Genomic DNA, 72,089 nt, shown 5'->3' on the forward strand with positions numbered 1-72,089 from the left:
ATTATAGTCGACTATAGTCGTCCGTAGCCGTCTGACTACGCTAGAATCATCCTAAATCAGATTGTCATTTTGTTCGGGATGCGATTACAGATGGGACGATTATACCTTCGTATGTTCCTACGACGGTTCAATTGGCTGACATTTTTATAAAGGCTTTGGGAAAAACTAAGTTCGAGTTTTTTCTTCACAAGTTGGGTGTCCGAGATCCGTACTCTCCAATTTGAAGGGTATTAGGAAAGATAATATTGTGACATATTGTGATTTGTGAATATTGTGAAAAGATATCTTAGAATATCTTTAGGTATATTACGGCCGTTTATGTTGAATGAGTATTACAGTGATAATTACTTGATTATGTTTTATCAAGTCAGACCAAGCCTATTGGATTCACGGCTATAGTCCAAAGATTTCAAAACCCAACTAAAAGACATTTTTTACTATTATAATCTATATAGCTGATTTAATCAATAATAAAGTGACAAAAGCATTGATAAGGACATTATGAGATGTTTTAATTATATTCATGTCTACTACATACTCAAAGGTATGAAACTTGTTTGTAAATGAATTGCTTGCATTTGGAATATAAATGACATCGAATTTGTTTTTGGGTAGCATTTTATGCATGTATACTAAATTGAGTCTCTTCATAAGAATGAAAATTCTAAGGTGATGAAATACTTAAGCCATCTTACATGACACTCTATAGGCCACAAATAATCAAAGTGGTCCATTTTTTTTTTTTTTTTTGCCAAAATTCATTTAATTGATTTTCTAAATTGCTAAAAATCATTTATGGAAATTGGAAAATAATTTTAGAAATTAAAAATAAATAAAAAATTCCAGCCACCTTCTCCACCAGCCTCCACCCTGTCGCTACCACCGACGATCACCTTTGACTGCCAGCGACCACTATTCCAGCACCCTAACACACCGGCGACCACTAATCCAGCACCCTAACGCACCGATGGTTCTCTCTGTGAGATAATGTAAACTCCCTTGTTAGAGTGATTTCCATTGATCAATATTTATAGGGTTACAATGAGAAACCTAATCATATTAGGTAACTATAACATATGTACATATATCAAAGATAATCTTATACAAAATATATCTTAAACCTAGGATGAGAATATTCTATGGATATTCTCTATCACACCCCCGCAGTCAGAGCGGGAGAAAATCGGATGCTCAGACTGGATCTGAATCACGCATCGAACGGTAAGGATAGTATAGTAACCCATGATCAAAAGAGAAGTAGTAGACGTGTGCTGGTGATGACGATGAGAAGCAAAAACCACGACCTATGTATAGTAGAGATATGCGCTTTTAGGCCGAAGGAGAAGAGTCACGCATATACTTGGGCCAAGTTGCAGATCCAGAGAAGAATAAGTTAAGGGATCAAACCATCATTGGGGAGAAGACACTACACTACTACATGAAATCACAGTTGAAGAAAAACAAATAAAATTGCGCAAGAAAAAATTAAATCCCACCGCTTGAAATTAATCAATTCTCAAAAGAGAAACCAGGTAGCAAGAATTAATACTCCACAAAGATTCCAAGTGCTGCAACAATAAAAGGAGCTAACTTGATAGCAAAATAGATGTGCAAAAGTTGACCTTATTGTGATATACCACCACCAAACAAAATCTATGTGATTATGTGTAAAAAAAAAAACCAATAGGGCAATGTAAGAATCATTGTTGGTCATGAGGAGGTGGAAATAGAGTGCGACACATGGAGTAGGTTGGCAAAAATGGTTACTGCCAGTAGTTGGAGGCGGTAGTGTATGCGATTGCCACCAATGATGGAGGCGGCTTTCGCGGTTGCTACTATCAGTTGGAGGCGCAAGACTACATAAAAATTGTTAAAAAAAACTTTAAGAAAATAAAAAAAAAATTATATGTGTGTGTGTTTGTGGAAGCATAAAAAATTTGTGTATATCCCGCCGGTGGGTTTAATTTTCTAACCCACCGGCAGGGTGAGAATTTTTGTATATGATCCCAAGATCTTACCTAAGCTGTGATACCATGTTAGTAATCCAACTCAACCAAAAGCTTAAGCTGATGGTTGAGGCCCAAGAATATGTTTTACACTCTATCACTCCCCCTCACATGAAAGGCCCTTTGGGCTTGAAATGTGGATGCAACACAGGCCCGCCCATACCTGGCGCGAATTAATTCCACTTTGAAGAAGGGGTGGATGAGATTCGAACCTGTGACCTTTATGTCACGCTGGCTCCCTTTCCCCTTATCGCAAAACAGGTGGCGACGCCCAACCCAAATGCTATCTCGAACCCGAAATCAGCCCCCTCACTTTCCTCCACCTCAAAAATGACTCCCCTCACTATTTCGGGGTGGGGGAAAGGGAGGGAGGTTGGTTTCATGGCCGAAGAAGGAGGTTGGTGGGGTTTCGGGCTACTGATGCGATCGCCGATGTGGTGAGTGCGTCGCACCGTCAAGGTTAGGGGGAGGAGAGGTTGAAGCAGGTGCGTGGTGAGGTCACCGACGATTGGGGAGGGTTAGCAGGGTGGTGGTGGTTTTTGCTTTTTTTTTTTAAAAAAAATATTATTATTATTTTTGTGTGTGTGTGTTTATTATTGTTGTTATTGTTATTTAATTTACTATTTTTTTAAGAAAGTAACTATTATAGATTGTTTATTTTTTACATGAGCTTAATTAGTTATTTATTATTAGAATTGTTATGAGTCTTGTTATTATTATTAGTAGTAATTTGAGTCAATGCTTGGTCAATACACGACTCGACTTGTCTTGACTCGAACTCGTAACCTTAACAATCACGAGTTGAGCATGCTATAACTTGTATCGATAAGTTTGTGATGACCTTCATAATTGTTGAGCAAATCAATATTTATGAATTGAGTATTATTCCGCAAATCAATGTTTATTCATTGATAAGTAGAAAATTTATAAATTATTAAGTATTATTGAGCAAATCAATGTTTATGAATTGGCATGCCAAAAATTGTGTAAACAATCAATGTTTATAAATATATACTAATTGAATTGAGAAAATCAAGATCGATTTGGCCTAACTCGACTCAAGTTGTCTCATCTCAAACTCATAACCTTAACGAGCATGAGTTGAGCAAAATATAACTCAACTCACCTAGATAACTTTTTTTATTAATCAAGATTTAAGTGTCCCGACTCGAGTTGTCTACACTTGAGTTGAGTAAGCTATAAATCGACTTGATAAGCTCGTGAGTAACTAGTGAGCCTTTAGATGAAGTGCGATTAAAGGTTGAGATTGGTTCCCAGTTATATATATATATATGTGTGCGTGTTCGAATTTAGCAACCACCTACGTAATTTTTTTTATTATTTATTATGAAAATAAAATATCATAATTAATAAATGATTTGGAACCTCCAATGAAAGTTAGAACTTATGTCTAACACTCACACCATTTTAAGTTTAAAGGCAAATTTATACAATTATGATAAAGATTATGGTAAAAAGTAGACAACATTGATTAAAATTAAACAAATGAAACAATGTAATTAAAAGATGGTGAAGAAAGATATCTGAGAAAGAGCTAGTATAAAGTACTTTTGTTAAGAGAAAAGATTTGCTTAAGTTTCACATTGAAAAATAAATAAATGGTAATTAATAAAGAAAGCTTATAAAAAGAAAAACTTAAGTCATTATTTTGCCCATGTCCCACATTGAAAAAAAGATGAGGGATATCAACAAGAAGAGGTTATAAAACGATACATTTTGATAGAGAATATCCATAGAATATTCTCATCCTAGGTTTAGGATATATTTTGTATAAGATTATCTTTGATATCTGTACATATCTTATAGTTACCTAATATGATTAGGTTACTCATTGTAACCCTATAAATATTGATCAATGGAAATCACTCTCATCAAGGAGTTTATATTATCTGACATGGTATCACAGTTTAGGTGAGATCTTGGGATTGTTTATATCTAAAATTTTCTCTTCCCCTGCCGGTGGGTTAGAAAATTAAACCCGCCGGCGGGATTCACAAACAATTACATAAAACACACCTTTTTTTTTTGCTTCCGCGTTTTAATTATGGAGTACGATGGTTGACCATCACCGGCAACCCCTCTTGTGCTCCAACTAATTCCCACCACACATAGGAGCTTTGTGCACCACCTCTACCTCTTGGTTCTCCACCTAATACGCTACCTAGCTCACTCATAGTCTTCCTTCTTTAGCCTAATCTGTGAGTGAAATGCAATCTTGCGTAGCGTATCCGATGATTGATAATAGTCTTGGATGAGCCAAACCCACGAGACGAACCACCCCTTTGTTTTTTTTTCTCAATGTCGTTGTTGGCCTCCACCACCTTAGTTACATTGTAGTCTTGCTCCTGGCTCCTTCTACTTGGCAGGAGCCTTGTTCAACTACACTACAATAACTTAAAGGGAGTGTTGGATTTTTGGCACTAACAACACTTATATTTTTTACCTTTTCAATTTATTGTTAATTTTAATTATCACAAGTACATGCGGTGGAATTTGTTATTCTCTAAGTCCAACCGCTACTTAGCTTGTTTTAATTTGGTGGAATTTATCTTGTTGTGTGGGTCAATTTTTTTTAGAGGTAAACACTTACTAGTGATTAAGTGGGTGGGATTTATGCTATCTTATTTGTTTTTTCTTCAACTGTGATTTCCCGTAGTAGTGTAGTGTCTTCTTTCCGATGATGGTTTGATCCTTTAGCTTCTTCTTTTCTGGATCTGCAACTTAGCCCAAGTCTGTGTGCGGCTCTTCTCCTTCTCCTCCGGCCTAGCAGTGCTTATCTCTACTCTACATAGGTCGTGGTTGTTGCTTCTAATCGTCATCACCGGCATATGTCTACTACTTCTCTTTTGATCATGGGTTACCATACTATCCTTACCGCTCGATGCGTGATTTGATCATGGGTTACCATACCATCCTTACCGCTGGATGCGTGATTCAGATCTAGTCTGAGCATCCAATTTTCTCCCGCTCCGACTACGGGGGTGTGATAGAGAATATCCATAGAATATTCTCATCCTAGGTTTAGGATATATTTTGTATAAGATTATCTTTGATATCTGTACATATCTTATAGTTACCTAATATGATTAGGTTACTCATTGTAACCCTATAAATATTGATCAATGGAAATCACTCTCATCAAGGAGTTTATATTATCTGACACATTTAACCCTCCTAGTCAAAAGTATAAAAGCTTGGGCCTAATTGATTAATATGGGCCCAAATTCATTTGGGCTGAAATTTCACTTTATCTAGTTTTTTCTATTCTTTTTTATTTTAGCAGGGAGAGGGAGAGGGAGGAGTCGCCCACAGTGGTGGGGCTGGGTCGCCGACGATGGTGGGGTTGACGGTTGGTTTTGTGGGTGTCGGCGGCAATTTCGTGATAAGGAGAAAGGGAGAGTCTTGGGTCGCCGGCAAATTATAGTACGTGGTTGGTGGTCGATTCGGACGCAATTTTGGTGGTCGCCGGCAGTCAGGGGCGGTGGTCAGCAATCTTCGGCAGCTAAAAGCGGTGACCGGTGGTTGATGTTCTTATTTCCATAAATATTGAATATTGATTTATAAAACATTTTTAGCAATTTAGAAAATCAGATCAATTAAATGAATTGTGGTAAAAATTTTAAAAAATAGTGGGACTATATTATTTTTTGTGTCCTAAAGAGTGCCATGTGGTTAGATTTATGGTGATAAAAAATACTTTGATATCCAATGTCATTTAGGGTCCGTTCTCATAAACTGAACTCAGTTGAACTGAGTTGAACTAAAGTAAACTGAGTTGAACTGAACTGAATATTTTATAAGAGAAGGAAATTAGGAGCTGAACTAAACTGAGCTGAACTGAAGTGAACTGAGCTGAACTGAACTGAATTGAAAATAAACGTATGAAAACATATCTTTACTTTTAAGTTTTATCTATTGTTTTCGTTGTTGTAATCTGGGATGAGTGTTACTTAACTTAAGAAAACTAAATAATGATTGCTTTATTGATTGTTGGTATCATTTATTTATAAAATTTTTTATACTTAATCAAATCTTAATTCCACAGTACGCACCGAACACGTGGAAAAATGCATTGTATAATTTTAGAAGAAATCACCTAAAGCATGCCCAATGATATAGATTTGATAATGTGGGCAGGTGGGAGTTGGGACACGTTGTCTAATTGAAATAGACTAATTGATTTTAGAAAGATCCTTAGGTTAATCCAAAGACCCAATATTTTCCAATACATTTTTATTGTCACGAATCAAATAACACCAAATATAATTACTTTATGATTTATACATCAGAGTAATTTAGAAGATTTTTTTTAACTTATTATAAATAGTATGGAGTCTAGATGGGAAGAGCAAAAAGAATTGAAGAGAGTACTTAACAATGAATACTTTCATAAAAATAAAAAAATCAATTAAATTTATTATTTTTGCAATAGAATTCTAAGATCTGAATTGTGAGGGAGTCTGATCGAATTTTGCAAAACTAAGAAAGTCAACTGCCTCGGAAGGTGTACCCAAGAAAGCCCCTCCATCGAGCAGTTAAGTTAGTTGGGTCAACTGTTTTAGAGAGAGAAAATTTGCAGAGAGAGAGGAGAAAATTAATTACCCGACTAATCTATGTAGATTAGTATTTATAAGAGAGGATTAAGTGTCGATTAACTGACTTGATTAGAGTTAGGGGATTAGGGATTTTGGGTCGTATTAGGCATTGTTGGGCCGTATTAGAGTTTCTCGGGATGCCACTGTGCACGGTTCTAGAGTATTAATGTTCTAGGGTTTGAATAAGGGTATTTTGGTAATTTTCGTATTTAATGAATATGGGCCCACACAAGGGGTCCAAACATTTATTTTATATTAATTAATATTCTAATCATAAGCTAATATTAAATACACATCGATATCAGATTAATGCAGCAATCTCTTACATTAAATGAATATAAGATGAGGTATTTTTATGTAATTCCTCTACGTTTAATTTGGTTGGTTGCACCTTTTTCATTTCAAGGTTGTCAATGCGTAATTTTAATCATTTAAATTTTTTAATATTTATACGTAATAGTTATAATAGTATTATATCGTGCATGAAAGTATAAGCTTAGATGTATCTGACAAGACCTTATATGTTTATATTTTCTCGGAGTATAAATTATTGTATAGTACATAGTGGAATGTGTATGTAAAAACGGGACTACAGTCAAACCGATGCAATTAGATAAATGGGGAACTATTAATTTAAAATTGTGGTTAAATTGAGGAATGCAATAGTGTAAAAGTCAAAGCATTTCTATTGGAATAAAATGAATTTGGTACATTTTCTACTTTTCATAATTTCTTGTTTAAGCTATGCATGTCTGCCACTACTCATTGGTTATTAATTCTTCTAATTACTTATCATAATAGTAAAAATTACAAACATATGATCTTTAAGGCACACATCAAAACAAATTAAATTATACCATGAGGGCATGAGAAAACCCTATATTATCATAATGATAAACAAAAAATAAAATAATTTATAAAGAGTTATTGATTAATTTATAAAAATAACACTAGATAAATATGTATTCATTTTATCATGATAAACTTGAATTTTCCCCATATTAACTACGGAGTGGTTAAGGTACAAGATTCAAATTTAAACAAGTATGTAGAGCATTAGAAAAACGGAAGGCTTATGTTCTAAACTTAGCTTCACCCGTACGTCTAAGATCTTAGACATTGGATCTTTCAATAATGGGGATCATTGATTCACATTAAAGGTTAAGAAAAGAGAGAATGTGTTGAAAACCTTGAAATTGCTGCCCCTCTACCAAGTTGGAGTTGTAGAAAACTATAAAATGAAAGTCTTATTGTCTTAATAAAATTGTGATTTGTGAGTATCAAGACGAAATCACATGAGAACGTGTTCAAAAGAGATTTCATTAATTAACGGCAATAGATTCGGTATTATAGTAATACAAGTAATTATTAACATTGATTAGGAGAAAATTCAAAACATAAGTAAGGCCCCGTTCTCTTCATCTTATTTTTGTGAAATTATTTTTATTGAAATAAAATTATATTTGCTGAACTTAAATTATTTTTACTGAAATTAACCTAATTTTACTGAACTGAAATTATTTTTATTGAGCTGAAATTATTTTTTTTTTACCGATTTTCTATTATAATTATTCTTTAAGAAAACTGAATTTTATTGAATTGAACTTATTTTTACTAAACTGAAATTATTTTTAATTAATATTATTTTTTTAAGGTGAAGAGAACATGGCCTAACACTTTAGCATTACATTAATAAAATGGTAAGGGAAATGTTTTTAAACCAAAAACGAAATTGTTGACATTATCAATAATCAATAACATAATAGTAAAGCAGACACTTGAAATGACACATGTCATTTCATGGTGTCGTTTTTTCCCTCCAAAAATCATTTTCCAAAAATAATTATTACTCTAACTTTATATTTCTTTATACATCTTTTTAATTGAAAAATTATTTAAAACAATAACATTATAAATATTTAATTTATATATATTATAATAGCTATTAAAGATTCTTATCAATAATATTAACATTATTTACTTACAATGATTTTTTTTTAAAAAAAAATCTCGCCAAGTAACGAACGCTCCGGGGCGTTGGATAAGATAGCTAAAAGTAGAAATATTAAAATAAAATAAACGTTAATTACATTGATCGACGTGTGATTTTGGCATGCATTTCCAAATTAATGCCACTTTAGGAAGTATATATTTAAAAGGGAAAATACAAGTTAATCTGCCAGATAAACGAATTTTTGTTAATTTGATGGCATTTTTGTAAATATATTGAAAAAGCAGGGTCATTTATTCAGTATTTTTGGTGAGCTGTCCAATTACTGTTTGCCTTTTGCTTTTACTGTTTGGTGAGGAAATTACACATGTACCCCTCAACTAGTATATGAAAAAGACGCATATACCCCTCCACTGCTACTTGAAAAGACAATTATATCCCCAGATAAACAAATTTTGTTTATCTGGAAAATTGACTGGGTATCCCTCTATTTTAAATGCTTATCTAACATCCCAAGGTTGTTTGTGAGCGAGATCTTTTTTTTTTTTTTTTTTTTTTTTTTTTTGAAGAAGAAGAAGTTTTAACACTGTGCAATTATATTTCCTTTACTATTTGGTAAGTTTACTTCATTTATACACATTCAACAAAAATATTATTATTCTTTTATTTAATAAAATGCAATAATATTTTCCTACATATAGCTTGTGACGTAATAAGTAATTATTTATATAAGTGTGCATGTAATACTCCCACGATTTTTTTTGTAGTATGATATAATTTTATTTAGTTTTATAGTTACGAAATTTTCATCTTATTTTGCATGCAATTAGATTATTTTTATAATTAGATATAGTGTTCAATTAATATATAATAAATTATCGTGCTTTCATGCATGACACAGGACATAATCTAATAGAAGTATATTTTTAGAGTTTGTTTTTTAAAAAAAACAGGTTAATCAAACATGAAATCAAGTCAAGAACAATTTTGTTTTAAAAAAAAAGACGGATTGTTTATGCGATTTATACCCTTGCCACTTTAAACTTATATGAGTGTAGTGAAGTAAAAAGAATCGACTTTAGTTTATTTGGTGGATGAATAAAGGCTTAGGAGTCCTTGTCCCCTGGGCCCTAAAGTGACTTCATTGACATTGAACCTGGGTTAGGATTGAGTCGTTATAAGTGCATATGATAGTAATGAAGTAGATAAGTAAATTAGGATTGAGTTGCAACTTCAAGTTTCACCTCTAAAGACCTTTTTAATATGTGCATTCCAAATTTCCCATATACAGGGGGTGTTTGGAAACCAGCTTTTTAGTTAACTTTTGGCTTCTTCAAGTTGGTCAAACAATCAAAAAACATGTTTGGTTATTGGCTTTTTTAACTAGTTGAAAAGTTGAATTTTAAGCCAAAAACAAAAAGCTAGTTGGAGCACCTTTTGACTTTTGGCTTGTTGACATAATTAACTTTTGATTAATAATAATTAGTCATTATAAAAGATAATTAGTAATTAATATTTAATAATTAGTAATTAATAATTAATAATTGATAATTAATAATTAGTAATTAGTAATAAGTAATTAGCAATTAATAATTAGTAATTAATAATTAGTAATTAATAATTAATCATTATCAATTAATAATTAATAATTAATAATTTTTTTGAAAGCAATTAATAATTAATAATTAATAATTAATAATCAATAATTAATAACTTATAACTAATAACTAATAACTAATAACTAACTAATAATAAAATATTTGATAAATAATAATTAAATATTTGATAATTAAATATTTGATAATTGATAATTAAATATTTGATAATTAATAATTAAATATTTGATAATTAATAACTAATAATTAAATATTTTTTAATTAAATATTTGATAATTAATAATTAATATTTTCTTTGAAACATAAATTATTAGTGTTTAATAATTAGTTTTTAATAATTAGTATATAAAATATTAGTACTTTATAGTAAATTATTATTGGTAATTATCAAATTATAACTAATACAATTATTGTTAATTAAAAACAAATAATTAATTAATTTAAATTATAATTAGTTATAAAAAAATTATTATCTATAATTAATAGTTAATGTTAATAATTACTAATTAGTGTTGTGTAGTGTAACAACAGCTAGCACCCAACAAACCAATTTACCAAACGCTACAACTTTAGTCAAATAGGCAACTCAAAAGCCAATCTAAACAACCAATTAAAACAACCGACAGCCAACAACCAATTACCAAACAGGGCCACAATCACTTTATAATAGATCATGCTTCACTACGATGAATCCCTCCTATAAAAAAGTTAGATATAGTTAAAAGATACTTTCTATAAGAAAAATCTTCAATATAAAATTTAGATATAGATATTGTTTCGGGTGAAAACAATGGGGCCTTGCCGAAGGCCCGCTGAAGTGGCTGAATACTGGTTTGGTCCAATTGATGCTGGGCCGAAGGTTTCCTGCACAACTAAAACACGTAAACTGGCCTCGGGGGTGGATCCGAGGAAGACCCCTCCGATGCCGAAGTCAAACAGTGTTTAGGGAGAGAAAGCTATGCAAGAGATTTAGTGCTTGAGGCTTTTGTATGTTCATCTGTACAAATGAATGAATTGAAAGCTTTTATACCTTTGCTCATGATGAGAGGAGAGTGATTGGGCCTTTTGAATAGTCATGGGCTGACCATGGCAATTCGGACCAAAGGACTCTTGGTTGACTTGGCTTGATTGGAGGCTCGGGCCTTGACCTTGGAATATGGAGTCATTTAGTGACCGGGTCCAATAAGATAATTGGACCTAAATACATGACTAGGCCCAATTAGATAAATTGGACCTGATTAGGGGATTTTTATCCACCAATCAGCATCCGACACGTGGGCCAGCCAGGTTTCGCCACGTGTCCTTCATGTAGGCCAATAGGAGCCTGCCACGTGTCATCAAGAGATTCGTCCTCCTTGGACCAATTGCAATGTGACACGTGTCCACCCATGCCAAATAGGAAAACCGGCCAACAAGGCCCAATCATTGTGGGAGGCCCAGTCAGCCTTAGGTTTAACCTAAACCTAGTACTGGCATGCATCCCAAGGCATATAAATATGCCCATTAATCCTCATTAAGGGAGAGGACACACATTTAACACTCTCACCTAGAGAGACCCAATTACTTTTATTTCCGCATTAATTACTCCTTAATCAAGTACTAACTTGACCGTCGGAGGCGGATCTCCAATCGTCCGGAGCATCCGTTTGTTTTGCAGGTACAGGCATCCGATTCCAGTCTCAGAATTGTAACTCTCCCGCAGGACATCAGAAAACCCCGAAACATTTTGACCCCGTCTGTGGGGAGAGTACTTCTGAGATGGCATCCACGTCTGTACCGACTCCTGAAGAGAGGCGTCCCCTGGACGACCCTCAAGTTCAGTCGGACCATGATACTGAGGAAGAATTTGAAGTTGAAGCTCACACAGCTTCAGACGGGACCCTAAGGGCCCGACGCACCCGTCATACCGAAAGGAGAGAACGGGAAGATCTTCAAACTAGACTCAGTGATCCAGCCGGCGCACCCCCTGTTCAGCAGCAGCCGGCTGATGGGTCTGCTCCCATTACAAGAAACGAACTCATGACCTTCATGAGGGGCTTCAAGGGAGAGATTCAAGAGTTGCTCAATAAGAAGCCGCCTGCTCTGGCCAAGGAGCAGTCGGCTAAGAAACCTTCCTCTTCAGGGAAGAGGAAGCCTGTTCAAGGGCGAGAGGCGACCCCTCATCCTAACTCTAGGAAGTGGGAGCCGCCTGTCCTTGATTTCACAAAGTACTGCTTTCCTACTCCAGGAAAAAGGAAACCTGTTCGTCATATTCAGGCGGACGGGTCGAAGAAAACATACACAGATGCTCGGCTATTGCTAGAGCAGAAAAAGAATGACCGATTGTCAGAGTCGGCCTCTACTTCAGACTTCCAAGACAGTCTACGCAATACCTCGATGAGGTATACTCAGTCGCATCATGAGAGTTAGTCAGGCGGTACCTCCCGTCAGTCCGACTTTCATAGTGACCAGGCGGTACCAAACTTACCATTTGTACCGCAACAACAATATTTTTTGCAGCCACCTCTGTTTGGAGGGCATGCAGCAAAGAATGTCCAACTATGGACTGGCAGCTACGGTTGCTTAGACTTGGGGAACAGCCGTCGGCCTTCTCTAAGGAAATTACTGAAGCCGCTCAGCCGGCCAAAGTGAAAAATGTATTAGTAGGCGCCTATGAAGGCACTACTAACCCAGAAGACCATTTGATGGCATTCACCAACCTGATGTACCTTCAAGGGTTGGATGATCCCACTTGGTGCAAGTGTTTTCCAGCGACTCTTAAAGGAATCGCACAACAATGGTTCGGCAACCTGCCGACTGGTTGTGTGAATAACTTCAGGACGCTTGCTTACTTATTCACCTCTAACTTTGCCATGAACATACCTGCGAAGAAGACGACCCTTGATTTAGGAACGATTCAGCAGGGCGAGAAGTAGGGGCTTCGTTCTTACATCAGGCGGTTTAACCTGATGAGAATACAGATTCAAGGGTTACCGGATGAGGTAGCCTATACTGACTTTTTCAGAGGCCTCAAAGACGGGTCGACATTCAAATTTGATTTGGTTCGAAAGAGGGTGGCGACTCTTCAAGAGGCCTTGATTGAAGCGGAAGCCTATATACAGGCGACTGATCTTTGTAGTACGGGAAAACAGTCGGACGGGAAAAGGTTCGACAAAAGAGAAGGACGACAGAAACAGTCGTCGAACAAAGATGAGAAGAAGAGAAAAGAGGTCTGGGCGGCTGATTCCTCTAAACAGCCGGCCCAGAAGAAGAGGAAAGAATTCAAACCATACTCCCCAAAGTATGCGTTTAACAAGGATAGCCAAGCTATCCTGAAGGAAATCAAGGGACGGATCTCAATTGAGAAGCCGGCCCCCATGAAGGGTTCTGCAAGCAACCGGAACCAAGAAAAATTCTGTGATTATCATGAATATGTTGGTCATCACACCAACGAATGCATCAGTCTCATGCGGTATCTGGACCGCCTGGGTGAGCAAGGCGATCTTGACTCCTATGTCAAGAAATCTACGGGGAACACTTCCTCGAAAAAGCAGTCGGCCAAAAAGACTCAACAGGCCGACAGCTCTGATACAGATGATGCAGTCGTCTACACCATTGCAGGCGGCTTCTCAGGAGGCGGCCCCACTATTCGGGGCAACAAAGACAATATCAGGCGGCTAGACGTAAATTCCGTTCACCAAGAACGGCCCTCCAAATATTCATTTCCTGAGATTGTCATCACTGAAGAAGATCTAGGAGGGGTAAGGGGGCCGCATGACGACCCTATCGTTATTGAATGTAAAGTGGCCAACCAGAGAGTTGGCCGAATCCTTATAGATATCGAAAGCTCCTCAGATCTTATCAGTAGCAAATGTCTGTCAAAACTCAAATATTAGACTGATTGCATACATCCGGCATCCCACCCTTTAGTAGGGTTTGGAGGAGGAGTCTTCCACCCAATGGGACGAGTGGATTTACCCATCCGCCTGGGTGAAAAAGGGGAAGGACGACACATGGTAGTCCGGTTCCTGGTAGTAGAAGAACTCTCGGCCTACAACATGATTCTGGGACGACCAACCCTGAATAATTCCAAGGCTGTTATAATCCCCTCTCTTATGTTGCTCAAGTTTGAGAGGGATGATGGAACAGTCGGGTCCCTAAGGGGAGATCAGAGGATGGCCCGAGAGTGCTATCTCTCGGATATCAAGCCCACTGTTATGGCCGCTGGGTCAAGTGGTGGAAAAACAGACCTTGACAATGTCAAGGAGAGTGCGCCTGTTCAAGAAGCAGGCGGCAAGAAGAGAAAGGCAGCCCAGACGGGGGCCGCAAGAAAAGACAGAAAATAGCAATCATTGGCAGAGGAGCGGTCGGATGAATTCCGCCCTCAGCCGGCTGGTGAGCATACGGACCTGATCTTAGACGACTCGCGTCCTGACCGAACAGTCAAAGTTGGGACGACTGCTCTGAGAGTCCTGGGTGACGACTTTCACAAACTATTGAAAGAATACAAGGACATCTTTGCATTCGAAGTCCACGAAATGCCAGGCATTAGTCCTGACCTGGCAGTACATAAACTGGCTGTGGATCCGAAAAAGAAGCCGGTAAGGCAGAAGAAGCGGAACCATGGCGAAGAAAGAAGTCAGGCGGCAGCCGCCGAAGTTAAAAAATTACTTGATGAAGGATTCATTCGGCAATGTTACTTCCCAGACTGGGTTGCAAATGTGGTGCTTGTTAAAAAGCCGAATGACACCTGGCGAATGTGTGTAGACTACACAGACTTAAACAAGGCGTGCCCCAAAGACAGTTACCCTCTGCCTAAAATTGATAACCTGGTCGACTCAACAGCTGGCCATGCTTTGATGAGCTTTATGGACGCCTACTCTGGTTTCCATCAAATTCCTTTATGAAAGAAAGATCAGGAGAAGACGACCTTCGACACTGATCAAGGGTTATACTGTTACACGGTCATGCCGTTTGGTCCTAAGAATGCCCCGGCCACCTTCCAGCGAATGATAAACACTGTGTTCTTTGATCAGATTGGGAGAAACGTCGAGGCATACATTGATGATATGATTGTCAAGTCTAAGCTTAAGATAGATCATCTGTCGGACCTCCGAGAAACTTTCGCCACACTCAGGCGGCACCATGTCATGCTCAATCCCAAGAAATGTGTATTTGGAGTTGAGTCTGGGAAATTTCTCGGATTCCTTATCAATCAGAGAGGAATAGAGGCGAACCCTGAGAAGGTGCAGGCGATCATCGACATGCAGTCGCCTCGTACCGTCCGAGAGGTTCAGAAGTTAACAGGTTGTCTGGCGGCCTTGGGAAGATTTCTAAGCCGATCAAGCGACAAATGCTTATACTTCTTCCAGGCCATTAAGAAGAAGGCAAGGTTTGAATGGGGGCCGGATGCTGAGGCGGCCTTCCAGAAATTGAAAGTTCACTTGCATTCCTTGCCGAGGCTGGTCAGCCCTTTGCCCAAAGAAGTACTCTACATGTACCTGGCCGTCTCTGATCAGGCGTTAAGCGCTGTTCTTCTTGCTGAAAGAGACGGCTGTCAGCTCCCGGTCTACTTTGTCAGTCATGTACTGAAAAATGCCGAGTTGAGGTATCCCTTAGTGGAGAAATTTGGTCTTGCACTCTTCATGGCTGTTAAAAATTGAAGCCCTACTTTTTGGCACATGCAGTCGTCGTGTATACAGATCAACCTATCAAGCGGCCACTGACCACCCTGGAGTCGTCAGGCCGGATGATCAAATGGGCCATAGAAATACAGAGCCTCGAAGTTACTTTCGAGCCTAGAAAAGCAGTGAAGGGGCAAGCCTTTGCTGACTTTATTTTTGAGATGACTCGTCCCCCTGATTCTCGAGATCCAGACCAAGTCTGGAAGGTATATGTGGACGGAAGCTCTACTTCAAATGGTTGTGGAGCAGGCGTCATATGTCAGCCGCCAGAGGGCGACAGGTACGAGTATGCTCTACGCTTCAGTTTTCAGGCCTCAAACAATGAGGCAGAATATGAAGCTTTACTAGCCGGAATCCGCATGTGCAAGGCGGCAGGGGCACGAAAAATAGACGCCTGTTCCGATTCACAATTGATAGTGAGTCAGTATAGTGGCGAATACGAAGCAACCCATCCGGCCATGATCAAGTATTTACAGGCGGTACGACAAGCAGTCGGATCCCTTGAAGATTTTCATCTGACTCAAGTGCCGAGATCAGAAAACAACCAGGCGGATGCACTTTCAAAATTAGCATCATCCGCCTCTTGTGATACTCCTCGAATTGTTTTTTGGGAAGTAATGGAGAAGAGAAGCATCGAGGAAGACCCTATTGGAATCCTAGACAGAAGCTCAACCTGGATGGATCCAATCAGGGCATATCTGACAGACGGTACCCTGGCGGATGATCATCACCAGGCGGCTGCGCTGAAAAAACGGGCAGCCAGTTTTGAAATGATAAGGGGAGAACTTCACAAAAAAGGGTACCTTCAACCCTACTTAAAGTGTGTTACTCCAGAAAAGGGACGAGAGATACTAGACGATCTTCACTCTGGTTACTGCGCTTCCCATATAGGCGGTAGGTCGCTTGCTCAACGGACAAGGCGGCAGGGCTACTTTTGGCCTACTTTAGAAGCAGATGCAATGGAGATGGTGAAAAAATGTGACAAGTGCCAAAGGTTTGGCAAACTAATTCACCGTCCGGCTACTGACCTCACTACCATTCATAGCCCACTACCGTTTGCTAAGTGGGGCATGGATATTCTGGGTCCCTATACGCCTGCTACAGGTGGAAGGAGGTACATACTTGTTGCAGTCGACTACTTCACTAAATGGGTGGAGGCGGAGGCTGTAAAGGGAATCAGGACGAAGGATGTAATTTCATTCATCTGGAAAAATGTCATCACTCGGTTCGGGGTTCCCATGTCTATGGTTTTTTATAATGGTCCCCAATTTGAGACGCTTGTTCTTAAAAGCTGGTTGGGTGACCAAGGAATTGCATACCACTTTGCATCAGTCGGCCGTCCACAAGCAAACGACCAGGTAGAAGCCTTTAATAAAATCATCTCAGACGGTCTCAAGAAAAAGATTGAACGAGCAGGCGGCCTATGGGCGGATGAATTACCACATGTTCTCTGGGCCATTAGGACGACTGAAAAAGGGGCGACTGGAGAAACTCCATTCCTCCTAACTTATGGTGCGGAAGCTGTTCTTCCAATTGAACACTACGAGCCGACTCTTCGAGTAATGCTATATGACGAAGAGGAAAACTGGGAAGCCATGCGCCTGGCATTAGACTCACTCCCAGAAAGGAGGGGCAATGCTGTCTTGCGCCATGAAATTTACCGCCTGAGAATGACCAGATCATACAACAAAAAAGTACACAGGCGTCCACTCAAAGTGGGGGACTTTGTACTTAGAAAAATGGAAGCAGTTGGTAGGGCTAATGAGTCTGGAAAATTAACTCCCAACTGGGAAGGACCCTACCGAATCTATAAAGAGGTCAGGGACGGTACCTACCGTCTGGAAACACCAGACGGCCAACCGTTGCCTCGAACCTGGAATGTAGATAATCTTAAGAAATATTTCTTTTGAATGATGTAAATAGTCAAGGGCTACTTAATAAAAGTTTTCCGTTTCATTCAATTTTGTAATAAGAGGGGCATGCCTACTGACAAACAGTCGGCTACTCTCCATGTTTAATTTTCATTCTTACTTAAGAGGGGCACGCCGCTTGTTCCACACAACCAGCTACTCTCCCATAACACAGTTCACCAAGAACTATCAAAGGCTCATGGCTGAAATGACCAGACCAGGCGCCAAGCCAACTGATTCAAATATAAGTTTAATTCGACCTGCCCCAACATTATAGCAGGCGTCCGACGGCATCCATCCGGATGAATTCGTCGCAGAGAGCAGCTCCCTTTTGGGTGGAACATTGTTCTATAAAATCATTACACGGCACCTATACGACTGTCTAACCAAGACAACCACGTAGCCGTTTCCCGGACAAGGATACCTCTCACTTAACTGACTAATCAGGTCAAACAAGTGTTCGCAGTAACCATCCGTGTCAACCAACCGACTGAACTACTTGGGATAAGAACAGTCGGTATCTTATGAGTTAATAGCCAACAAACATTGGCGAATAAAGGGGAACAACCGGTACCCACCGCTTGAAACCTCTACTACTCAGTCACTTGGCGACTAGGTAACAATCATGTTTACTTGGTCACTCCTTAAAAATTTAGTATGAAACTAAAAAGGTGTTCATACAGCGCCTGTTCACACTAGATTAAATGTGGCGGGGAACAGTCGGCCTGGACCGACTAGAGTCTCTAGCCTAAAAAAAAAAAAACAAACAAGGCAGGTAGGAAACCACCTTCCTACTTGGTTGAAGGGGATCCAGTCTTTAAAGTGGCCGACTGATCGCTTAGCCTGGAAACAGACAACCAGTCGTCCAGGGGCATAGGTGGCGTGACTAACTACCTCGTACATGTCCGCAACTATCGGCCATGCAAAACAGTCGGTATAGTATGCAATTGGATATCAGAGTTTCGATACTTAGCAAAGTCGAAACAAATTCGAAACATTTTGGTAAAAAGGCGACCTAAAATAATGGTCGCCTGAGTTATATTAACAGCCGGCCAGAAGGACCGGCATAAATATTCATACCCTCGGCCCCTTGGCCGGGTAAAAGATACAAAAAGAAGCCGGTCATTAAGACCGGCAAAATATTCAAAACCCCGGCCCCCTGGCCGGGTAAACAGAAACAAACGGCACGCAGGCCGTAAAAAGAAGACATAAAGCTTAAGAAGGGGGCAGATCTTCAATAATAGCAGCTGCCACCTGGTCAGCACTCTTTTTGCTGGACTCGGCTTCAGCTGCATCCTTCTTCGATGCATCCACCCCAAGCGGCACAAGCGCCACTACCGGCTCCTCCTCCTCCAATGCCTCGTCCTCAGCAGCCGCCAGGATCTCTTGATTATATCTATCAGAACACTGGCGGTACGTTTTTTCCCATGAGGAAAAGTCGGCATTGGGGAAGAGGCGGCCCCAGGTCAGGCGCTGGATCTGAGCAGAGTCTTCCATCATCTCTCGGACCAGCTCCTTCTTTTCTTGCTCGGCCTTTGCCGAGAGCTCCTGAGTAAGACTCTTCTCCTGGGTCACCAGGCGTTCCTTAACGTGTGCCAAGGATTTCTCCAAGGTGTTGTATGAGGAAATTTTTTGGCGAAGAGGTCTCAGCTCGGCCTTGAGATTGTTGATGGTCGCCTCCAGCTCATTATTTTTCTTCTGGGCCGCCTCTAACTGAGCCCGGATAGCAGAAGTAGCCTGCGCCTGATAATAAAGAATACCAGTTGTCAAAATCTCATTTTGGGCAATTTGAAACATTTCCTTATCACAATCAGAGGCGACCATAGCTTTTGCAGCCTTTACCTCTTTGTTCTTCCTGTCAAGCGGCTTGCGAAGGCCGTTCACTCGGAGCAAGGCCTAAGTTAAAGGGAACAGGCGTCAGTTTTCAAACAAAAAACAGGCGTCCTGGAATTTAAATAACAAAAAATATGCTAAGTATACCTCAGCAAGGACCCCTGCAATCCCGTCTAGGTCAAGGGTGCCGACACCCCTGACCGCCTCCCTCTCAGCCAGAGGGATGGCTATGATCATAGACTTGGCCACCTCGACCAAGTCTGGCTCCTGAGGGCCGGCTGCATCAAGCATAAACAAACGGGTTAGACCTAGTAAAGAAGAGAGCAAGTCTAAATTCACAAGGACAGCTTCATACTTCTAGGCGGCCTGATTGAAGTTTTAGAAGGAGTGGACGGCTGTTTCTCAGCCGCCGCATGTTTCCTGGCAGTACCAGGAGAGCTTGCAACAATCGTCCTCCGGGTCTTGGAGTCCGGCTGTTGGGAAGAAGAGGTTCTTGGAGTGCCCGTCTGAAAAGAAAAAAAAACACTCGGTCAGTATATGCATAAACCTAACTCCAAAAAGAGAGTGAAAGGTTCGGAGCTCACCAAGGGCGCCCCCTTGTTGGGGGAGTCGGTTGAGGATTGTTGCATAATAGAGGCTTGCAACATGGCCGCCGCAGTCTTGGAAGCGGTGATCTTGCTCATGGCGTCCGCTACAAAGACAAGATACCAAGTTAATAAAAAGATAAATAGTAACTCATGGCAAAAAAGAGTATTCGACAGGCCGGCTACCTCTTGAACACCGACTGCTAAGGCCACAGGCGGCCAGAAAGTACTCGTCATAGAGCCATTTGAAGCTCGGGACGCAGTGCAGGGGTACTTGCTCTCGTACCCCTGTAGTAGAGTCGACCCTCGACTCTACTTTAAAGAGTTCTTTATCCAGGATCTCTTTCTTGGCTTTGGGGGGAACAGGCGGCATGCTGCGGCCGCCTACAAGAAGAGGCAGATCCCTGTTCCACCTGTTGAAGCGCTTGTTCAGCTCTGTGTCTGAACTTTCAATGATAAGGAAGGTGCTTCGCCAATCCTTCCACTTGTTTGCTTTACCTCTTGTCATGAGGTAGCCTCTGTGGCTCGTCAATTGATACCAGCCGGTACCGCCTGCCTTAGGGGTCCGGCTGAGGTAGTTCATGTGGGTGAAAGCCTCGAAGTTTGGCTCCACCCCGTGCAGTTCGCACCCGGCCACATAGCCGAGTACGTTGACCCAGGAGTTTGGGGCTAACTGCCATAACCCCAACTCATACCCATCCAAGATCCGCTGAACAGCCGGATGTAGTGGGAAGCGCAGCCCAGCCATGATGGCCGCCTCGTAGCAGCCAAAGCAGGCGCTATCATAACTAGTACCAGCCGGCCAGACGACTGTGTCTTCTGGATCCGGCACGAAAACTAAAAAGCCGGGGCCCATTGTGTGGTTCGCAATAAAGCTCCCCACTCTCTCTTGCATGGCCGTGATCCGGCCCCGTGGGACAGTGCAGTAGTAAGGGGTATTTTGCTCTCGGTAAGAGGCGGATGGCTCCGCCCAATTGTCCCCCTTCTTAACTGCGTGAGAAAGCCTCGCCTCTTGTAGGCGGTTGTTTTTCTCTTCCGTGTCTAGAGAAGCATGACCAGAAGAACTAGACTCGGATTCGTCCTCTGACGAGTCCGAAGAGGACGACTCCTCCCCTCTCCCAGAGGGGCCCGCCTTCTCTCCTTCAAAAGGAGTAGGAGAGAATGTAAACATGTCAACTGTAAAATGGGAAGGGGTCACCTTGACCCCTCCCTCAGAACTATCGGCTGTCAAGCCGCCTTGGTTCACTTCCACATCTGGCGTTTGGTCAGATGTTTCACTAATCGGCACCCTGTGGGAGGAGCCGTCTGAGTTCGAGATCCTAGCAGTTCTTTTTGTTCTGGCCATCATGTTATGCATAGACACAGAGACAGTCGGACTTTGTATAAAGGGCAAAGATGGGTCCGGAAAAGGGCAGGCGACACTCCTAGTCCTAGATTCAGCCGTCCCCGGTGACCGGCTGATCACTAACCTAGGTCGTGTCGTGTGCTTCCGTGGTGCCATTTCAAAAAAGAATAAAATAAAGAGAAAATTAAGAGTAAGAGAACCGACGATTACTTGAACGAGTGAAGTTGACGGAGTTCTGAAAATCCTGAGTAGCCGGCTTGTCAGAGCAGGCGGTAGGCAGAAAGAGTCCGGAATGTCAGAGCAAGTTCAGAGGTCCGAATGTTCTCTCTAAAAAGTTCTCAAATGTGAAAATGAATGAAGTCAACACACCCTTATATAGGCAAAGTGAGAAGGCGAAGGGTCACTTCCAAAATTCAAAATTTGGGCGGGAGAATCTTTTGGCCTTTCACCGAGTGACACCTGTAGCAGGCCGTCGCCTGTCACGGTGCGACACCTGTCACAGGTAACACGTGACCAGTCACGAGCCACCTGTGAGGGGCAAATGATTAGGGGATTTTTATCCACCAATCAGCATCCGACACGTGGGCCAGCCAGGTTTTGCCACGTGTCCTTCATGTAGGCCAATAGGAGCCTGCCACGTGTCATCAAGAGATTCGTCCTCCTTGGACCAATTGCAATGTGACACGTGTCCACCCATGCCAAATGGGAAAACCGGCCAACAAGGCCCAATCATTGTGGGAGGCCCAGTCAACCTTAGGTTTAACCTAAACCTAGTACTGGCACGCATCCCAAGGCATATAAATATGCCCATTAATCCTCATTAAGGGAGAGGACACACATTTAACACTCTCACCTAGAGAGACCCAATTACTTTTATTTCCGCATTAATTACTCCTTAATCAAGTACTAACTTGACCGTCGGAGGCGGATCTCCAATCGTCCGGAGCATCCGTTTGTTTTGCAGGTACAGGCATCCGGTTCCAGTCTCTTTTCTTTCCTTCTCTGAATTTGATTATGGCTCGAGAAAGGAGGCGTCAGCCGGGTCGACAGGGTCAGGCTAGGGATCCCCGTGACCGCGCCGACGTTTTGAACGGGGAACGAGCCGGTGAAGACCCGGAAAGGGGGATTCCGGCAGTTCCTTTAAACGCCGCGCCGCCTCAGCAGGACGTCGAGGCCGGCGAGGCGGAGCAACCTGAGCAGAGAGAACAGGCTGGGCAGGCTGAAGATTTGCCCCCTGTGCTCTGGGACCTGATTCCTAGGCATGTTGAATGGTAGGACGCCATGGTGAGAAATACCCCATACTCATGGTGGGTTCGGCATGCCGAAACCTACCGATTCGCCGAGCAAATTGAGTTGCACTACGACATTTTTGAAGAGGATGGGCATTGGTGCCGAATGCCCTCGCCGACTGACAGGATTCACCGTCCCCCTCCTGGGTATATAGGGGTGTACACTCGGCAATTACAATACGGGCTTCGGTTTCCTTTGGATCCCTTCGTCAGGGATATTTTAATAAAGTACAGGATCTCCCTGTGCCAATTAACACCCGTTAGAATTCGGTGGGTGATGACTTATCTCTGGGTGTGTTGGTTTTTTGCTGTTGAACCGGATTTGCACTGCTTCCAAAAGATGCATCAGCTAGTGCAGAACCTCCAGAGTGTGTACGGCCAACACGGGTCTTCAGGCTGGTGGCGAATAGAGAGCCGTCCCCAATATCTGACTATGTGGCCGAACGACTCCTCGGATAAGGATTGGAGGGGTCAATGGGTCTGGGTGAAATTTCCCGCTGATCCGGAGCATCCATATTTTTTCGGGGCTCCCCGATACCTCTCCAGGCCTGATCCGAACATGCAAGACTTGGGTCCTGAGGACCCTGATGCCACTAGCCACCCGAGTTAGGAGAAAATGAGCTTCTTCGGGAAGCAGAATAACCCCGGGGGATTTGGCCGAATGAGAACTCTCCCGGCCAGATGGCTTCCGGATAACCATTACATCTTCCAAGAGAAGATGTTGGCAGTTTTCGGCCTCAGCCGAAAGTACAGGGGTGGTAAGTATGTTTGGCTGGGGTCGAGGACTTTAACTTAATCAATTTTGATTTGTCTTTGATGCTTATTCCCTTAGTCTAACCTTCGTCTGTTCTTTTCAGAGCTGAGCGAAGCTACCTCGGGAATTGATTATAACCGGCTCGAGGTGAACGCTGAAAGGGTCATTCTAGACCGGGCTCCGGCAATCACAGCTCCGAAGAACCGTCCGTTGCATCTGCACGAAATGGGTCTTCAAATTGAAGCCGCTGCCGAATACACCAAGCAGAAGCCTTGGTGGGAGAAGCGAGATCCCCTTCGGCCTTTATTACCTGAGGAAGCACAGGCTGCTCAGACAGCAGCTGACGTGTCCCGAGTAATCAACTCCTTGGAAGGAGGTGTTGGGCCGTCGGTGCTGCTGAGAGGGATATCCCTGCACCTAGAGTTCAGCCGAGGGTTCCAGTAAGTTCCTGACTTGCTTGGTTTTTTTTTTTTTTTTACTCACACTTTGCTGCCCCCCCTTTCTGCAGTCTGAGGAAAGGAGCGGAAGAAGAGAAGGAAAGGCGCCTGTTCGTTCTGAAGATCCATCTTCGTCAGAATTTGAAGAAATGGATGAGCAGCCCTTAGCAAAGAGGAGGAGGAGGTTAGCCGTGCTGGGACCTCGTCAGTTTCAGACGGGGATGAGGCCTACTGGGGGCATCCTCATACGGAAGCCTGATGAAGGTAGACAATTGCCGAGGGCTCCCCCTCCGCCGGAAGCTCCACGTCCTCAAACCCCCCCTCCACCTCCCGAAACTCAAGAGATGGAGGTGGACCAAAGAACTCCTGATCCGAAGAGGGGGGGGTTCAGGGACACCCTGCTGAAGAATCTGAGAAGCCGATTGCTGAAGGCTTCTAAGATGATATTGATAGGGAGCAACCTGATCTGGGGGATGAAGAAGAGAAGGTCGTTGCTGCTGACCCTGGTGGAGACCAATTGGGCTCTGCCGAAGGAGAAGGTCATGCTGAGCCTGGGAAGATTCAGGAGGTTCCCTCTTCTTCCTTCCCCTCATTTCAAACGCTGAAATCTGGAGACTTGGGTTTCTTGCCCCCCGTATCACAGTCCCAGAACCTGTTTGGGAACGAATTTGGGGCCAGAACCGTGAAGGGGCTGCAGGCTACTTCGGCGACTTAACTAGCATGTCCGAAGTGGACCGAGCAAGGGTGTGGTCGCTGAAGGCCACGACTGGGATGGGAGAATCCAGCCGAAGGGTCCCTGACCCTGCAAGAGACAACCAGCGTTTGCTGATGCAGGTACTTAACCTTTTAGTTGCTTTGCTTTCATTCAGCTCTTCTCCTCCTTTCTGGCTCTTTCCCTTTTTTATTACTTTATTTATTTCAACTGATGTGCCACTGCAAACAGGTTAAGCACAATCAGACTCTTACTGTAGAGTTGATTGACACCCTCCAAGACAAGCTGGAGCATGCCTGGGAGGAGGCAAAGATTGCCCGGGAGGAGGCGAAGCTTGCTGAGCTGAAACAACAAGCTGCTGAAGAGAAGCAGCAGCAGAGCGAAGAATATGAAAAGAGGGCTGCTGAAGCCATTGAAACCTTCTGCTCGGCTATGGAGAAAGAAGTTTTTCCCCCGCTGATGGAAGGGGAGAAATTCCTTCAGGAGCAAATGGGAGTGGACATCTCCAAATTTAAAGCTGCTATCGAGAGCCGAATTCAAGAAGGAGCTGCTGCACAAGCTGAAGTGCAGCAGAAGATGGAAGCTCTTGAAGCCAGCAGGATGGCTGCTGAAGAGGCTCTACAGGCTAGGGATGTTCACCTTTTTGCTGCCCAAGCTGCTGCTGAGAGCCAGGATCAGAAGCTGAAGGAGTTGGAGGATCAGCTGAGAGTCAAGGGAGATGAGCTAACCCAGGCCAAAACCGAAGCTTCCAACGTCCGGCTGGAGCTTAATGAGCAGAAGACTTCTTCCTCCAAACTCTCAGAAGAGTTAGAAAAATCTAAAAAGGATTTGGAGGAGAGTCAAAAGAAGTTGGCTGACGCTGAAGCCTTTCTCCAAGTCCGCCTCTATACCCAAGAAGAGTATGAGATGGGCTACATAAATGGGTTTAAGGTGGCTCGGAGGTTGGCTCTCCATGCTGAGCCTTCGCTGGATTGGTCCAAGCGTGCGCTTTGGGCTCAAGACCCCGAAGATCCGCACATGCTGTATGCCACTCCTGCTGAGCATGATATCCTTTAGGCTGAACAAGCCGAGGAGGAAGCTGAGCGGCAGGAGTTGGAGGCTGAACAGCGAGCCGCTGAAGCTCAGTCAAGGGCCCAACCTGCCTCCTCTGCTGATGGAACCGAGACTGCCCCGGGACTAGGCCCGGCTAATCAGCTTGATCCTCCAGCTGAAGCATAGGAAATCGGGCAGTCGTCTTCAGAATCTTGCGGATCAACATGCGCTTAACTTCAGACTCGCCGCTTTCTGAATCTCTTTTTGCCTTATCTTTTTGCTTCAGCTTGCCTTGATGTACAAACAGTTTATTTTTGTTTCTATAAGTATTTCGGCAGCTGTTATTTTACGCTTGTGGGCGGCTGCCGATATAGTCTTTAATTTATTTAAACTTGTAGCTCACTTTCTTAGCATTGATCATTAATCTGATGTTCCTTTCTTCAACTGCTTTGCCTTATTTTGAGTGCTTTACTGTTTCTGAGCTTGAGAAATTCTCGCAAAAGTTAGCTAAGTACAAAGCTTTCGGCTTGAAGAATTTTACTGAACATAAACTTGCACTGATAGTGCCTCTTGCCCCCCCTGAAATCTGAAGATTCAAGTCTTTGGATTACTGAGCTGGGTTTTGTTTCTCTTTCTTTTAAGAATGGATATCCGAAGCACAGGGCCAACTGAAGGCAATGCTTCGGATAATGGCTTTCTGGGATACAAGGCTCAGTTAAGGCAATATCCCAGACTTGCCCATGGACTCTTGTCTTTAGAGAACAAGTCTTACTGAAGTTTGACTTCAGCTGAAAGACCAGAGTTCTTTAAAAAGACGAGTTTGTCAGCGATCTGAAACCCAGTTACCCGGAGGCGCAGGTTTCAGACGAGGCTGAATAAAAAATTTCCAACAGTTGCTGTTATCCTTGATTTTCTGTCTATCTTTAAAAAATGGATATCCGAAACACAGGCCCAACTGAAGCCAATGTTTCGGATAATGGCTTTCTGGGATACAAGGCTCAGTTAAGGCAATATCCCAGACTTGTCCATGGACTCATGTCTTTGGAGAACAAGTCTTACTGAAGTTTGACTTCAGCTGAAAGACCAGTGTTCTTTAAAAAGACGAGTTTGTCAGCAATCTGAAACCCAGTTACCCGGAGGCGAAGGTTTCAGACGAGGCTGAATAAAAACCCTTAAAGAGTAGATAGAGTAAGAAAACTTTGAAAGAATAAAAAGTTGCAAATATTTATATAAATGGTGGCTCCAAGGCCTTTCATTAATTCAAAATGTACTTACAAAGATTGTTCTGCCCCGAAGGGTTTACACATGATATTTCTTCAGTACATCAGCGTTACAGTGATTTTTAAACTCAGTTCCATCCAACTGCCAAAGTCGGTATGTCCCTGGCTGAAGCTCATCACAGATTTCATAGGGTCCCTCCCATGCAGCTGAGAGTTTCCCATGGATTCGGCCTTTCTGAACTGCAACAGCATTCCGAAGGACAAGGTCTCCGATTTTGAGAGGCCTTGCATGGACCCTTCGGTTGTAAAATTTGCTGATTCTCTGCTTATAAGCATCCATTCTGTCTCGGGCTGAGTCTCTTACTTCGTCGAGGAAATCGAGAGATTCCTTCATCAGTTGCTCATTCTCAGCCGAGAAGTGGTGCACTCGTAAACTCTTAGAGCCGATTTCCACTAGAAGAACGGCTTCGGCGCCATACACCAGCTCAAAGGGTGAATAGCCCGTTGCCTCTTTTTCAGTCGTCCGAAGGGACCAGAGGGTTCCTGGGAGCTCCTCCAGCCACTTGGACTTTTGATCTTCCACCCTCTTTTTGAGGGCGTTCAGGATCTGTTTATTTGCAGTTTCGGCTTGTCCGTTACTTTGCGGGTGGCATACCGCTGAATATGCCAGTTTGATACCGAACTGATCGGTATACCGCTTCAGCAGCAAGTTATCGAACTGCCTCCCATGATCGAAGACAAATACTTTCGGGATGCCGAAACGAGTGATGATATTCTGCCAGATGAACTTTCTGACAGTTTGCTCTGTAATGTTCGAGGCTGCTTCGGCCTCGATCCATTTAATGAAATAGTCAACACCGACTATCAACCATTTTTTATGGTATGTAGCATCTGGAAATGGTCCCAGTATATCCGGTCCCCATTGGGCAAACGGGAGTGGATTAAGGATCGGCTGAAGATCCCCAGCTGGCTGATGGATAACTGGTGCGAATTTTTGACATTTTTCGCATTTCCGGACCAAATCCTTAGCATCTGAGATCATGGTGGGCCAGTAGTATCCGACCCTCAATGCCTTGTGGGCTAAGGTCCTTCCCCTGATGTGGTTTCCTCAGATGCCGAGGTGAATCTCCCGAAAGATATAATCTGCATCTGTTGGTCCCACGCATTTCAGCCTTGGGGCTGAGAAGGACTTTTTTAGAAGCACCCCTCTGAAGACAATGAACCTTGAGCTGGTTCTCTTCAGCTTGGAGGCCAAAATTCTTTCTTCGGGAATTTCTCCCCGAACCTTAAAAGCTAGGATGGGGTCCATCCAGCTGGGCTCTGGGTCAGCGCAGCACACTTCAGGTGCTTCGTCGACACTTCTTTCTCGATGCACTTCCACATATACAGATTTGTTCAGCTCAGTGAGAGTTAAACTGACAAGTTTGGAGAGTGCATCGGCTTGAGTATTCTGACCCCTTGGGATCAGCTGAACCTCAAAAGTTCTCAGCTTTGCAATGACTGATTTGATCTTGGCAAGATAGGCTCTCATGGAGGGCTCTTTGGCCTCGTAGCTGCCACTGATCTGATATGCAACTAGCTGAGAGTCTGTTTTCAGGCAGACATGCTCGGCTTCTAGAGAGATGCACAATTCTAGTCCAGCGATTGCTGCCTCATATTCAGCTTCGTTGTTCGAAGCCTTAAAAGAAAATTTTAGTGCATACTCAAAGAATTTGCCTTCGGGAGAGGTTATCACTACCCCTGCCCCCGAACCATTTACGGTGGAGGATCCATCCGTAAACACGGTCCAGACTTTCCTTTCATTGTCCAGCGTCTCTTGGTACGAGCATTCGGCCAAGAAATCCGCTAGAGCTTGAGCCTTGATGGCAGCCCCTCGGCTGGTAGCTGATGCTGAATTCGGTGAGCTCAAAAGCCCACTTGGCCAGCCTACCAAATTTTTCAACTTTGCCGAGAACTTTTTCCAGCGGCTGATCAGTTAAGACCACTATCTGATGGCAATCAAAATAGGGCCTCAGCTTCCGAGCAGCTACCACTACTGCAAAGGCGACTTTCTCGAGTAGAGGGTAGCGAGTCTCGGCATCCGTCAGAGTGTGACTGACGAAGTATATCGGTTGCTGAATTTTGCTTTCTTCCTTCAGCAGCACTGCACTGATGGTGGCTGGGCTAACAGCCGCGTACAGATACAAAGTTTCTCTCTCTGCTGGGCTAGCCAGCGTTGGGAGTTGAGCCAGATGCTCCCGAAGTTGCTTGAAGGCCTCTTTTTTCTCTTCCTACCAAACGAACTCTTTTGTTTTCGGGAGTTTCAGGGCTTTGAAAAAAGGTAACCCCTTATCCGAAGCTCTGGAAATGAACCTCGAGAGGGCTGCCAATCTTCCGGTGAGCCGCTGAACATCCCGCTTTGTTTTCGGCTCAGGAAGGTCGAGCGCTGCTTTGACTTTGGAGGGATTGGCATCAATCCCCCTCTTGCTGACCATGAACCCAAGGAATTTCCCTGACTTCACGCCGAAGACACACTTCTTCGGATTCAGCTTCATTTGATGCTTTCTTAAGGTGGCGAAAGTTTCAGCCAGGTCCTTAACATGGTCCTCAGGTTTTTTGCTTTTGACGATCGAATCGTCGACAAAGACTTCCATGTTTCGGCCCTTTTGATCTGCAAAAACTTGATCCACCAGCCTTTGATAGATTGCCCTCGCATTTTTCAATCCGAAGGGCATCATTTTATAATTGTACACCCCGGCGTTCGTGACGAATGCCGTCTTTGCTCGATCGTTGGGGTGCATGAAGATCTGATGATACCCCGAGAATGCGTCCATGAAACTAAGCAAGGCATGGCCACTTGTCGAATCGACTAGCTGATCGATCCTCGACAAGGGATAGAAATCCTTCGGACAAGCCTTATTTAGGTCCGTGAAGTCAACGCACATCCTCTAGGTACCATTGGCCTTCTGAACCATCACCACATTTGCCATCCATTCTGGATATTGACAAGGCTCGATGAAGCCTGCCTCCAGCAACTTTTTGACCTCGGCTGCGATGTCTCGGTTCATATTAGCGGAGTAATTCCGCTTCTTTTACTTAATTGGTCGACACGTTGGGTCAACATTAAGCTTATGGGAGATGAGGTCTGGACTTATCCCGGGCATATCAGCTGCCGAGAAAGCAAACACATCTCTGTTGTCCCGAAGGAGCTGAATAAGTTCACAACGGGTGTTCGGATCAAGGTCCATCCCGATTGTTACACATTTCTCAGCGTCTCCTTCGGCCAGCTCGACCGTTTCAGTCTGCTGGTCCATGTCCATTGCTGATGGGCTGGACTCTTCACAATCTGGCCTGTTGTCTATGTCAGCAGGTGTCCCAGACTTTTTGTTCTTCGGCTGGCTCTCTGAGTCGTTCGGCTCAGATGAAGGGCTAGCCTTTTCCCTTTCTGGCCCCTTTTCTCTGGGCACAGATCCTTGGGCCGAAGCACTTAGGCCTTTCGGCTTTTTTGTTCTCGGCTCTCTTTCTTTCTCCTCCCCATCCTTGTCATCGTCATCTGGGCGACTAGTGGATGGCTTGAGGTAGTTGCACCTTCAGGCGTCCTTTTGGCTGCCCTGGATCCTTTCGGGGAAGCCGGCGTCTGAGACGTAAATCATCAGCTGATGATAAGTTGAGACGACTCCTTGGATCTCGTGAATTATAGGTCTCCCCAAAATCACGTTGTACACTGAAGGAGCGTCAATGACCAAAAATTCAGTCATGACATTCCTGGCTGCCTCATCGCAGCCGATGGTGACAGGAAGTGTCACCTTCCCATCTGGGTAAGTTGAAGCCCCGTTGAATCCGGATACCGGGTAGGGTACCGGCGTAAGGTGCTTAAGCTTCAGCTTGATTTGATTGTAGGCCTTTCGGAACAGAATGTTTGCTCCGCTGCCACCGTCAACAAGGACCTTGCTGACGTCGTGGTTGGCCACCATGGCGATGATCACCAACGGATCCTCGTGAGGGAACGTTACCCCCCGGCAGTCGGCGGCTGTGAACGTCATGTTCGGCACCGGCAACTGGGGAGGCTGAATGCCAGCGTTGTTCACCTGGTGGGTCAGAGCCCTAAGGTGCCGCTTGTGTTCCCTCCGAGAACATATTCCTCCCGAGATGACATTGATTGGAGAGAATTTTCCCTCCGCACTTTTGCTGTTCTTCCGGGGGAAGTCGAGGTCCTGCCGAGAGTCCTTTGCTGACTTCTCGGCCTCTTTTTTCTCGCGGTAATCCGCGATGTATTTTTTCAAGTATCCCTTCCGGACCATGTCCTCGATCTGGTCCTTCAGCTGGATACATTCCTCGGTGTTATGTCCCGGTGATTCATGGAACTCGCACCACTGATTTTTATTTTTTCGCTCATACCACTCTAGGAGTGGTCTCGGCTTTCTGTAACTCTGCTCCTCCTTTGTCACGCTGTAAATTTTGGCGCGTGGAAGAGAGAGTGGAGTGTAGGATTCATATCTACCTGTGAATGGGGCAGATTTTTCCTTCTTCGGCTCGTTGGCCGAAGATTGCTCCGAGGCTTTCGCCTTTCCCTTTGTCTCCTGGCCTTGGCCTTCAGACGAGGGTATTTGTTTTTGCTTCCCTCCCCCAGATTGAGGTTGGGTTTTTGTTTTGTTCCACTCTTCAGCTCGAATGAACTTATCCAAAGCATTCAGCGCCTCCTCCAAGGTCTTGGGTGAATTTATGACCATGAAGTTGGAGAACTGCTCTGCTCTGAGGCCGTGCTGAAGGGCGAAAACTGCTAACCCTTGGTCCAGCTGAGAAATGCTGGACTACTCGTTGCTGAAACGGGTAAGATAGTCTCGGAGGCTTTCAGCCTCTCCTTGCTGCAGACCCATGAGTTCTGCAGTGGTCTTCTCTCGGCGATTTGCCGTGGAGAGCTTGCTCTTAAACTTGGTGGACAGGTCATCCCACCCTGTTATAGAGCCTTGTTTCACTCCCTTGGAGATCCACGCTTGCGCGACCCCCTTGAGAGTGGTTGGAAAATATTTGCACCAAGTCGCTTCGGACCTGGGGCAAAGATGCATATGAGCTTCATACGAGGCAATATGGTCCTTCGGATCCGAAGTCCCATCATACGTGATGTGCGACGGTATTTTAACCGTGGGCACGTGCTCTTCCAGTATCCATTGCTCGAATGGGGAACTGGTGGGTAGCATAACGGCTTTGCCTTTGTTCCTGGCCGAAGGGACCGCGCTCCGCCCTCTTAGAGAGGTAGGAGTGGTTTTCGTCCCTGGCTGGGAACTCTGGGCCTTGGCTGCAGGGAACGAGAGACGACTGTGCACGCTCGGCTCCCTGACGCCGAGTCGGTCGAGGACGCTTCGGCGAACAGTCTCAGGTTGCTCTCGGCGAGCAAATTCTGGCCGAGAAGCTGAGCTGCTGCTCTTATGCGTTTCTGGTCGAGAGGTTGAGGATCCTCTGAAAAATTGAGGGTTCTTTTTCCTCTCTCTTTCAGTTCTCCAGGTATCCTCTTCCCACTTTTCCAGTTCCCGGAAGGAAGGAGGTTTCTCCCCCTCATGGTCCAGCTTCCTCCGCTGATGCCTGATATGCGGAGGAGTTCGATCGCGAGGTGGAGGCATATTTTGTGCCCTCATTGCCTCCATGAGCACTTCCAGCGCTCTCGCCACCTCCTCCGAGCTGGGCCCCGTCAAAGGGGTCCTCGGCTGAGTGTGGGAATGAGAGCGGATGGTCGATGGTTAGCTTTGGGGCACTGAATGAGTCCTATGATCGGACTGACCTCTGTTAGACCGGGAGGGACTCGGCCTATGATGAGAGTTGTGAATTACGGGAGAAAGGGAATCCTCCCTGTATGATCCTCCCCCCGAACTGGCACCCTTGGGAGAGTTCCGGTCCGGTGAGGGTGATGGTGTAGGAGTTTTAGGCTTTTCGCCTGCTCCTTGACGGAGGCTTTTGCTCTTGCGGTTCTTAGCCATCGCTACTAAGATGATTGCAAGATGATCTTTACTAAAGATTTGGCTTAAAGATTTTTTGAAAGTCTTCCCCACAGACGGCGCCAAATTGTTTCGGGTGAAAACAATGGGGCCTTGCCGAAGGCCCGCTGAAGTGGCTGAAGACTGGTTCGGTCCAATTGATGATGGGCCGAAGGTTTCCTGCACAACTAAAACACGTAAACTGGCCTCGGGGGTGGATCCGAGGAAGACCCCTCCGATGCCAAAGTCAAACAGTGTTTAGAGAGAGAAAGCTATGCAAGAGATTTAGTGCTTGAGGCTTTTGTATGTTCATCTGTACAAATGAATGAATTGAAAGCTTTTATACCTTTGCTCATGATGAGAGGAGAGTGATTGGGCCTTTTGAATATTCATGGGCTGACCATGGCAATTCGGACCAAAAGACTCTTGGTTGACTTGGCTTGATTGGAGGCTCGGGCCTTGACCTTGAAATATGGAGTCATTTAGTGACCGGGTCCAATAAGATAATTGGACCCAAATACATTACTAGGCCCAATTAGATAAATTGGACCCAAACAGATATAGTTAAAAGATACGTAGTACTTTTTATAAGAAAAAACTTCAATATACTTAAAAGATACTTTCTAAAATAAAAAACTTGAAAAAGTCTTGTTCTTCTTGATTTGAAGGTTCCATGTACGTGATAGTGCTTGCATCCTTGAAGATGAAGGATTGCCTTTTAAATTTCTAAATTAGTTCCATGAGGCTGTTTCTACATTATAGGATACAATACCATCGAATTCCAAATGATGATTTTATCCATGACTTAGTCAACCATTACTTAGCACAATTTTAAGAGACAATACCATAGAATCCCAAATGATGATTTATTTTATTCATGACTTAGGGCCTGTTCTGATTGATAAAACTGAACTGAAATGAACTTATTAGAGCGAGCTAAACTCAACTGAACTTATTAAAGCTGAACTGAACTGAACTTATTAGATCTGAAATGAACTAAACTGAAAATAATTATATCAAAATAGGCCCTTTAGCACAATTTTAAGAGACAATACTATAGAATTCCAAATTAAATGATGATTTTATCCATAATTTACTCAACCATGACTTAGCACAATTTTAAGAGGATTATTAGTTAACTTTGCATTATTGCTCTCAATAAAGTAATTACAGACTCATTTCATGTTGTAACACCAGGAACGAAAAAAGTCTAACATAGAAAACGTGGAAATAAAATACCCCACGTTGTCCTTGCTCAATACGTCCGTTTGCTACAAGCTAAAGTGATCTATAAATCATGACACTCACCAAATGCACACCAAAAGTGTCAAATAATTAGTTTTATTAGTTCTATTTTCTTTAATTAGTTCTTAAAAAAAAAAAAAAAGCTACAAATCATGAACACTTACATGAACAAGTACGAGGCAAACTATACGGCACTTACTCCAATCACATTCTTGAAAAGAGCTGCTAAATTTTATGCTGATCGTACCTCCATCGTATACGGTGGTGCTCGGTTTACTTGGCGGCAGACCTACGATCGCTGTCGACGCCTCGCTTCCTCCCTCCAATCCCTTGGCATTGCCAAAAATGATGTGGTTAGTTTATGTTATTTGATTTTTCTGGTATTTTTTTTTATTACTCCGTAGTTAATTATGTCTATAATTGTCATTCTATTTAGATTTTTCATAAACTCTAATCATACTATAATTTTTATCATACAAATATAAGTATATCACTTGCTTGGTGTGAGAATTATATCCCTCTCATAGGGGTGGAAAGAGATTCTCTCCTTCCTTTGTCTTTGAAAATGAAGAGATAAAAATAAAATTGCTAGTGACGAGGAGAGATGTAAAAAGAAATGACAAGAGAAAAGAAAACATTTGGTAAAACACTAATTTGGTAAAACACTTTAAATTAAAGTCAAGATATCCCTAATTAAATGAAAAAAAATTTAATAAGACTGTTTAGTAGAGAAATATAGTTGGGAGGGCTGATGTTACTTAGATCAAGCCCATTCATCATAATGTATGGGCCCTAGTAGGCATTAGGTAATATATGATATAAGACAGAACAGTCAAAATCAAACCGAACCGAACCGAACAAAACCATCTGTTTCGAGCTGTACTGTATCCAATCTAATTTGATCCGAAAAACTCAACACCCAAACCCGATTTGTAATGGAACTGAACTCAACCCGAATCCGAATTTGACCTAATTTGAACTTAATCCGGTACGGATTTGACCCGACTTGAACTCAACCCGAAATCGATTTGACCCGAATTGAACTCAAACCGAACCGGTTTGACTAGACCTGAATTCATTCCGAATCGAAATTGACCGGACTAATACTCGATTCAATCCGATCTGTTTTTTATCCGAACTGATGTCAACCCGACCTGATTTTGACTTGACATGATTTCAAACTATCCATAATTTTAAACCTAAATTATCATTTACCTTTTTTTTTTACTTAAACATATAGTAATGACACGATATGGAAAAATGACAGATGAATAACTTGATATCAACCCAATAACAAGATTAAAAAAAAAACTCAATGATAATTCTTTGATTATAAAAATATACTTATTTGAATATTAAATTGGTCTACATACTCAACCAAAATTCAGCAAAACATAAAAAGTATCTGAATAAGATTTGACCGAATACTAAATCAACTTTAGTAATCAAACCAAGCTTAACAAAATTGAAGTCAGTTGAATCGAAACCAACCCGATCCAAAGTCATCTGATCCGAGATTAACCCGGCCAAACTCGTTTTGAACCCGATCCGATTTTATCCAAACCTAATATGAACCGATCTAAAGTTGACTTGACCAAAACTCGATCTGGACTCGACAAATCTTGACCTGAATTTAACCCGACTCGAAAGTAATTCGATCCAACCCTACCCAAAGCAGATTAAAAGGGTAATTTTGAACCGAATATATCCGACCTAAATAGACTCGACCCAAACTCCATCCGATTATCCGATGTGACAACTCTAATATAAGACCCTTTATACGATGTTTTGCCTTGTTTTTTTGTTGCACATTGGCTAGAAAATCAAAATATATTATGCACATAAGTACATAAGCACATTTTAAATTATTAGATACCTTAGGTGATTATAATTAAAGTACTCAATTTGCAAGCTCTATTACTTTTTTTTTCTGTTGGGTGAAACAAGCTCTATTACTTTTAAATTAGTACCAACCAATTAGCTTACTTGATACTTTGATAGAGTACTTACCTCAAATCTTAAAAAGCTAAAGTTTGAATCCTGCTAAATGAGGGTTTTTGATGGTAAGGGTATCCTTAACCTCCCCTTTAGTTTCAAGTGTACGTCTAGCCCATAAATACTGGATCAACAAAATTATGAAGGTTAAATTTTGGCTGGGTTCTTCCTTGTCATAGAAAAAAAAAATACCAATTGGAAATTATAATTTTCATTATTGTACACAAGCTTATAACGGAGTACATTCTTATCTGAATCTGTTAGCATGCATTCACGTTATCTATTACTACCTCTGTTTCATATTTTTTGCAATTTTGGAATATTTTATCTCTCAAATAATGACCAAAGTTGCAAAAAAATGAAACGGATGTAGTATATCACTTATCAAAGGGGTGTTTTAGTAACATACTGCATTAAATTGTTGTTCTTTTAAATACAAAGTGTATTGTTTCTTGCTACATATCTCATTCTATATCTTCCAACTTGTTAGGTTTCTGTATTGGCCCCAAATATACCAGCAATGTACGAGATGCATTTTGCTGTGCCAATGGCAGGAGCTGTGCTCAACACCATCAATACTCGGCTTGACGCCAATACTCTCAAGTCTATACTCGATCACTCGGAAGCTAAGATCCTTTTTGTGGACTACGAGTATATCCCTCTTGCTTACGAGGCGCTTTGTCTCTTAAACAATGACCCAAAACGTTCAACATCGAAAACCTCTATTGTTATCATCACTGAGATGGATTCTCCTACAAACAAACATGGAAAACACGAAAGACAAAACTTTGTTACTATGGAAAATGTCAATGGTCGCCATAACAAAATGCATGACAACAATCAATTGGAATATGAATACTTGATTGACATGGGAAATGTAGATTTTGTACCGATGAATATTGATGATGAGTGGGATCCTATTGCTCTTAACTACACATCCGGTACGACGTCTTCTCCTAAAGGAGTGGTGTATAGTCATCGAGGCGCTTTCCTAAGTTCCTTGAGTATGATCTTAGGTTGGGAGATGGGTACCGAACCCGTGTACTTATGGTCCTTACCGATGTTTCATTGTAACGGATGGACCTTTGCTTGGGGCATTGCTGCTCGAGGTGGGACTAATGTTTGTATACGCAATACAACCGCGTCTATAATTTACCAAAGCATAGCACTCCATGGAGTCACTCACATGTGTTGTGCGCCGATTGTGTTGGACATAATTCGTGAAGCCAAGCTAAATGAGCTCGTACAACTAACCTCCCAAGTCCAAGTACTAACCGGTGGGTCACCTCCTCAGCCAGGACTACTTAAAGAGATGGTGAAACTCGGGTTTCATATCGTGCACGGTTATGGACTAACCAAGTCAGTAGGCCCTGCACTAGTGTGCGAGTGGCAAAAGAAGTGGTATTGTCTTTCACAAGAGGAACAAGCACAATTGAAGGCGCGTCAAGGGATTAGTCCACTAAGCATAGCAGACGTTGATGTTAAAGATACGGTAACAATGCAAAGTGTGCCTAACGATGGGAAGACGACAGGGGAGATTGTGATATGTGGTAGTTGCATAATGAAGGGATACTTTAAGAACGAGAATGCTACCGCGAAGGCATTTGCTAACGGGTGGTTCCATACCGGTGATGTAGGTGTTATACACCCGGACGGGTATATAGAATTAAAGGATAGGTTGAAAGATGTGATCATATCTGGTGGTGAGAATATTAGTAGTGTACAAGTTGAACGGGTGATTTATCGACACCAAAACGTGTCGGAGGTGGCCGTGGTGGGGATGCCACACCCGCGATGGGGTGAAAGCCCTTTTGCATTTGTGGTGAGAAGTGGTAAAGATGAAAGTGTAACGGAACAAGATATCATAACGTATTGTAGAAAAAATCTTCCTCATTATATGGTGCCTAAGAAGGTATGTTTTGTGAAGGAGCTTCCAAAGACTTCTACGGGAAAAGTTCAAAAGGGAATATTACGTGCTATGGCAAAGAAGTTATTTGATGTGCAAAATAATCTTGTATTGAGCCAAAATATTGTAGGCTCCCGTTTATAATGCTCGTTATTGTTATATTGTTGACTAGATTTTAAACCGGTGCAACATGCACACGGTTTTAATTTGGTTTTGTACTAACTTAAGAAGATTGACTATATGAATCTTAAATTATTTACAAGTATTTTAAATTCGTTTCTATGTGTAAAATTATTTAGGTTTTTCGTTCTCTATTAAAATTTATACTATACATTAAAAGGCGTTCCTTTTAAAGGAACGATGCCACGTGACACTCTTCAAAGTATGTGTGTCATGTCACAATGCCATTTCACCATCCAAAGAATATGTGCCACGTAAGTTAGCCACTTCATTTAACAAAATAAAATATTGCTTTGAACAAGATTCGAATCCATTCCTCTTGTTGAGTAATTAGATTTTGATGATTGTAAACTAATGATGATTATCTATCTAACGTGTTTGTTAAGTTGTGCATAAAAAGAACAAGTTATGATTGAAACAAGATACAAGGAACCTGAGCAATGCCAAGAAAATATATAAGGAACTTGAGCAATATATGATAAGCAATAGAAGGAACAAGAGCAATGATGAGTGATGGTTGATGAGCATGATGATGGCGAAGAAACCATGAAGGTAACTACTACCTCCGCTTCGGATTACTCGCAACAGTTTCCTAAAATGGCTGCTTCACATTACTCGCAACAAATTATTTTCTTTCCTTTTTTAGTAAGTTTTTGACCATAAAATGACAATTTTACCCTCACTTTTTTTATAAACATCCTAATTAAATTATAAGTTTGTTCTTATTACCTTAATCTCTAAGGTTAATTAATTTCACCTTATCACCATATTCATCCTAATTCATTCCCCTCCATCTACATCCAACATCTTCTTTCATAAGTTTTCTCTCTCTTCCTTCATAATCACCACCTTCAATGGCAACCACCACCTTCAATGGAAACCACCACCATCACCACCGCCACTACCACCGACCACCACCACCAACATCTTCAATGAAAACCACCACCTACATCGCCGCCTTTGTTTTCTCTCTCTTCCTTTGCCTTTTGTTTCCTCATTTGGCTATGAAACCCAAATTCGAAGGTTTTTTTTTGTCAAATTTAACCATCAAAACTCTAGATCTAGAGTTTTGATGGTTAAATTTGACCAATTAATGTTGTAATCGATGATAAAGAACGATTTGTGGGTTCGTGGTAAGTTTTTTCGTGGTTGTTAGATTCGTGGGTTGCGGTGGCGTCGTGGGTTAGTGGTGGGTCCAAGGTTGAGTGGTTTCGTTGGGTTGGTGGTGGTGGGTTTTAGGATAATCGTGGTTTGTGGGTTGGTGGTGGTGGTGGTTTCTAGGATTTTCATGGTTTATGGGTTGGTGGTGGTGGGTTTTAGGATTTTCGTGTTGGTGGGTTCAAGATTGTGTGGTTTCACTTGGTTGGTGGTGGTGGTGGTGGGGGGTTCTACGGTTTTCGTGGTTGTGTGGGTTTTCAAGGATGTTACGGTGGGTTGCGACGGCTGGGTTTTGATCAGTTCGTAGTGGTGCTGGGGTGCGTCGGTGGTGGTTGTGGTGTCGGGTTTGTCGATTTCAGTGGTGGGTGGTTTCGGTGATGCTGAGTAGTGGTGGTGGGTGGTTTCGGTGATCCTGGGGTAGTGGTGGGTGGTTTTGGTGATGCTGGGGTGGTGGTGGGTGGCTTGGGTTGCTGCTTGGTGGTGTGGGTGGTGGTGGGGTATTTAATTTAATTAAGGTTGAATTTGTTTTTCCTTTTTTTTGGGTTGGATTAATAGTTAAACATATACCCTTATATTTCCATAATCAAGCTTTCAATCTTTTGTCTCGACCTCCGCAAACATGTCCTTTGTTGCAAGCAACATGAAGCGGAGGTAGTATGTAAATAGGAGCTTACATATGTTATCTTCACGAGGTAAGTATCCTATGCATATATAGGTCATGTATGTGTAGGAGTCTTTTAATTTAGTTTAGTTTTCTAGTTTGCTTTTAAGTTGGCTCTAGCTTAGTTTGGTCTTGTTTTAGTTTCTTAACTTTATTGTTTTATAAGTATAAATAACCTTTTGTTTTATCTTGTTATCCTCGTAAGTTTTCTCAGTTTGTGTGATAAGCATGATGATGTTAATGATTGAGCAAACTTCTATCTAATAAGAGTCTTTTAGTGTTTTGATGTCTACAGGATAAGTATACTCCGGGATTTGAAGTGAGGACTAAAACAGAGGAACCTTAGAAGACTAAGGATGGCAAGTAAAGAAGAAGAAGAGTTTCAGAAAGAAGTTCTACGAACAAGACTGGATAGAACTACAAAGTGTTCCCTGATAGGAACACATCAAGAGCTTCTTAACAGGAGCAAGCTTCGGTGTAATGCTGGGGATGCCAGGTTGTAATGTGGTCTGCGAATTCTAGTGTAATGCTAGAAGAATGACAACAAGTTCTTGTGTAATGTTGAAATTTAGCCTACAGTTCCAGAAGTGGAACATTGCCCTGAGATCCAGAATACATCAAGACTACAGGATTCCAGAACAAGAGTTTCAAATAAACAACATGAAGACGGAGAAATAGATGTATATTTCTCTGGGATTCATGTAAGTATGTTGGATATAAAAGTCGGTCTAGAACAAGTTTATATAGAACCAAAGCAAACTCCAGACAGTCAATGAAATTAGAGTTACTGACTTGTCAGGAACTCAGAGACTGTTAGAGTAGTTCCGAATCTTATAGGAACTTAAGTATGTACGTCTTTAAAAGTCAGCTTTAATGATATATATTTGTCTAATACGTACATATCTTTTAGGGATTTGGTTTTACTGAATTTAGATATTTATTCTAATAAATCCCTTTTGGAAAAAGATAAGTTTGTTTAGAAAATAAACAAAACGATAAGATTAGAATAAAATCTTATTTTGTTAATTATATCTTTATTATTAATGACAGATTTTATTCTTAATAAAAAGATATATTTTTGAAAAACTTATTTTTAGAAAATATCTTTTAAACTTATCTTATGATATACCTATTTTTTTCAAGATGAAATGAATTATTTGAGTGTACTATAAATATGCCCATATGTATTCATTCAAAGTTGAGGCTGACGAAGTGTAGCGATCGTGCTTAATGGTTTTATCCTTCACCATGAAGTAAGTCAGTCCTCCTAGTCAAAGTTCCTATCAGGTTTTGGTTACAGTACATCCATTGAGTTCCATAGAGATCTCGAGTCTCCAACATATTAGTTTATCTCTTTATTCATGTATATGTATTTAGAGTTATTCAATGAGATCTTGTAATGGAAAAAAGGGTTTGAGTATTTTGGGTAGTGGGGTGTGATGATTTTGAATTCTCTAAAATTCGTGAAGGAGTTTGAGAGTCTCTAAAATTCATGTAGGAGTTTTAAAGTCTCTAAAATTCGTGTAGGAGTTTGAAAGTCTCTAAAATTCGAGTGGTAGCTGTGAGAGCACAGTGAGTGAGCTTCAGGTAGGAAGCCGAGTGTAGGCACTCCGGGAGTGCCGAGTGCCGAGTGAACCTAAGTGGGATTGAGGTTGGGTAGGACAGGTTCCTATCAGGTAGCAAATGTCCGTGGAGGAACTTGTAAAAGGTCTGTGTGTAATATGTTGTAACTAGGAGTTGCCCTATTATAGTGAAATGTTTGTGTTGAAAGTCCCTTGGAGGGTCGAGGTTTTACTTCCAGTTGGGCCCTGGAAGGTTTTCTTGTAAAATCTGCTTTGCATTCTTTAAGTTCCTAACTTTAACTGTTTTATATTCCGCGAATATTAGGCACTAAGAACTTACTACATTTCACCCCCCCTCTTGTAGTATAACATCCGAACTAACACCTCCGATGCATATAGGTAATACATTTACCACATCAACCAACTTTATTAATGACTCAAATTTCACATAATTTTATACTATATTCCTTTCGTTTATTAAGTAATTTAAAGGTAATATAATTCATCTATTTTTCACAAGATTAGAATATAAATAAATATAATATAAAAAAAAGTGACACCCGAGGAAATGCCCGAACGCTACACACACTAACTATACAAATAGTCCAACATAATTATTAGATTAATGAAATATACAAACTAACAATCCAATCACCCGGGATACACACAAGTTCGATATTTATAAATGAATCAACATTCTTAATATCGTGAGGGTATAGGGAATGTTAAATTCTTAATTCAGTTTCCGTCAGACCGTCACTATATTGGGATATGACAGATTATGATTTTAAGAAATAATTGCTTAAGTTAAGGGTTTATTTATTTATTTATTATTATTTTTTTTTCGCCTGCCTAGAAAACTGGCTCGGCTTGATCCAAAAATCCCTCTAGACCAAATCCATAATGGGCTGAGAAATTTTTTTTGCCCGAACTTTGGCCTGGCTAGGCCATTGTCACCTCTAATTTAAATCTATATATTTCACCATGTAAAAACAGGCTTCAACATATTTTAATACAAACTAGATCTATATGCACGTGATGTGTGTTATTTTTAAATTTATTGACTCCAATAATTTTATAATAGCTTGCAATATTAATGGCATCTTAGGTATTATTTCACTACATCAACCCTTAGCTTTTACAATAGAAGCATATATTCTTATATTGCTACAATTTCTCACAAATATTAAAAGCTACTACTACGATTTCTGTAATTATAAAAACGTGTTAAAAACGAGGGACTATTTTGGGCGGATGAGACAAATGTTGGATTATTACTGAAAAATTTTCCTATTTTATAAATAAATGTAGTCACAGCGTGTAGCCGGTCACATACAAGCATTATTGTTTCTTATATAATCTTAACAAAAAAAAAGACAATTAAAATCTCATACCGTGGCTAGATGGGATACTAATACGTATGAGGAATGAATTTGTATGAACTCTTTTCTCCAAAACCTTCATATTTTGCCGGAACTTGATTTAATATATTTTGCCGCTCAGCTTCCATTAAGAAAATTATAATAATAAAAAAAACCCTCACATCGTATCCCCTTCGTTAATTTAGATTATGTGGTGATTTAATTTTTAATTAAGGTTTAAATTGTAATTAGTTTTGTGCCCCGTGCGATGCCCGAGTTGTTTATTGAATTTTAAGATAAATTTACAATCCAAAATAACTCATGACCCAACCCTAATTGACGGGTCTATATAGTAATAAAATTCTATTAGATTGTGAAGTACATATTTTATTTTAACCGATTAATATATATTATAAATGGATGTTTTACGCTTAGAACTACTTCTTTCGTTTCGAAAAATATTATGATACAAAAAATTAAATTATATGATAATTTTTTAGATGTTATGAAAATATCTAAATATGGATGACTATTATCCCATGTACTATCTAGAATACTCTAGAGTTGGGTATTTAGTTTTATCCGTTGATGGAACCCTAGGTAATGTACATGTATATATATCCCGTACTAGATGGAATATGAAATCAACGTAACAATTTTCCTTCATCTTTCTATATTTTCTCTTCCATATTTAATACTTTATCAGCACCATACTCTAAATGAAACTATTACATTAATCACTCCGTAAGTATAGTAGCCAAGAAAAAAAAATTCCAAAGGTATTCATTGTTACACTTACGAGCCCCTTATATATAAAACTATAGTATAATGTTAATTTGATATTATGGTTTGCTTCTGACATGTATCATATGATGCTAGGAATTGTTTTATATCATGATGTCATTGTCTTTGATAAAGTTTATCATCATTAGCTTTATACTTCTTATATGTCACTAGTATATAGTGTTTACTCTTGGAATTGACGACTATTTTCATGATTTTGGGTGTTTAAGCATATGATTCATGAATATATTATTCTCATACATACTTTTGCCTAGATAATTCTCTATCCAATATTGATATCTGAAATTATAAGTTTTTCTATAATTGTGTTAATATGATATTTCTGTACAACTTTTATATGTATGCATAAAATTGAATTTTGCTACAATTGTGTTATTCGAATATTTCTGTACAAGTTTCATAATATACAATAGTATTTTATTTTATTATTTCATGCTTTTATCCTTATTTTTAAGAATTATCCTTATTTTATTTGTATACACTTTTATCATCAACCATTATATTTTGATATGTATATGTTTGATATTTTATAATATCTAATTTTGAACAATATTTTGTATAGTGAAAAATGTCGAACCTTGCCAAGCTTGAATTTGTGGCCCTTAATATTACCGGAAAGAATTATTTATCATAGGTGTTAGATGCTGAAATACACCTAGATGTTAAAGGGCTTGGTGAAACAATCAAAGAGGCTAATAAGGCAACACCTCAAGATAAGGCTAAAGCCATGATTTTCCTTCGCCATCACCTCCATGAAGGGCTTAAAAATGAATATTTAACTATGAAAGACCCACAAATCCTTTGGAGTAATCTAAAGGAAAGGTATGACCACAAAAAACAGTGATACTCCCTAGAGCTCATTATGAATGGTTGAATTTGTGATTGCAAGATTTTAAATCTGTTAGTGAATATAACTCAGCTATGTTTAAAATAACTTATCAATTGAAATTATGTGGACAAAATATTACTGATGCAAAAATGCTTGAAAAGACATACTCCACTTTCCATGCTAATAATATTGTCATACATACACAATATAGAGAAAAAGGTTTTAAAAAATATTTTGAATTAATATCTTGTCTTCTTGTGGCTGAGCAAAATAACGAGCTGTTAATGAAAAATCATAAATCACGTCCTACTGGCTCTACTCCATTTCCTGAAGCGAATGTGACAACCCATAACGGGAAAGAAAATAAAAACAGAGACCATTCCAGCAGTAGTGGTCAAGGTAAAGGTCGCGGTCGCGGTCGTGGCCAATGGCGTGGTCGTGGTCATGGGCGTGATTTTAGTGGATACGGTAGAGGTCGTGGAGGTCATTCACAAACTCACATTCCCACCAGAATTGGGAATGTAGGGATGATAAAGAGAAAAGTGATACCAATATATGTCACCGTTGTGGAGGAAAAGGCCATTAGTCTCGGGTTTGTAGAACTCCAAAGCATCTTGTTGAACTTTACCAAGAATCATTGAAGAAAGGAAAGAAAGTTGAGGAAAACCTTTTTCTTGAAGATGGTGAAGGTTATTTTGATATTGGCAATGCAAATCATTTCGAAGTTACTAATTTCCTTACTTCCCCGAAAGGGAATAATTTTGATTTTGCATGCAACTCATTTAGAAGTTGGTGATTTCTTCAATGCACCGGAAGGGAATAATTAAATTTATATTATTTTGTGTCAACTTTAAGTATTAGACTTTATCTAGTTATTTACTTATGTTAATTTCTATGGTTGTAATAAGGACTTTATATGCTTTATGAATTTATAAATTATTTGAGTGTTTTTATTGATTTTTTTATTTTATCATCATTATTTTTATGCTTAATATTTTGACATGTATTTTATATCATGAAGAACATGGATATTACTCAAGTTCAATTTGCTATGAATGGTGAAGAATATGTCTTGCTCATAGTGCAACTACTCATACAATACTTAAAAATAAAAAATATTTCTCTCATTTGATGATGAAAAGGATTAATGTGAGTACCATATCGAGTAGTACAAATATCATTGAGGGATCCAGAAGAGCCACTATAAAATTGCCTTGGGGAACTGAAATCAAAATAATTGATGCTTTATACTCCCCATTGTCTCAAAGAAATTTATTAATTTTTAAGGATATTCGCAACACTGGTTATCATATTGAGACAATCAATGAAGAAAATAATGAATTCCTTCAAATCACAAATATAACTCAAGGCTCAAAACCTGTTTTGGAGAAACTACCTACATTCTCCAGTGGTTTTAACTACACAAAAATCAATGCTATTGAAGCTCATGCTATAGCAAACCAGAAGTTTACTGATAATTTTGTTGTTTAGCATGACCGGTTAGGCCATCCCGGTTCAATAATGATGCGAAAAATAATTACGAATTCATGTGGACATTCTTTGAAGAGCCAGCAGATTATTCATAATAATTTTTCATGTGCTGCTTGCTCGAAAGGAAAGTTGATTATTCGCTCATCACCAGCTAAAATTAATTTTGAATCACTTAGCTTTCTAGAACGTATACAAGGAGATATTTGTGGGCCCATACATCCCCTATGTGGACCATTTAGATATTTTATGGTTTTAATTGATGCATCAACTAGATGGTCACATGTGTCTTTGTTATCAACTCGTAACCTGACATTTGCGAGATTACTTGCCCAATTGATTAAGTTACGGGCACATTTTCCAGATACTCCCATTAATAAGACTATTCGGCTTGACAATGCTGGTGAATTTACATCTCAAGATTTTAATGATTATTGCATGTCCATTGGGATAAACGTTGAACATCCTGTAGCACATGCTCATACACAAAACGATCTGGCAGAGTCATTAATAAAACGTATTCAGTTAATTGCTAGACCATTGCTTATGAAATCCAATCTCCCAATTTCTGCTTGGGGACATGCTATATTACATGCGGCAACACTAATTCGCATTAGGCCAACAAGTTATCACAAGTTTTCCCCATTACAATTGGATTATGGTCAGGAACCAAATATTTCCCAGCTAAGAATTTTTGGATATGCGGTTTATGTTCCAATAGCTCCACCACAACGCTCTAAGATGGGCCCTCAAAGGAAGTTGGGGATATATGTTGGGCTTGAATCCCCGTCAATAATTAAATATCTCGAGCCTACAACAGGGGATTTATTTACGGCTCGTTTTGCAGATTGTCATTTTAACGAGTCACTTTTCCCAACATTAGGGGGGGGGAAAGAGAGAGCTGGAAAAGGAAATTAAATGGAATGAATTATCATTATCCTATCTTGATGCTCGAACTAAACAATGTGAAGTGGAAGTTAAAAAGATAATTCATTTACAAAGTTTAGTGAATCAATTGCCAGACTTGTTTGCTGACCCAAAAAAAGTGACCAAGTCACATATTCCAGCTGTAAATGCTCCATTTAAAATAAATGTCCCGGAAGGACAAAATAAATTTGCTAATGAGTCTAAACTACGTCAAAAACGTGGAAGACCAATAGGTTCCAAAGATAAGAATCCTCGGAAAAGAAAAGAAGCATTGATTGATGATGTTCAAATTGAAGAAACAATTTCCGAAGGATCTCCAGAAGAGACTTTAGACATGATACATGAAGAAATTCAGTTACCTGATAATGAAGAAATTTTAACAAATTATATCATGTCTGGAATTACATGGAACCAAAATCAAATCGACGTCGATGATGTTTTTGCATGCAATGTAGCATTAGATTTTATATGGATAATAATGAGGATCATGAACCAAAATCCATTGGAGAATGTAGACAAAGAAATGATTTGCCAAAATGGAAAGAAGCAATTGAAGCAGAATTAAATTATCTTAGAAATAGAGAAGTATTCGGACCTGTAGTCCGTACACCTGAAGGTGTAAAGCCAGTGGGATATAAATGGGTCTTTGTGCGAAAGAGAAATGAAAAGGGTGAAGTTGTAAGATATAAGGCACGCTTAGTTGCACAAGGATTCTCACAAAGACCTGGTATTGATTATGAGGAGACATATTCTCCTGTGGTGGATGCAACTACTTTTAGATTTTTGATTAGTCTGGCAATAAGAGAAGGACTTGTATTACATTTAATGGATGTAGTCACAGCTTATTTATATGGCCCACTGGATAATGACATTTACATGGAGCTCCCAGAAGGATTCAAACTGCCAGAAGCAGCAAAATCTAGTTCTCGAGAACATTTCTGTATTAAATTGAACAAATCTCTTTATGGATTGAAACAATCTAGGTGTATGTGGTATAACCGTTTAAGTGAGTATTTGTTGAAAGAAGGTTATAAGTATGATCCTATCAGCCCATGTATTTTTATAAAGAAATTTGGATCGGGATTTGTTATAATTGCAGTGTATGTTGATGATTTGAATATCATTGGAACTCCTGAAGAGATTTCAATGACTGTCAATTATTTAAAGAAAGAGTTCGAAATGAAAGATCTAGGAAAGACAAAATTCTGCTTGGGGTTACAAATAGAGCACCTAGAGAATGAAATCCTTGTGCATCAATCAACATACATAAAAAAGGTTCTTAAAAGATTTTCGATGGATACACCACATCCATTGAGCAACCCTATGGTTATAAGATCACTTGAAGTAGAGAATGATCCATTCCGACCTCGAGAAAATGATGAAGAAATTCTTGGTCCTGAAGTACCGTATCTTAGTGCAATTAGAGCACTAATGTACCTTGCAAGTCATACACGACCCAACATATCATTTCTAGTTAATTTATTAGCAAGGTTTAGTTCATGTCCAACCCGATGGCATTGGAATGGATTAAACATTTACTTTGTTACCTTCAAGGTACTAAGGATATGGGTTTATTTTTCCCAAATTTGTCCAAAGAAAATTTGATTGGTTTTGCAGATGCAGGTTATTTATCTGATCCTCATAATGGTCGGTCACAAAGTGGATATATGTTCACATATGGTGGTACTACCATTTCTTGGTGTTCCAAACCATTGCTGCTACTTCTTCCAATCATTCTGAGATTTTAGTAATTCACGAGGCTAGTTGTGAATGTGTATGGTTAAGGTCGGTATGTAGTTCAACATATAAAAGAAGTTTGTGGTTTATCATCTAGGAAAGAGGCACCAACAACTTTATATGAGGATAACGCAGCTTGTATTGCTCAACTTAAGGAAGGATACATCAAAGGCGACAGAACAAAGCACATCTTACCCAAATTTTTCTTCACTCATGATCTTTAGAAGAATGGAGATATAAATGTATTGCAGATTCGTTCAAGTGAGAATTTAGTAGACTTATTAACTAAGGCTCTTCCGACAACAACATTCAAAAAGTTAGCTTACGACATTAGATTGCGTCGTCTTAAAGATCTCAAGTGATGTAGTCATGAGGGGGAGTTAATGCGCACTGCACTATTTTTTCCTTAACCATGGTTTTTTCCACTGGGTTTTCCTGGTAAGGTTTTTAACGAGGCAACATCTTATGCGCATTATAGTGTATTATTATGTACGGGTTTTATAGTAAATGTTAGTTATTGTTTTATTCAATATATAGTCATCCAAGGGGGAGTGTTATGAAAATATCTAAATATGGATGACTATTATCCCATGTACTATCTAGAATACTCTAGAGTTGGGTATTTGGTCTTATCCGTTGATGGAACCCTAGGTAATGTACATGTATATATATCTCGTACTAGATGGAATATGAAATACAACGTAACAATCTTCCCTTATCTCTCTATATTTTCTCTTCCATATTTAACATTAGAATTATAATCTAATAATCTTTGTAAATATAATTATAATTCAATTTGTACATTTGAAATATTGGTATTTTATCGAAAATAAAACTCTAAACTAAAAATTTTATCCTAAAATTCTATCCAAATAGAATTTTAAACTATTTTTTTTATCTAAGAAAGTCTATTTAAATCTATCCAATGTGGCACGACACTTGGCGAAAAGTTGGAACACCAAGTGCTATTGTCTTGTGACCTGAGTAAAAGTTTAGCTTTATATATTAGTTAAATGATGCCTTTTTTCGTTGTTAAATGGTAGCTCATGCACTTTACAACTTGTGGCAATGTGGTAATATATGAGCAAATTGATTTCTATAAAGTTTGCACATTTAAATAATTACAAATGAGCAAATGAAAAAAATTTATTTTGCGCATTTTTATTTTTTTATTGAACGGTTGCGCATTTAAATAATCTATTTAGCGCATTTCTATTTGAACCAATACAAAAATTAACGTTTGTTGTTAGAAAATATACACTTTATTTAGGTCGAGTATATGGAACATTATTGTTAATGTTGGAGAGATATTGAAGCTTCTATTGGTTTATTCAATATTCATATATGACCCGTACTTATAACAATGAGAAGTAAGGTGGAAGAAGAATTTGGACAATTTTTCTCATTATCTACAACAACAAACTTTTTTTAACTCATCCTAATCAAAATAGCAAAACATTGTTCTTTTTTTTTTATTATTATTATTAATATATAAATTAAGCATAATTATCTATGGAGTCAAAAAGAAAAAGGGTGATTATGTCAGAAATTTGTACTTAAAATTGAATATTTAACTATTGAAATATTCCTAATATATATATATATATATATATATATATATATATATATATATATATATATATATATATATATATATATATATATATATATATATATATATATATATATATACAGGAATACATGAATCCACCACGTGTCATCATAACTAGGCAGATGATGTGACACCATGTCATATCTTGAGTAATTCTTATAACCCACAACCCACAATTTAAGAGGATGTTTAAAGTGATTAATCACCACCATTATTCTCTTGATAAGGAACTCTCATAACTCCCCCATTTAAGAGGATGTTTAAGGTGATTATTCACCTTCCTTGATGCTTGGGATTCTTCCTCTTTGTTCTTTGATGTTTTTCTATTAATAAAAGAAGCCTTTATTTTTTGGATTTTATTGACAAGCTATAGTCGTATTACCTAATCAAAGAGAATTAATTAAGTCCTCTAACTAAAGTAGAAAGGGAAATAGGGTCGAATCCACAAGGAAATAAGTCTTTCTATTCCTAAATAATTATTATAATCTAAACTATTAAGTAACCAAATTATTATTTTGTAAGAATTAAACTAAGGGAAAACAAATAACTAACAATAAGGAAAAATCAATAAAACAAAGCCTAGGGTATAGGTTCACCAAAAAATAATATTCCAGGGTAAAATACAATAATCAATCATCAATACATCAATTAATCAGATCATAAAACACAATTAATCTACCGGTATTAAATCGCATCTCTCGAATCTTGACTTAACCATTTATAAATTAACTTGTATATTGAAACTAAGCCTAAACATCAATTCTCATCTCTTGAATCTCGAATCAATATTGCATAACTCGTACAATTAAACCAGGCCTAATCTAGTCGCATATCATTAAATCAATCAATAGAAAATCAACCAAATAAAAGCATTGACAATCAAAAATAATAAATCACCCCTTCATATTATTTAAAGATCCCCAAACCTTAGAAATAAAACTGCTCACACATAGTAAAATCTAAACTAAGTAAAGCAAATAAACAAGATATGACTAATCAAAGCAATTAAATTACTGAAAATAAAAGGGGAATAAATCGTTACCAAATTAAACGGAAATAATAAATTTCATAAATCAAAAGTGTAGAGAGAACAAGAGTAATAATCCAAAGCTTAAAACTAAATCTGAGAATTAATCTAATGAAAGTGTGCTCCTATCTAGCTTAACAAAATGTATTTATACTAACCTTGAATATCCTAGATAATAATAAACTAAACAAACGCTTAAAATCTTCTTACAAACACGCGCCCAATCGGGCGCAATCTCGCCTAGTCGGGCCCGCTTTTTTGCTGAGAGAGGTCTCGCTTGCGCTCGGTCGGGCACGCATCAGGGCGAAGCACTATTTCTTCTTCCTTCCTTACTCGGCCGGGCGCGCCCCAGGGCGAGGGCACTCCCCGATCGGGTGAAGACCCGGGCAACATAGGATCTTTGATTGGGCCATTTTTTTGGCCCAATCCGGATTTCCTCTTTAGGGCCTTTACCACTCGATCCAACGCCTCAAACTCTTCTTCGTCGAGCCCTTAATCACCGGTTTGATAACTCTAACCGGTCTTGGGCTAGGGAATATGATCATATTTCTCTAATGCTCATAGTGGCTCCAATAAGTCCGGAAAAATGCTCCAAATCTGCAATTTTCTATAAAACAAAACCAAATCTACGAAAATACTAAAAAACGCATATTAGTAATAAAAGTGTCTCCGTAGAGTCAAAAATACTTTTAAATATGACCAAGGGATGGGGTTAAATCTCTATATAAAATGAACATATCATTTACACTTGAAAAATACATCAAGAACAATATAGTCTAAACGCATTCTCTACTGGACATAAGTTACTTAACTCAAACCTTCCACCCAAAAATGTCTTTGTGTAGAAGTGTGTGTTAACCATAGGGTTTGTGCCAGCGAATACAATTGAGCACAGTGGTTTACATCACGATGCACCAATGTAACGATATTGATCCATTGTTTGTGAGATTATCTTTTTTATCTTATTTAAACATTTTTATATTATTTGTACTATACTACTCCTTTATTTAAAACAATATAACTATAACTAATTTAATCTATATTTGTATTTTATCACATAATTTTTATTATAAAACCTTATTTATAATATACATATAATGACTTGGGACATTGCCCAGCCCAAAATCTAGTTAGTCCACTAAAATGGAATTCATCCTTCTAGTAGGAGGGAATAACCCCAACAACTATTTGAAACCTTCATAACTTTGTGTCAAGACAAAAATTAAATGCCTACTAGGTAATTATATACTTCCTCCGTTTTTGTATAGTTGCAACAATTTGACTTTTACAATATTCACGTGTTTCACTTTGACTATCTTTGATGATTTATACATAAATAAAAATATAGTCATGTGAGATCTTGTTAGATTCGTTTTAATTTGTAAAATTTTAATATCTAAAATTTCTAATTTTTACATATTGGTAATTAAAGATATTAACGATTCAAAACATGCATCATCAAAGGTGAAAAGAAAAGTGTTGCAACTAAAAAAAAAAAAAAGTATGACCCTTTTTTTTTTTTTGTTAAAGAGGGCAAATTAGGTCCCACCTCTTAAAAAAAATACTTCATTTCATATTATGTGCAACATTTTAAAAAAAAATGGATGTTACACATAATTTGCAACAAACTAAAACTTTCCTCTTTCTTTTAGTAAATTCTTTTGTACGAAAATAACAACATACCCTTCACTTCACTAGACAAATTAAATAATATGTTATTAACTAATTAACCTTAGTTAATCATCCATTATTAAACTCCTAACCCACATTCCTGGCCTCATCTCACAACCACTTCTAGTACACCGCCACGTTTTCTCTTTCCTCCCTCTTAGCCACCACCACTTTTCTCTCTCTTCCCTCTTCTCTCACAACCACCACACCACCATTATCCAGATCAATTCGCTGTCTATCCTTTTTGTCAAAGTCATTGCAACTCCTCGTTAGAGTTGCTGCCCCTACTCGTTTGAGTTGTCGGCACTTGCTCCGTCCCCTTGTTAGAGTCGCCTGCCAGCTCTTGCCATGTTAAAGTTACATTGTTACCTTCCTTGAATTAAAACCATAGAAAAGAGAATTTGATATCGATTGAGCTTGAAAATCTTATATCTCAAGCAAAAATGGTGGGTTTCCAATCTTAGTGGTACGGTGGTGAGATGGTGGTTACGAGATGGGTGAGGGTTGGCTGGGAGTTGGTTCAAATGGGTTTGGGGTGGTTATATTTAGGATTCATATTTCACAAGTGGTGAGATGGTGTTTATGGGGTGTGTGTTGGGTGGATTTGTGGTGGTTGTGAGTTGGATGGGATGGGTTTTGGGTGGCTATGGTGGGGTTTCAGATTTTTGGTAGAGGTGAGAGGGTGGTTCGTTACAGCTGGGTGTATGCGGGAAACCTTCGCGGTGGGCAGTGGGTTTGTGGTGGCTACGAGGTGCGTGGGTTTGTGGTAACATGGTAGCAGGTTGGGTGGTGTTTAATTTTCCAGTTTCTTTCTCATCCAATCAATCACACACCCCTTATTTCTTAATCTTTGCTTAAGAAATTTCTTCTTGGAGTTTAATGCGTAACGGAGGAAGTAGATTAATTAGATCTCATGAGTGGAATGTTATTCAACGGTCATCTAATATGTGACTACCATATTATTTTGATCATAAACAATATGATCGGTTTATTTTTTTACATTATAATATGGACACAATAACTTTTGAAAATTTTAATCCATCCCATAAAAATAAATATTTTAGGAGAAATTATAAAATAAGAATAAAAATTACATAAATAAAACAAAAAAATTTATAAATAAAAAAATATTGATAATACTATTTTATACCAAAAATAAAGTAACATAACTTATTATTTTGAGAAAAAACATGTCAATAATGAACTTCTACTTAATCAATAAAATACTAGATTAGTGCTCGTACGATGCACGATATTAATATTTTTTTTATGTAATTAATTGTGATATAATATAAAAATGAGGCAACTCATGTGGAATAAACAAATGCAATGCATATAGTATAATAAAATGATAAAGGAAAAACTATTCAAACTACGACTAAGAAAAAAAATTATTCTTGATTTGTTGTGTTGAAAATATTTAAAAGCAATATAAATTATACTCCATCATCCATTGTGCGGCCTCCAATGAACATCTTTGACCATAAATATCTTTGGCTATGTATAAGTGAAAATTATGAAAAGTTGATATTTGAATATTTTATAATAAGGGAAATCTAATAAGATCCCTCCTCGAGCTAATTTAGTTTATTGTATCAATCATAACATGTGGTCAAAGTTATTTTATCTTGACCACATGAATAATAAGTGAGTTGAACTTTCAGAACGGATGTAGTATTACATTAATGATGCATATTATTCTCAATTAAATTATACAATCTAGTGACTACATGACTAAAGCCTTATCTATAGTTGTCTTTTAATAAATATCAAATTAAAATATTCATAAACAACATACTAAAATCTACAGTAAAACTATTAGAACAACATTCATGAAAATATATATATAAATTAATTATAAATAATATATCACCTTTATGTGCAATAAAATAATTTCAATAGAAACAAATAAATACTACTCATCATCAAATCATTAAAGGTAATAATCCATAATTAGGCAACACTAACGTATATTAGACTAAGAATTAAGATACGCAAGAAGATTATTATTTTTTGTCTATAAATTGATGATTTACATGATATTGTCGGTCTTTGATATTATGTAAAATTGTGTTTGAAATTATCCCATAATTGTAGTTTGATAATTGTTTATTTATTGACTTAAAGGTTTATTTGAAGATGATAACTATTAATAAATAAATAAATAATAATAATAATAATAATAATAATAATAATAATAATAATAATAATAATAATAATAATAATAATAATAATAATAATAATATACAAGAAGATGTCACTTGTCCCTACATATGATGTATCTTTTACTATGCAACTTATTTATGAATGTCAAATGTAATAAATTTATTATTTCAATCCAATGTTTCAGCAAAAGATAATAATTTTTATCGTATTTACTAAGATATTGTCTTTTTAATTAAATAATATCAAAAAATTGATTGATATTTTACAATTTTATAGAATTAGTAGTATTGGACATAGTTGTCAAACACAACATTTATTAGATAGTCATATCTAATACTCCATTAGTCTAAGAAAAAAATATTAAAGATATTTGAAAAAAAAAGTAATGTTTTAAAGTAATTTCTTAAAAATCAATTATATGAATCAATTTAATTTTTACTTTTTCGATAAATTCAATAATACTACTTTAAGATATTCAGCGCCATAATGATAGTATCTTGTACTTGAACTAGTGGCTCAATTTTTCTTTAGTTAAAAAAAAATTGGAATAATATATTTGGTAATGTGTGTGGAAGAATTATAAACACGAAATAAAAACGAACACATTTTATATGAAGATAATATACAGTATAAGATTTGGAATAATATTTTTATAGTTGCATTACACCAATATTTCAAAAATAAAAGATTTTTTTGCAACTAGGAGAGGGGGAGTTTTGGAGGGAAAAAGAAAAAAAAAACAGCATCAAGAAGTGACATGTATCATTATTGGTATCTATTTCAGTATTATATTAATTATTGAATCATTAATTGATTATGGTAGTCATATTTCAAACGATTACTATATAATTTTCACCCATGAGCAGGATCAAAAGAAGTAGCAATACATAAGAAGTCTAGGGGCACTAGAACACCAGTACCCCATTAGCTTTTTTTTTTTTTTTTTTAATTATTATTATTATTTTTTATTTATTTATTTTTATTCCACCTAGTTCATCTTTTAGGCTAATTCGGAGTAGGGGTTCAGTTTTGAGTGGTTAGTTTTTAGTCCCCCTTCAGTTGTTGTTGCGTCGGATCGAACACGTGGTCCTTCCTATTTAGTGTAGCCTTAATGCACAAAAACCAACTAGTAAAGCTACACGATTAGTCTACTGTGTCATTCTTCAAAAAAGGACACCATAACATGCTGATGTGGCATGTTATGATTGGTCAATTTTTTTTATTTTTTTTTAAAAGTTAAAATGTACTATACATATATGTATAATTGGAAATACATGTATTTTTTGTTAAGATTACATAATTATAGTATTTAAAAATCTATTTTTAATTTTTAAAATCATCCATAAAATTAAATTATATAATCAAAATTTAGAAAATCAAATATTCATCATCGTTCTAGATTGTTCATCATCATCGGCCCCAAAATCTTGTACTCAGTCGGAACTCAAATCGAAATTCCGACCAACAAGTCATCAAAGAATCGGGTTTTTTTGGGTTTTCAAATATGCTTCTTTAGTTCTAATTATGTAAAAATCAGGTTGCATTGTATGTCTCTCCCGTACGATTATAAATTTATAGGCAATTAGGGTGCAGCAATAAGGGTGCAGAACCCGGCGGCTTTTCGGCGCACATAGGTTGTGAAGGGTTCATGGCAGCAGCTTAAGGTTCTGGCCAGTTTTCAGGAGGTTACAGGCGTATTTTGGGTGCGTTTTTGGAGTAGTTTTTAATGCGTTTACCGGCACCTTTCCTGGTGGTTTATTCGATTTTTGGTGCAGTTTTGGGGTGTGTTTCTGGCGAGTTTTAGGCAAATTTACAAGGGTTCATGCGACAGCATAGGCATTCCGACGTGGCAGTTCTTGGATAGTTTGGCAACGGTTTTAGAATCGATTTTGGTTAATTTCAGGAAGGTTTCAGGTATGATAATACGTTAACAATGTTTGGAAATGAGTGGATGAATGAAAAACATTGATGAGGAATAGTGTTAATTTTGTGTGATTTTTTTTTGTAAATAATTGTGATTTTAATTATAAGTATTATTATTATAATTAATTAACAATATAAAAATAAATTTTCATAATTTATAATTATGTATTTTTTTTTTAAAAATGATGTATTAAAAAAGAATACATGATATAAATATAATTTTAATACATTATGTACATTAAAAATAATTCAAAAGGAAAATAAAAATTCTAAATACAAGCCAATTAAATTTCGTTCTATCAGCAATTTATGGTGTCATTTTTAAAGAATGACATTATAGAATTATTATAATACTGAATGCTTGATTATGATGAAATTTAGACTATGTATATGGTATACCCATGGGGGTAAATAAAGTGGAGTCTTTAAGACACGTGTCATGCTTTAATTTGAACGTATGGGCTCTTTTAATGAACTTTGCATGGCCTTTGGACTAATTTGCTAATTTTGGACATGACGTTAAGTTTATTAGACATGGTGACCCCCAATTGAGAAATAAGGTTCAAAATGAGTGGTCATTATTTTGACACCCAAACGTAACTTAATTGAAAAGTATGATGCTTAAAAAAATTAAATAGTGTAACTTTTATAATCTGATGAATAAGGAAATAGAGTATAATTTTTTTATTTTTTTTATTTTTTTATAATTTTTTTTAGGGAATAGAGTATAAATTTGTTAAACTTATGATTTACTATAAATAAATATATCTCGATATGTCTCTATATGATATGATGGCTATATCATCCCCGCACCACAAATTAGATTCTGATCATTAATTTCTACCACTACTCACATTTCTTTCTATTAATTAAATAGTAGTTCATACGTCAAAACTGTCTGATTGATTTAACTTTTTTTTTTTTTTAATGTCAAAATTAATTATAAATATTTTGTTTTATCATATTTCTACAAGGTTTCAAAAAAAAAAACTGTTTGAGTCCAATTTAGTCCAATTGGGCCTAGGCATTAAATGATCCAATTAAAAGCCCAAGGTCAAGGTTCAACTCTCCAATTGTGCTAAAGTCAAAGGTCAGCCCACAAAGCAAGCCAATTGGGCTAAGGCCCAACCTCTCCATGTATGATGAGGTATAAAAGCCATCAATATTGATACATTTAGGATGTTCATTCATATATTCTCATATATTCCATCAAAGCCTCAAGCAACAAACTCTCTTGCATAGTGTCCTCTTCCTACACATTGTACTGACTTTAGCATCGGAGGGGCCTTCCTCGGCAACACCCCCGAGGCTAGTTTACGTGTGTTTACTGTGCAGGAAACCTTCGGCCCAACATAACTTGGACCGAATCCAGCCTTCTCCGTTTCAGCGGATCTTCGGCAAGGTCCCATTGTTTTCACCCGAAACAATTTGGCGCCGTCTGTGGGGAAGACTTTCAAAAATCTTTAAGCCAAATTTCTAACCAAGATCATCTTGCAATTATCTTAGCAGCAATGGCTAAGAACCGCAAGAGCAAAAGCCTCCGTCAAGGAGCGGGCGAAAAGCCTAAAACCCCTACACCATCACCCTCGCCGGACCGGAACTCTCCCAAGGGTGCCGGCTCGGGGGGAGGATCATACAAGGAGGATTCCCTTTCTCCCGTAATTCATGACTCTCATTATAGGCCGAGTTACTCTCGGTCTAGCAGGGGTGAGTCCGATCGTAGGACACATTCAGTGTCCCAAAGCCAACCATCGGCTGCGCGCCCTCATTCCCACACTCGGCCGAGGACCCCTTTGACGGGGCCCAGCTCGGAAGAGGTGGCAAGAGCGCTGGCAGTACTCATGGAGGCGATGAGGGCACAAAATATGCCACCACCTCGTGATCGAACTCCTCCGCATACCCGGCATCAGCGGAGGAAGTTAGACCATGATGGTGGGAAGCTTCCTTCCTTCCGGGAACTGGAAGAGTGGGAAGAGGATTCCTGGAAAAATGAAAAACAGAGGAAAAAGAACCCTCAATTTTTAAAAGGATCCTCATCCTCAAGACCAGAAGCGCATAAGAGCAGCAGCTCAGCTTCTCGGCCAGAATCTACTCACCAAGAACCTGAGACTGTTCGCAGAAGCGTCCTTGACCGACTCGGCGGCAAGGAACCGAGCGTGCGCAGTCGCCTCTCGTTCCCTGCAGCCGAGGCCCAGACTTCCCAGCCAGGGACGAAAACCACTCCTACCTCTCTAAGAGGGCGGAGCGCGGTCCCTTCGGCCAGGAACAAGGGCAAGGCCGTTATGCCACCCGCCAGTTCACCATTCGAGCAATGGATACTGGAAGAGCGCGTACCCACGGTTAAAATACCGTCGCACATCACATATGACGGGACCACGGATCCGAAGGATCACGTGGCCTCGTATGAGACTCATATGCATCTTTGCCCCAGATCCGAGGCGACTTGGTGCAAATATTTCCCAACCACTCTCAAGGGGGTCGCGCAAGCGTGGATCTCCAAGGGAGTAAGGCAAGGCTCCATAACAGGGTGGGATGATCTGTCCTCCAAGTTCAGGAGCAAGTTTTCCACGGCAAACCGCCGAGAGAAGACTACTGCAGAGCTCATGAGTCTACAACAGGGGGAAACCGAAAGCCTCCGAGACTACCTGACCCGTTTCAGTAACGAGTCATCAAGCGTCTCCCAGCTGGACCAGGGGCTAGCCGTTTTCGCAATGCAGAATGGCCTTCAGCCCGGAAAGTTCCTAGACTTCATGGTCATGCATACCCCGCAGACCTTGGAGGAAGCTCTCAATGCTTCAGATAAGTTCATCCGAGCCGAAGAATGGAACAAAGCGAAAACCCAACCTCAATTCGGGGGAGGGAAACAAAGACAAATATCCTTGTCTGAAGGCCAAGGCCATAAGGCAAAGGGAAAGTCAAAGGCCCCGGAGCAATCTTTGGCCAGCGACCCAAAGAAGGAAAGATCTGCCTCATACACAGGCAGATACGAGTCCTACACTCCGCTCACTCTTCCACGCGCCAAAATTTACAGCGTGACAAAGGAGGAGCAGAGTTACCGAAAGCCGAGACCACTCCCAGAGTGGTATCAGCGAAAAAATAAAAATCAGTGGTGCGAGTTCCACGAGTCTTCGGGACACAACACTGAGGAGTGTATCCAACTGAAGGACCAGATAGAGGACATGGTCCGGAAGGGATACTTGAAAAAATACATCGCGGATCACCGCGAGAAAAAAGAATCCGAGAGGTCAGCAAAGGACCCTCGACAAGACCTCGACTTCCCCCGGAAAAACAGTAAAAAGCCGGAGGGGAAATTCCCTCCGATCAATGTTATCTCGGGAGGAATATACTCTCGGAGGGAGCACAAGCGACACCTTAGAGCTTTGACTCACCAGGTGAACAACGCTGACATTCAAACTCCCCAGTCGCCGGTGCCGAACATGACGTTCACAGCCGCCGACTGCCGGGGGATTACGTTCCCTCACGAGGATCCGTTGGTGATCATCGCCACGGTGGCCAACCACGACGTCAGTAAGGTCCTTGTTGACGGTGGCAGTGGAGCAAACATTCTGTTCCGAAAGGCCTACAATCAAATTAAGCTGAAGCCCAAGCACCTTACGCCGGTACCCTACCCGGTATCCGGGTTCAATGGGGCTTCAACTTATCTAGATGGGAAGGTGACACTTCCTGTCACCATCGGTTGCGATGAGGCAGCCAGGAACGTCATGATTGAATTTTTGGTCATCGACGCTCCTTCAGTGTACAACGTGATTTTGGGGAGACCCATAATTCACGAGATCCAAGGGGTCGTCTCAACTTATCATCAGCTGATGATTTACGTCTCAGACGCCGGCTTCCCCGAAAGGATACAGGGCAACCAAAAGGACGCCCGAAGATGCAACTTCCTCAAGCCATCCAGTAGTCGCCCAGATGACGACAAGGATGAGGAGGAGAAAGAAAAAGAAAGAGAGCCAAGCACAAAAAAGCCAAAAGGCCTAAGTGCTTCGGCCCAAGGATCTGTGCCCAGAGAAAAAGGGCCCGAAAGGGAAAAGGCTAGCTCTTCAGCTGAGCCGCAAGACTCAGAGAGCCAGCCGAAGAACAAAAAGACTGGGACACCTGCTGACATTGGCAGCAGGCCAGATTATGAAGATTCCAGTCCCTCAGCAATGGACATGGACGACCAACAGACTGAAACAGTTGAGTTGGCCGAAGGAGACGTTGAGAAATGTGTAACAATCGGGATGAACCTTGATCCGAACACCCGTTGTGAACTTATTCAACTCCTTCGGGACAACAGAGATGTGTTTGCTTTCTCGGCAGCTGATATGCCCGGGATAAGTTCAGACCTCATCTCCCATAAGCTTAATGTTGACCCGACGTGTCGACCAGTTAAGCAAAAGAAGCGGAATTACTCCGCCAATAAGAACCGAGATATCGCAGCCGAGGTCAAAAAATTATTGGAGGCAGGATTCATCGAACCTTGCCAATATCCAGAATGGCTGGCAAATGTGGTGATGGTTCAGAAGCCCAATGGTACCTGGAGGATGTGCGTTGACTTCACGGACCTAAATAAGGCTTGTCCAAAGGATTTCTATCCCTTGCCGAGGATCGATCAGCTAGTCGATTCGACAAGTGGCCATGCCTTGCTTAGTTTCATGGCCGCATTCTCGGGGTATCATCAGATCTTTATGCACCCCGACGATCGAGCAAAGACAGCATTCGTCACGAACGCTGGGGTGTACAATTACAAAATGATGCCCTTCGGATTGAAAAATGCGGGGGCAACCTATCAAAGGCTGGTGGATCAAGTTTTCGCCGATCAAAAGGGCCGAAACATGGAAGTCTATGTTGACGATTCGATCGTCAAAAGCAAAAAACTAGAGGACCATGTAAAGGACCTGGCTGAAACTTTCGCCACCTTGAGAAAGCATCAAATGAAGCTGAATCCGAAGAAGTGTGTCTTCGGCGTGAAGTCAGGGAAATTCCTTGGGTTCATGGTCAGCAAAAGGGGGATTGATGCCAATCCCTCTAAAGTCAAAGCGGCACTCGACCTTCCTGAGCCGAAAACGAAGCGGGATGTTCAGCGGCTCACCGGAAGAATGGCAGCCCTCTCGAGGTTCATTTCCAGAGCTTCGGATAAGGGGTTGCCTTTCTTCAAAGCCCTGAAACTCCCGAAATCAAAAGAGCTCGTTTGGGAGGAAGAGCAAAAAGACGCCTTTAAACAGCTTCGGGAGCATCTGGCTGAACTCCCAACGCTGGCTAGCCCAGCTGAAGGAGAAACTTTGTACCTATATGTGGCCGTTAGCCCTGCCACCATCAGCGCAGTATTGCTGAAGGAAGAGAGTAAAAGTCAGCAACCGATCTACTTCGTCAGTCATACACTGACGGATGCTGAGACTCGCTATCCTCTACTCGAGAAAGTTGCTTTCGCAGTAGTAGTAGCTGCTCGGAAGCTGAGGCCCTATTTTGATTGCCATCAGATAGTGGTCTTAACTGATCAGCCGTTGGAAAAAGTTCTCGGCAAGGTTGAAAAATCTGGTAGGCTAGCCAAGTGGGCTTTTGAGCTCACCGAATTCAGCATCAGCTACCGTCCGAGGGCTGCCATTAAGGCTCAAGCTCTAGCGGATTTCCTGGCCGAATGCTCATACCAAGAAGCGCTAGACAGTGAAAAGAAAGTTTGGACCGTGTTTACGGATGGATCTTCCACCGAAAACGGTTCAGGGGCAGGAGTAGTGATAACTTCTCCCGAAGGCAAATCCTTTGAGTATGCACTAAAGTTTTCTTTTAAGGCCTCAAACAATGAAGCCGAGTATGAGGCAGCAATCGCCGGCCTAGAATTGTGCATCTCCCTGGAAGCCGATCATGTCTGCTTAAAAACAGACTCTCAGCTAGTTGCATATCAGATCAGTGGCAGCTACGAGGCCAAAGAGCCCTCCATGATAGCTTATCTTGCCAAGATCAAATCAGTCATTGCAGAGCTCAAAACTTTTGAGGTTCAGCTGATCCCAAGGGGTCAGAATACTCAAGCCGATGCACTCTCCAAGCTTGCTAGTTCATCTTTTACCGAGCTGAACAGATCTGTATATGTAGAAGTGCGTCGAGAGAGAAGTGTCGACGAAGCACCTGAAGTGTGCTACGCTGACCCAGAGCCTAGTTGGATGGACCCCATCCTAGCTTTCAAGCTTCGGGGAGAAACTCCCGAAGATAAAGCTTTGGCCTCCAAGATGAAGAGAACCAGCTCTAGGTTCATTGTCTTCAGGGGGGAACTTCTGAAAAAGTCCTTCTCAGCCCCATTGCTGAAATGCGTGGGACCAACAGATGCAGATTATATCCTACGGGAGATTCACCTCGGCATCTGTGGGAACCACATTGGGGGAAGAACCTTAGCCCACAAGGCATTGAGGGCTGGATATTACTGGCCCACCATGATCGCAGATGCTAAGGAGCTGGTTCGGAAATGCAAAAAATGTCAAAAATACGCTCCAGTTATCCATCAGCCAGCAAGGGATCTTCAGCCGATCCTTAATCCACTCCCGTTTGCCCAATGGGGACTAGATATACTGGGACCATTTCCAGAGGCTGTGTACCAGAAAAAATGGCTGATAGTTGGTGTCGACTACTTCAGTAAATGGATCGAGGCCGAAGCAGCCTCGAACATTACAGAGCAAACTGTCAGAAAATTTATCTGGCAGAATATCATCACTCGATTTGGCATCCCGAGAGTATTTGTCTTCGATCATGGGAGGCAATTCGATAACTTGCCGCTGAAGCGGTATACAGATCAGTTCGGCATCAAACTGACATATTCAGCGGTATGCCACCCGCAAAGTAACGGACAAGCCGAAGCTGCAAATAAACAGATCCTAAATGCCCTCAAGAAGAGGGTGGAAGATCAAAAGTCCAAGTGGCTGGAGGAGCTCCCTGGAACCCTTTGGTCCCTTCGGACAATTGAAAAAGAGGCAACGGGCCACTCACCTTTTGAACTGGTGTATGGTGCCGAAGCAGTCCTTCCAGTGGAAATTGGCTCTGAGAGCCTTCGAGTGCACCACTTCTCGGCTGAGAATGAGCGACTGATGAGGGAATCTCTCGATTTCCTCGACGAAGTAAGAGACTCAGCCCGAGACAGAATGGCCGCCTATAAGCAGAGAATCAGCAAATTTTATAACCGAAGGGTCCATGCAAGGCCTCTCAAAATTGGAGACCTTGTCCTTCGGAATGTTGCTGCAGTTCAGAAAGGAATCCATGGGAAACTCTCAGCTACATGGGAAGGACCTTATGAAATCTATGATGAGCTTCAGCCAGGGACATACCGACTTCGGCAGTTGGATGGAACTGAGTTGAAAAATCACTGGAACGCTGATGTACTGAAAAAATATCATGTGTAAACCCTTCGGGGCAGAACAATCTTTGTAAGTACATTTTGAACTAATGAAAGGCCTTGGAGCCGCCATTTATATAAATGTTTACAACTTTTTATCCTTTCAAAATTTTCTTTGTTCTATCTACTCTTTAAGGGTTTTTTATTCAGCCTCGTCTGAAACCTTCGCCTTCGGGTAACTGGGTTTCAGATTGCTGACAAAATCCGTCTTTTTAAAGAACACTGGTCTTTCAGCTGAAGTCAAACTTCAGTAAGACTTGTTCTCCAAAGACATGAGTCCATGGACAATTCTGGGATATTGCCTTAACTGAGCCTTGTATCCCAGAGAGCCATTATCCGAAACATTGCCTTAAGTTGGCCCTGTGTTTCGGGTATCCATTTTTCAAAGATAGACAGAAAATCAAGGATAACAGCAACAGTTGAAAATTTTTAAATCAGCCTCGTCTGAAACCTTCGCCTTCGGGTAACTGGGTTTCAGATTGCTGACAAAACTCGTCTTTTTAAAGAACACTGGTCTTTCAGCTGAAGTCAAACTTCAGTAAGACTTGTTCTCCAAAGACATGAGTCCATGGACAATTCTGGGATATTGCCTTAACTGAGCCTTGTATCCCAGAAAGCTAATATCCGAAGCATTGCCTTCAGTTGGCCCTGTGTTTCGGATATCCAACTTTCAGATGAAGTCAATCTTCAGTAAGACTTGTATCCCACAAGCATTGCCTTCAGTTGGCCCTGTGTTTCGGATACCCATTTTGAAGAAGTGAAGAAATTGCTTATTCAGCTGAAGTCATACTTCAATTTCTGGGGGGGCAAGAAGCACTATCAGTGCAAGTATGTTCGGCAGAATTGAAGAAACAGAAACAGTAAAGCATTAAAAAACAAAGCAACTGAAGAAAAGAGCATCAGATTAATAATTCATGCTCAGAAATTGAGCTACAAGTTCAATTAAACTGTATCGGCAGCCGCCCACAAGCGGAAAATAACAGCTGCCGAAATACGTACATAAGCAAAAAAAATAAACTGTTGTACGACAAGGCAAGCTGAAGCAAAAAACAAGGCAAAAAATTCAGAAAGCGACAAGTCTAAAGTTAAGCGCATGATGAACCGCAAGATTCTGAAGACGACTGCCCGAGTTCCTATGCTTCAGCCTGAGGATCAGACTGATCAGCGTTGAGCCCCATGGTGGCCTCAGCCCCAGCAGCAGAAGAAGCAGGCTTTGCACTCTGCCGAGCCTCCCTTTCCCTCTGTTCAGCTTCCAACTCCATTCTCTCAGCTTCCTCTTCGGCTTCCTCAGCCTTAAGAATTTCAGCTTCGACTGGAGTTGCATACTTCATATGAGGGTCTTCGGGATTCTGGACCCATTCAGCACATTTGGACCAGTCTAGCTTCGGCTCAGCATGAAGGCAGACTCTTCGGCATACTCTGAACCCGTTTCTGAAACCCATCTCATATTCCTCTTGGGTATAGACACGGACTTTGAGTAGAGCCTCAGCATCAGCCAGCTTCTTCTGGGTCTCCTCCAAGTCTTCCTTGGATTTCTTCAGCTCATCAGCGAGCTTGGAGGAGGAACCTTTCAGTTCATTCAGCTCCTGTTGAACTTGGGAAGCCTTTATCTGAGCCTGGGCCACTTCAACTTTTTTGGTCATCAGTTGATCCTCAGCCTCATGGAGTTTAGCTCTCTGAGCTTCGGCAGCAGCAGCAGCCTCTGAGAGTTGGACATCTCTGGCCTGGAGCAGCTCTTCAGCAGCCATTCGGCTGGCTTCAAGAGCTTCTAGTCGTTGCTGCACCTCAGCTTGTGCAGCAGCTCCTTCCTGAATACGGCTCTCAACAGCAGCCTTGAATTTGGAGACGTCCACTCCCATATGCTCCTGGAGGAATTTTTCCCCTTCCATCAGTGGGGGAAAAACTTCTTTCTCCATAGCGTCGCAGAAGGTTTTGAGGGCTTCAGCAGCTCTTTTCTCGTACTCCTCACCCTTCTGCTGCTTCTCTTCAGCTGCTGCTTGCTTCAGCTTAGCAAGCTTTAATTCCTCTTCAGCTACCTTCTTATCGTGCACAGCAGCGTCTACCCTATCTTGTAGGGTATCTATCAGCTCTACAGTGAGAGTCTGATTGTGCACGAACTGAAAATAGGAAGACAAAAAAAAAAATAATAAATAAAAAAATATATATAATAATAAAAATAGAGCTGAATTTCAGAGGAAATGAAGACAAGGAAAATTACCTGCATCATCAGCAGTTGGTTAGACCTGGCTGGGTCAGGAACTGATCTGCTGGATTCGCCCATCCCAGCAGTGGCCTTCAGCGACCAGATCCTTGCCCTATCTACTTCGGACATGCCAGCAAAATCGCCGAAGTAGGCTGCAGCTCCTTCTCGGTTCTGACCCCATATGAGGTCCCAGATGTGGTCTGGGATTGGAATTCGGGGGGCCGAGAAACCCATTTCTCCAGATTGCAGAGTCTGGAAGGAAGGGAAGGATGACGATGGAGCTTGATTAGCTTTGGATGGCTCAGCATCGTCCTTCTCAGAGGAGTCAATTACTATGACCTCCTCTTCTTCAGGGGTGAGGACGAAAGCCTCAACCTCTCTTGCGATGTCTGCCGTGAAGCCCTCAGCACTGGGCATCACGGCATCCTTGTTTTTGTGCTCAGTAGCACTCTCCTTAATTTCTTCTTGGACCCCTCCCTTAGATTCGGGAGTTCTCTGATCCACCTCCATCTCAGGAGGTGGCGGAGGGGTCTTTTGAGGTGATTGGGGTGGTGGCCGGGGAACCCTCGGCGATCCATTGCCTTCCTCGGGTTCCCTTATTGCAACGCCGATGGTCATCGGCCTCCGCTGAAAGTCATGAGGGCCGATGATGGCCATCCTTCGGCGCCTTTTCTGAAGGGGCTGCTCGTCCATATCTGAGTCTGAAGACTCTCCTTGTATTTGGTCTTCGGGACGAACAGGAGCTTTCCCTTCTCTATGTCTGTTACTCTCTTCAGACTGTAACAGACAGGGGGGAGGAAGAATGTGAGTAAAAAAAAAAAAAAAAAAAAAAAAAAAAAAAAAAAGAAGAAAGACAAAGTTAAGTCTGAAAGCTCACCGAGGTCTTCAGCAAAGCCTCGTCTTCTTCAGCTGCCCTAGCTGAAGCTTCTGCTTCAACAGCTCTGGAGGACCGTTCTCCTCCTTCGCAAGCTTCGAGAACCCGTGCAACCTCTTCGGCTGTACGGGCAGCTTCAGCTTCTTCGTCCAGTAGCTGAAACCAGGGGTCTCTCTTCTTCCACCAAGGCTTCTGCCTCTGATACAGAGCAACAGCCTCAATTTGGAAGTGGGAAGAGTCTAGATGAACTTTCCTATGCCTCGGCTCAGTGATAGACGGGGCCCGTTCAGTTACAACTCGTTCTCGGTTGACACCAAGACGAGCGTAGTTAATGCCAACGTTGGTCTCGTCCCGCTCTGAAAAAGAAAAGGGCAAAGGTCAGTTCAGATAGGTTGGCATAGCATAAAAAAGCGAAGCGAGAGAAGAAAAAGAGATAATTAAAAAGCCTCGGCCCCAGCCGAAGAAGCTTACCATCCTTAAACTTTCGGCTGAGGCCAACAGCTGCTAGCATGTTCTCTTGGAAAACGTAATGCGTATCGGGGAGCCAAGTCTCCGGGATATGCTGCATTCGGCCACTGCCCCCCCGGTTCGGCAGCTTGCCGAAGATATGTTGCTGATCAAGGTTCGGATCCGCCCCGTTATCTGCGGGGGGACCTAGACTTCCCATTTCGGGATCAGGCTCAGCGAGGTACCGGGGAGCGCTGAAGACGCAAGGGTGGCCCGGATCTGTGGGTGCCCTAACCCAAATCCATTGACCTCTCCAGTCCTTGTCTAAAGAGTCGTTTGGCCACATGGTTAGGTATTGGGGCCGAGACTCAATCCGGTACCACCCAGAACCATGGCTTCCGTGCCCACTTTGAATATTTGGCACTAGCCGATGGAGCTTTTTGAAGCAGTGCAGGTTCGGCACATACTTGAAGAACTTGCAGACCCATAAGTATGTCATCACCCTTCGGATGCTGGTGGGAGTTAACTGACATAGAGAGATGTTGTAATGGATCAGCAAGTCTCGGACGAATACGTCCAAAGGGAACCTCAGCCCGTACTGAAGCTGTCTTGTGTACACCCCCACATACCCCGGGGGTGGACGATGGATTCTATCGGATGCCGAGGGCATTCGGCACCAATACCCATCAGCTTCAAAAATGCCGTAATGCAACTCAATTTGCTCGGCAAATCGATATTGATCGGCATTCTCCACCCACCATGAGTAGGGGCGGTTCTTTATCATGGCCGAAGCAACTTCGGCATTCTCCCATTCTGAAAACCCGGGGAGGATATCCCAAAGGACAGCGGGAACTTCATCATCCCGTCCAGAAGCGCTCGGCCCCTCCGTTCTCTGAGGAGGAGCCGAGGAAAGGGGAGTCGCCCTAATCCCTTCAGCAGGGTCAGACTCTGGCCTTTGTCCATTCCAGGTCCCAATCCTGTTCCTAGGATCGGGAATCGGCCTTGCTCTTCTTGGAGCACGGGCTCTACCTCTAACTCCTCTTGCCATTGATTATTTCGAAGAAAAAAGTCGAAAGAAAAGGGGAAGGAGTTCGAATTCGAAGAAAAATAAACTGAAATCAAAGGAATTTACCTTAATCTGAAGCGAAAGTTGCCGATTTACGAGTTCGTAGTGGCAAGTCTCAGTTTCTAAGCTTAATGCTCGGGGAATTTGCGAAGTTTTGATGCGGGTTCTTGGTTTCTCTCTCGAGAATTCTGGGTTTGTGTTGGTGAATAAGTGAGGAGAGATGACGCGCCTCTGTTTATATCTCCAGGAATGGGATACGAGGAGTCTGCGTTTCAATTTCTCTTAAATACTCCACTAAGTAACCGTTAAACACATGATCTTGTGATTAAACTGCCCATTATCCGTCCAACTTCCACAATCATCCACCTTAACCGTTGTTATCTCATTAATTACGGTTTAAATTCAAATTTTTGGATTAATTAAATCATTTACTTCCCTCCTTTTCTGAATTAAATCAAACCCGACCCATCATCCTTCCAAATCGGGTCTGGGGGGCAAGTTGTTTGGGTCCAATTTAGTCCAATTGGGCCTAGGCATTAAATGATCCAATTAAAAGCCCAAGGTCAAGGTTCAACTCTCCAATTGTGCTAAAGTCAAAGGTCAGCCCACAAAGCAAGCCAATTGGGCTAAGGCTCAACCTCTCCATGTATGATGAGGTATAAAAGCCATCAATATTGATACATTTAGGATGTTCATTCATATATTCTCATATATTCCATCAAAGCCTCAAGCAACAAACTCTCTTGCATAGTGTCCTCTTCCTACACATTGTACTGACTTTAGCATCGGAGGGGCCTTCCTCGGCAACACCCCCGAGGCTAGTTTACGTGTGTTTACTGTGCAGGAAACCTTCGGCCCAACATAACTTGGACCGAATCCAGCCTTCTCCGTTTCAGCGGACCTTCGGCAAGGTCCCATTGTTTTCATCCGAAACAAAAACATATTTCTACAATGTATTTTTATTTTATTTATATTTTTATGATTATGTTATGAATTATTTCTTTAATTTTAGTAATAATAAAAAGTGAATTTTGAAAATTATTAAACAAGAAATCTTTCAAAATTAATAAATGAATTTTAAAAATTAGATTAATGATTGAATATTAATTTTATATTAAATAAATAAATCAAAATCAGCCAATGAGAAATTCGTATGGGATGTTTAAAAAAAAAAAACGAAATTCGTATGGGATTGTACATCATTAATTGAAAGGTGTTAGAAACTAAAGAGAGAGATGAGAGATAAATATTTTATTAATTGCATTGATTTCTCTACACTAATTAACGGTAATACAAGTCATATATATAGCCAATGAAAATAACAACCTAAAGCTATACAAGGGGAGCATGATCACATGATTCACAAAATGCCTAACTATACTCCACTAACGGATTCAACTCAACAATATTAATCATTAACTCCTAATTTGTAGCCACGTTTAAACCCACAACTACAAACTATAACTAATTTATTTGACTAATTTGAAGCAATACACCAACACACCCCCTTGCTTCAAAGAGCATGCATCATGCATTATACTACAACGTAAACTACTTCAATAATTCACTTTGTTACGGAACCACGACCACCAACATGCAATCACAACTTGAACTCGACATACTTTGATATCAACACAAACACTTAATCGCACACTCAACTTTAGAAGAGCTTGCTCTTTCCCTCTTCAAATTCCACGACATCTTGCTAGACGTTGTAATGTGAGATGCACATCTCATCACGTACACAATTTTGCTGGTGCACATTGTCATCATCTTACATTTAATGGAGCACATCTCTCCATTAACTCTTTTTGACATTGTCCTCCAATTGACCATGTCATCTTGCATCATGCCAAAAAATATTTGGTATTATCTTGGAAACCGTCTCTGCGTTGATTACGACTTCCACTCTAATCAGATTGCTATTTATCTAACATTCATCCACACATGTAAAGATTACTCTATCTTTACCTTAAAACAATTTTTTTGCCCACTTTTTCACAGGATTATTAAATCCAATTTTATGGGCTAAAAGGGAACCCATTAACACACCAAATCAACCATTCCTTCCATGGTTAAACACAAAAACACCCAATCAAAAAACTTATTGCTCACAAACAATGAGATCAAGCTGCGTTACTTGTCTCTTTAACTCAATTTTTTTTTAATTCACTCACTCTCTCGCTCCCTTTTTCTTTTTTTTTTCTTCTTCTTCGTCTCTCTCCCTTCCCGGATCTAACCTGAAGCTCTTGATACCATGTTAGAAACTAAAGAGAGAGATGAGAGATAAATATTTTATTAATTGCATTGATTTCTCTATACTAATTAACGGTAATACAAGTCATTATATAGCCAATGAAAATAATAACCTAAAGCTATACAAGGGGAGCATGATCACATGATTCACAAAATGCCTAACTATACTCAACTAACGAATACAACTCAACAATACTAATCACATTAACTCCTAATTTGTAGCCACATTTAAACCCACAACTACAAACTATAACTAATTTATTTGACTAATTTGAAGCAATACACCAACAAAAGGTTGTTGTAACCTAATGAAATCCTACATATCGTAGTCACTAATTTCTATATAAGAGGAAGAGACCCATGAATGAAGCATCACCTACCACTCTCTACTGTCTACTCCTCCCATCACAAATAATGAGCCTCATCGTGAAAGAATCCATTCTAATCCGGCCATCGGAACCGACTCGAAAACCGACAACAATAATAACACCAACTCAAAACTGTTATTAGACACAAATGTTATAAAAGAGTCTCTAAGCGAAATACTAGTACCATTCTATCCGGTAGCAGGCCGGTTAATTAAGAATGAGAAGAATGGTCGAATCGAGATCGATTGCAATGGTGCAGGAGTGTTATTCGAAGAGGCCGAAGCAGCATATCCGCTTGCTCATTACGGAGAGTTTATTAAGCCCAACCCGGA

General features: G+C 40.5%; 2 protein-coding genes across 2 annotated transcripts; both read left to right on the forward strand.

Annotated features, from left to right (window-relative positions):
* The first annotated feature begins 24,724 nt into the window (after positions 1-24,724).
* On the forward strand, positions 24,725-25,934 carry LOC110691365 (caldesmon-like). Its single transcript, XM_021868283.1, has 4 exons — positions 24,725-24,838; positions 24,948-25,201; positions 25,316-25,646; positions 25,773-25,934. Exons 1-4 carry the CDS (start codon positions 24,725-24,727, stop codon positions 25,932-25,934), a joined length of 861 nt encoding a protein of 286 aa, XP_021723975.1.
* Positions 25,935-34,113: 8,179 nt separating this feature from the next.
* Positions 34,114-38,293, forward strand: LOC110691648 (butyrate--CoA ligase AAE11, peroxisomal-like). The gene is made up of 2 exons (XM_021868600.1): positions 34,114-34,514; positions 36,647-38,293. The coding sequence occupies exons 1-2, from the start codon at positions 34,314-34,316 to the stop codon at positions 38,204-38,206; spliced, it is 1,761 nt and encodes a 586-aa protein (XP_021724292.1). The 5' UTR covers positions 34,114-34,313; the 3' UTR covers positions 38,207-38,293.
* Positions 38,294-72,089: the final 33,796 nt, after the last annotated feature.

Source organism: Chenopodium quinoa, unplaced genomic scaffold, assembly GCF_001683475.1.
Source record: "Chenopodium quinoa cultivar QQ74 unplaced genomic scaffold, ASM168347v1, whole genome shotgun sequence".
Taxonomy (NCBI): domain Eukaryota; kingdom Viridiplantae; phylum Streptophyta; class Magnoliopsida; order Caryophyllales; family Amaranthaceae; genus Chenopodium; species Chenopodium quinoa.

What these genes read in the sequence shown, in the direction of transcription:
- LOC110691365 (XM_021868283.1), top strand. Translation starts at nt 24,725, where the DNA reads ATGTCCGAAGTGGACCGAGCAAGGGTGTGGTCGCTGAAGGCCACGACT. An exon ending in GGGGAGAAATTCCTTCAGGA is followed by an intron (nt 25,202 to 25,315) that starts GCAAATGGGAGT and finishes TGAAGCCAGCAG; the next exon opens with GATGGCTGCTGAAGAGGCTC. An exon ending in GCTACATAAATGGGTTTAAG is followed by an intron (nt 25,647 to 25,772) that starts GTGGCTCGGAGG and finishes GATATCCTTTAG; the next exon opens with GCTGAACAAGCCGAGGAGGA.
- LOC110691648 (XM_021868600.1), top strand. Translation starts at nt 34,314, where the DNA reads ATGAACACTTACATGAACAAGTACGAGGCAAACTATACGGCACTTACT. An exon ending in GCATTGCCAAAAATGATGTG is followed by an intron (nt 34,515 to 36,646) that starts GTTAGTTTATGT and finishes CCAACTTGTTAG; the next exon opens with GTTTCTGTATTGGCCCCAAA.